General features: G+C 45.1%; 1 protein-coding gene across 1 annotated transcript; it reads left to right on the top strand.

The window, feature by feature from the left end:
• The first annotated feature begins 27,607 nt into the window (after positions 1-27,607).
• On the top strand, positions 27,608-55,441 carry LOC141088067 (activin receptor type-2B). Its single transcript, XM_073573944.1, has 6 exons — positions 27,608-27,743; positions 28,899-29,047; positions 50,192-50,306; positions 52,639-52,777; positions 54,062-54,192; positions 55,005-55,441. The coding sequence occupies exons 1-6, from the start codon at positions 27,648-27,650 to the stop codon at positions 55,197-55,199; spliced, it is 825 nt and encodes a 274-aa protein (XP_073430045.1). The 5' UTR covers positions 27,608-27,647; the 3' UTR covers positions 55,200-55,441.
• The last annotated feature ends 16,648 nt before the right edge of the window (positions 55,442-72,089 follow it).

Raw genomic sequence — 72,089 nt, 5'->3', positions numbered from 1 at the left:
GTTCATGGCGTACCAACCTCTTAAGCCTTCATGTCGGGTGAAGGTCACATACTCCCCCGGTTGCAGATCTCTAGCAGGGTGTCCCTTCCTCAGGTGTGACTCGACATCCCTCCTTCTGAAGAGCAATTCACTAATCCTCTTGGGGTCTGCAATGACCCCGAATCCTCTCTCATGATTTACATTGAGGACTTGTCCCCATCCAGCTGAGTCCCAGGGACCGTAGTGACCATCGCGGACCTTCTCCTTCCGGTCCAGATCAGGGCCTAGCACCGCCAGTCTCCGCTGCTCCCTCTCCCTCTGTTCTGCTGCCAGCTTGCGGAGGGTCTGTTGGTAGTAAGGTTCTTCCTCCTCCCGGGACCTGCTTTTACCCACTATCGACAAGGGTACCACCACTAGGGGTTCAGGCGTCCCCCCCAGGGATCAGAGTCCCGGTCCCATATAAGGTCCAGCATGACCTGTCCTGATGCTGCCACGGGCGTACACCCCAGGGCCTTCCCAGGGGCAGGGACAGCAGACATACCTGGTGCCCCCTGGCGGTGTTCCGGCTCCGGTGCAGGCTTGAGACAGTGGGCAGCTGCAGGGGTATCCGCAGGGGCAGTCCATCCGGATGTCGGCGGCGGTGGAGCAGATGGCGGCTCCTGGTCAGCAGGAGTCTTCGGTGGGACCTGCGCGGCCGCGTCAGGTCCAGGCGGGAGCACTACCTCAGCTCCCGGGCCCTCCGGTGGCTCTTCCAGACAGGCCGCGACAAACCGTACCGACAGCGTAAGAGATGTAAACTGGCGCTGCCCGAGAAAAGTCCGGTGCAGCGGTGGTGGGTACCGCCGGTGAAGATGCCAGTATGGCAGCAGCGACAGCGGGTACCAAGGGGGAAGGAACCGGGACTATAGGTGCCGATGGCGTAGGCCCCTCCGGGGGCGTGCTGCCAGTTTAACTTCCATAACGCCTCCTGCCTCAATTGTAGACAGGTAGTCAGCTGGGCTATTTCTTCCTCCAGCTGCTGACAGTTCATGCCGGAAGCCAGATCGGATCCTTCAGCCATTTCGCCGTGTAGATTCAGCTCAACCTCCCCTCGCTCTTCAGGCCTCCTCTCCTTCTATCATGGCGTTCTCTCCTTCTTCTTCCTGTCTGACCTCTTTTCCAGCCACCGGCTCCCGCTCCTCCTTCTAGGGGCAGCGTCTTCTTCCTACTGTCATGATCTCAGTGCGGGTTTGACTCGCACACGTGGGGTTAATGTTTGGAACCAGTGCTGATGACTGGCATTTCTGGGGTTAAAGGTTGTGATCCCGGTGCAGGCTTACCTGCACACCTGGGGCTATGATTGTGGCCTCTACCTGGTTCTGGGGGAGGCTTCTTATAGCCTCAGGACGCTCCCATCCCTGTCAGTTATACTTTCGCCCTTGGCATTGTGTTGTGACCCCTGAGTGTGTTTGTGCTGTGTTCTGGTTACTTGATTCTCTGTGTATGACTCGGTCTGTTCCCTGGATATCGCTTTGGATACTGCCTGGTACCTTATATGTCATTTTGGTGAGTTTTCTCGTCTGGATTCGGGGTGTCCCGGGGCTGAGGATTCTGTTCAGCGGTTAAAAGATACATGGGCAGAAGTCCAGCGGCGTATATCTAGGTCTCAAGGCAGGTATAAGTTTTTCGCGGACAGGAAACGAACACCTGGTCCCATGTTTTGGGTGGGAGAGAAAGTTTGGCTCTCCACGCGAAACATTAAGTTAAAGATTCCGTCAGCCAAGTTGGGACCCAAATTCATTGGCCCGTACAAGATTGTGGAAAAAATCAATCCAGTGGCGTATAGGCTGTGCCTTCCACCCTCTTTTAAGATCCCTAACGTCTTCCACAAATCTCTACTGAAACCTTTTGAAGCAGTACAGGGAGACTCCGAGTCTGCTGCTCCTCCGGTTTTGGTCGAGGGGCAGGTGGAGTACGAGGTTGGTCATATCGTAGATTCCAGGTTGGTACGGCGGTCGGTACAGTACCTGGTTCATTGGAAGGGGTATGGACCGGAGGACAGGTCCTGGGTACCAGCCTGGTTGATGCATGCTGATCGCCTGGTGCGGGCTTTCCATGCTAAGTACCCGGGCAAGCCTGGGGGTCCAGAGGCCCCCCGTTGAGAGGGGGGTACTGTCATGATCTCAGTGCGGGTTTGACTCGCACACGTGGGGTTAATGTTTGGAACCAGTGCTGATGACTGGCATTTCTGGGGTTAAAGGTTGTGATCCCGGTGCAGGCTTACCTGCACACCTGGGGCTATGATTGTGGCCTCTCCCTGGTTCTGGGGGAGGCTTCTTATAGCCTCAGGACGCTCCCATCCCTGTCAGTTATACTTTCGCCCTTGGCATTGTGTGGTGACCCCTGAGTGTGTTTGTGCTGTGTTCTGGTTACTTGATTCTCTGTGTATGACTCGGTCTGTTCTCTGGATATCGCTTTGGATTCTGCCTGGTACCTCCTATGTCTGTTTGGTTTTGATCTCTGCTTGGCCCTGATTATCCGCTCTGTCTCATCCCTGGTACTGTACTTTGATCCTGTGTATGACCTTTGGCTTTGTCTGACCTCCCATCTGTTTATCTCTCCTGTACCTCGCTGGTCTGTACTGTGCATAACCTCTGCTTTGCTTGGACTCTGAGTTCTCTTCCTTCTCTGTGTGCAGGACGCTAAGCCCCGCCCCCTTGCAGTCACATGACCATTCACATGACCATAGGTCCTATGCTGGCTTCCTAAACTTCAGCATCCACAGGTCCTGTGCATCGGTCCTTTCTGGCTGTACCTGACCCCGGTACCCCTACATTGCGGGTGAGTCACTGCTCAGCGGAGGCTGCACGCCGGCGCTGACACTCAGGACACGTGCACTGGCTCAGTGAGCAAGTACAGTGCGGTGTTCCTGACACCTACTACTCCATACTAGGCCAGTATACAAACCCCTCGGGGGGTGGGCCATGCTGCTGTCACATAGAAGTTCAGACAGGGGAGGCCCAGGACAGTTCGCGCTCTTTTTTTTAGGACCACCCATATTATCACGCCCTTCTTCACAGCGCTGGCGGCCATTTTTAGCATTCACTTTACAGTCTATCAAATTGAGTCTTCTGCACATTTCCACAAACTTTTAAGCCCAATAAATCGTAGGCACACAGAACCCGGTGGCACCGGGTCTAGTCATCCTGTTCGTGACTCCAAGTTGGAGCGCCCTCACTCGCCAGGGCCGTGGGGTACTCGGTACCGGGCCGGTTGATCTTTTCAACGGGGGTTGTAACGGCAGCAGTGGCCCGATCCGTGGCCCTGGGGCTCCATTGCAAAAGGGGTGGTTTCAGTGTGCTTGTGGTGGTGAAAGTTTATAAGTGATTCGTGACGCCGCCTGTGGTGTTCGGCAATGAAGATGTAAGCCGACGCTGCAGACAGATCCTCTGGGACAGATGGTATGGTGCATCAATGATGTTATAGCCCTCCACAGGCAGGGCTGTAGTTCAAGGCAGAGTAGGTGAAGTGACACTTAGATGGTGTAGTCTCGGGCGCAAGGGATGTAGCAGTGCTGGACGGGTTGGCGCAGGAATAAGTGGAGGACACCAGGGCATGTAGTTCCAAAGCTTTACTCACAGTCTGTTGTGCATACAGGTGCCCGCATCAGTGCCGTGTCCTCCGCGTCAGGAGCTCAGCCAACCTCCAGGCAAGAAGAAGTACTCCTTTCCAACACTCCGCCAACATATGTGCCTTTTCTGAACGTCTCCTCTTATAGCGCCTTTGAATGAAGTACTCCTAGTAGTTGTAAGAGAATGGACAGCCATAATATACTGAGCGGCCATGTTGTCTCTAGCAGCCATCTTGTCGAAAGTTAGAGAAGATTCAACTTTTACAAAAGAGCTAATAAAATGTACTAAATGGAGGATGGAAAATGAGATCATGTCTCTTACCAACTTCAGTAGATGTGCATAGAGGAAGATTGGATCAATAGGGGAATAGGTCACCAAATATATGGTCAATATGCTTATACGTGATAGTGTGGTAGCGAAAAGTAAAGTCATTAAAATGTCAGGATGTAAGAATTTATGGACATAGATTGGAGACAATGATGAGATTTTAGGACAGTAGCCATAGATACCAATGACTTATGGGTTTTAGTGTTGCTTGGAGAAATGTTAATTAATATCTTCGTATTATGTCATGATATTCTCTGTTCTAAACCACGTTTCTGTAGATTACCATGAAAACGCCTTAGAATTATAATGTTAACGCCCTCTGCGGCAAAATGCAGCTTTCTTTGTTCTGATAATGTATAAGAAGCTCCTGTTACTGTTGCTTGTTGCCATTCCACCGCCATCATGCCGTCGTGCCACACCATGATCTAGCACGAGGCCTTATCATCGCCAGACTTCCTAGCGAATCTTTGCCTGTCTGCATTCCTGTTTTTGCCCGCATATTCCAACTCCTCTGTTATTCTGTATCTGTTTTGCCGTGTATCTCCGAATAAACTTCAACCTCAGCTTCGAGAAGAATTGTCTGCAATTTTGTCCGGCTCTTCCAACTCTCCCGATAAGAACATTTTCTTACAGTAGTGAATTACACAGGAGTTCCTCCTGTTAGATGTTCCTATGAACTCTACTTGTACGGCAGACAGCTGCAGCCTGCTTCGGGGACTCCTTGCTACTAAGTCCCAGCTCACTAATATATTGCTGTTGTGCCCCCATGTCTTGAGTGGGAATAAAGTGGTCACTACTTCTATTCCTCCAGTGTCTGCTGCAGGACCAATAGTATCCGTACAACCTCGGGGACCAGACGCCGGCCTTGCGCTTAGAACTTGAAAAGGGTTCTCCTCTAATCCTGGTCCTTGTTCTCTTATTCTCCTCACGTTCCGTGCTAATCCTTCTTCCCAATGGAGAATCAAGCTTCCTTTCTCTGTCTCTTTCCTGTGCCAGCAGACCCAGATCACTGTGGCCTGCTGCAGCACTTCCTTCTTCCATCCCGCTCCCAGGGATCTTCTCTTTCTCACTCTCTGTCCTTCTACATCCTCACTCACTGACTGACTGAAAGACTGACTGACTCAACTCTTCCCGCTCTTTTATGTGAACTAAACTCCGCCCACCTCCCAGTACGTTTCGTGTTCCAAGCAGGGAGCCACCAAGGGGTGCTTTGCTATACTCCAAGCAGGGAGCCGCCAAAGGTGCTTTGCTACACTACTTTGTGGTGTGGGGTGCAGGTGTTGGAGTGTGGTCAGGTGTCTCTACCTTACCTGAATAGTGGGGCACCACACCTCAGGAGGAGGTGCAGTACCTCTGTGGCGACTGAACCCTCAGGGGCTCCACACTTATCCCTCAACGGAATAGTGTGCTGTTTATTGGTAGTTACTGCAGGTGGTGGCAAGTTAGTCCTTCTGACGTTTACACTATTTCTCAAGTCCTTGCGTCTGTGTGTGACGCTTTCATACCCTGATGACGGTGTTGCTGGAGCTGTAGTGTTAGACTCCAGGAAGTCTAGGCTAGGGTCGTTCCTCATTTGGGCCTGTTCGTCGACAAACTTGCAGAACTGATTGAACGGAGGAAAGGTGACGTCATGTGACCTTTTGTACCTGGAAACGCATACTGCCCACTTCTCTTGCAGACTATGCGGCAGCTTGGAGATGATTGGGTTTACCCCATGGGCAGTGTCCAGGTAGCATAATCCAGACAGACAAGGGTCTCTTTTTGCAAGTTCCAGCTCCATAAGCAGATCACTTAAGTCAAGAAGCTTGTGGGCTTCCTTAAGGTTGATCCTTGAAACGTTCTGCAGTCTCTTGAATAGGGACTTTTCTATGGCTTCAGCGCTGCCATAGGTTCTTTCGCGTCTCAGCCAGGCAGCAGCGAGACCTGCTTCAGCTTGCCTCACGTAGACGGTCCAAACACTCTTGATACGACTTGTGGAGTCAGGACCCAACCATTTAACTATGGGGTCGAGCTCCTGTTCCACGGATAGGTTGAGGTCAGCAATGGCGGCCTTGAAGGTTGCTTTCCAGGCTCTGTAGTTCTCTGCACAGTCGTCAAACTTTGAGAGGCTGGTGCTGATTAGCTCTTTGCTCACCATAAACCTGGAAAACTCGGACATGTCTGATCCTTCACTCCTTGTTACCGTGTTAGATTGTGGTGCCCTTCGGGCGTATAAGCTGTGTGGCATGGAAGGGTGAATTGTTCCCGGGTAGAATGATGTTGCTGCAGGGTTGAGCTATGGTTTAACCTCTTGAGATTTCAATGACTGCGGCTTGAACTGTGGAGATGGACTGGAATGCGTCTTGTGGCCATCTTGTGATGATTGCTGCTCCTGAGGGGACACATTATGGCGCTAGTCTTGGGTTTCTGCAGATGCTGTGGGTAACACTGGCACCGTAAGCTGGGCTGACTTGGACGTTTACAGAACATTGGGTTGATCGTCGCTGGAGAAGGTGTGTGCTGCAGATATCTGTTTCTGCATGTAGTCACTGGTACGAACAGCTGGGTCTTCTTCTTCCAGTGGTGGTAGGCAAATAGAGTCGAGGTTTTGCTTCAATGCTATCTCGAGTATTTTTACTTCAGCTAGTGCGATTTTTCTTCCTCCATTTCTGTTTGAAGAATCTTTGCCCTAGCCTTCTTCTGTTTGAAGGATCTTTTTTTGGGCCTCTGCTTCTGCTTTCTTGGCTTCTGCCTCTGCCTTCTTGGCTTCTGCCTCTGCTTCTGCTTTCTTGGCTTCTGCCTCAGCTTCTGCTTTCTTTTCTGTGTAGGAGCATCTTAGTTTGGATCGCTCTGCATTTAAACAGACCTCTAGGGTTCTGTCGCTGAGGGTTGAAGTTGTTGAGCAGGATGATTTGTATGACTGAGAAGAGTGCTTGGATGAACCTGACCTGTGAGATCTAGCTTCTTGCAGATAAGTGATATGGAGCCACGCTTTATCTTTGGCGTCTTGCACAGCAGCGTCCCTTTCTCTGTTTGTGGCATCTGCTTTGCTTAACTATGATGAGTTTTCGGCAATATTAGTCTTTTAGGAAGGCAATGTACCTTGCGGACAGTCTCTTGTATCTTCTGTGGGCTGTGTCTAGCCATTTTATAGTGTCCTGTAGACTCGCTGCATCATTTTTGTGGCGTTGGATGCTTGACATGAGGGAGGTGACTCATTCCCATAGGTCATCCAGGTTGTCATTGAACTCATCCTTCGTATTGTGATAGTTTTCAAAAGCCTTTACGGTTGGTTTGACAGAACATTTTTGTCGAACGACTTGGTCTTCTGGATGCGTGGGTTCTGCTCCCTGGTCTACATAATGGACAGTATCGGGTTGTATTTGCTCTGTTTCAGCAGTGGGTCTTTCTCGGCCATTTTAATTTAAGATGCACTGTCTCTTTAAGAAGCTGAACATTTGAATTGGAGGCTGGAAATCACAGTGCAGCTTACTTAAGACATCCTGACAAGATTCCCAAAGTGTTTTTGGAGAATTGTGGGGTTTTGCAGTCCGACAATCTGCAGCGATGTTGTATAATATACAGAGAGTCTTTATACACAATGCGGTCTGGGGTGATGCTGCAAAAAATTTCTTAGCATAGCAGGGCTGCAGTATGTGAGCAGGCAGAGCACAGCCATGTGGATAGGGAAATAAGGGTAATTCTGGCCGGGCTTCAAGGCAGTTTTTCGACTGTTCTGTCCCAACATGAGGTGAATGAAGATGTGGCTGGTGAATAGGGGATGGGAGCGGTCCTACCTTCATTTCCTTAATGCAGGGCAGACAGGACCATGTTGCTTAGCATCCGGAGAGATGATGCACACCAGGAATTGTACAGTCCAGGCTTGTTTAATTGGAATTCTGGACATACAGCGTATGATTGGTAATACAATAAGTTCTCCAGAAATGCAGAGTGTTAACAGAGTAGTCGAAAAACTGATGCCTTTCACAGCTCGGTACAAGCATGTCTCTCCCAGAGAAAGTGAAAATAACGATGGATGGAAGGAGGAAGAGGAGAGCCGAACTTTGAACCGGACATGGAAGTCATGCATGAGGATTAATTAGCTGCACGCTGCCATACAGAAAAAAAGACCAGCAGATGGCAGCAGAGCAAATGCAAGACAATTTGCACAGAATGGAAATAATAATCTATAGAAACCATAGAAGCTTAACTTAGACGGAACAGCACACATCTGGCAAAGCCTAGAGGAGAACTGAACACAACCCCGGCCATAGGAATGTAATAAAACATTTTATCACATATGAACATATCAAACTTCATATAGCATCAAGTCAACCCTGCTGTTGCCATGACATCTTCATCGACAATTCAACCCTCCTACAATAGATCAAGGAGTTTATACGAGAACTCTCTGGTGTAAAACATCTCAAAATGTTGCAAAAAATGGACACAATTCCAAGGTGTGCAAAAATTTAGTGACTTTTCATGTTTTTTATGCCAGTCCCAGCAATGCTCCTCCAAAGAGGAAGGAGCTGGAGTGGGACTGAGTGTGGCGGAACCCACTTGGCAAATTCATCAAATTTTATGCCACTTTAGTGGTACAAAGTATTCCAGAAATGTACACTAGTCCCTCACTACGGTAACATTTCTGTCAGAGGCGCACGGCACTTGAAAGATGCGCCTAATTCGATAACTAGAATGTTATTGAATTAGGCTCATCTTATGAATCTGGCACTTAGGCTATGGAGGAAATCATAACGGCTAGTGTTTTGTATGTTAGTCTTGATCTAGGGTGTCCTGGAGTACGATATGCCAAATTCACTAAGAGGAGCACACATTCGAATGAATTTGGGGCATCAAACATAAGTAGGGTGTAAAAGGCAACTGTTGTGAGTTCATTTTCCCCTTCACCATTGAGGTCTGATGAAGTCCCTCTTCTGGTGAAGGAAGGTAGTGAGGCTGATTACCAAGCACCTGAGCAGAATGATGATGACTGGGTGACTGGAATTGCTGACTGGATATAAGGCAGCCGTCGCCCTTCTGCCTTGCGGGTGATTTCTCTGAGGGATTCTAGGAGACCAGTCTGATTCCTGCTCCTCAAAAGCTAAGTTTTCTGCTCTGCTTTTTGCATTTGTGTTTTGGTTTTGTTTTGCCTTGTTTTTCTGGATTTCTGCCATTCCCTGCTGGGGTGAGCTGAATTCCTTTTTGCTCTGTCTTCAGAAAATATCTGAGTACTGATATAGTCTTTTTGAAGCCTAGCGTCTTCAGGGCCTTTTTCCTTATCAGTCTGTTGGCTCTTGTTTTGATAGGGTTTTTGGCGGATTGCAGACAGCAGCTTTTCTATCCTGTCCTATCTAGTTAGCTTGGGCCCCATCATTTGCTCAGCCTATCTTTCTATCTGTGTGAGTGTTTTTTCATCTTGCTTCACCGTCATTATATGTTGGGGGCTGCCTATTGCTTTGGGGTCTGCTCTGGGGCAGTTTAAATTTCCCTTTCTGTCTTTAGGCTGTTTAGTTCTCCGGCTGTGATCGAGAGGTCTAGGGCACCGTAGGAACCCCCCACGGCTACTGCTAGTTGTTGTTGATAGGTTCAGGGGTCTGCAATCTGATAGCTGCCAACTTCTCTGGTTTTCTGGACTTAGCTAGTATTTTTGTTTTTGCCTCCTACGGTGACTCATTCATAACAGAATCACCCGCCATACCGCAGATCCTAGGGTACTCAATAGCAGGAAAGAATTGTAAAAAAAAAAAAAAAAGTGATGATCCTATTCTGACTAATGTGAATGCATTTTTTCAAGCCTTGGGGTTGTTGTATGACGAACCTAATTCAGCCTGATCAATAGATCAGGCTGAAAAGACCCTGTTGGCATTGAGCCAGGAATGATAATGCCTTGGCAGCTCTCTTTCGGAAGGGTTTGTCAGAAGCCGTAAAAGGGACTATGGTGGGATTTCCTGTTCCCTCTGGTCTTGACGATTCAGGTTGATCGGCCTTTATGTGAACGCAGGACTGCACGAGAGGTGTTGCCACCTGTTGAACAAGTGTCTGAACCTATGCAATGTGATAGAGTTTTGTCCAGGGAGCAACGTCAGGAGTTCAGAAGGCGTAATAAGCTGTGTTTTTTTTGTGGAGATGCCTCGCATATTATTTCTGTCTGTCCTAAACGAGAGAAACGCTTTGCACACACGTTTTCTGTGGGTGGTGTTCAACCTAAGTTTCTTCTGGCAATTACTCTGATCTGCTCCCTGTCCACATTTTCCGCCAAGGCTTTTGTGGATTCGGGAGCAGCCCTGAACCTAATGGACTTGGGTTTTGCTAAACGTTGTGGATTTCCTATGACACCTCTGCGGACGCCTATCCCTTTGAGGGGGATTGATGCTACTCCTTTGGTGAAAAATAAACCTCAGTTTTGGACCCAGGTGGTAATGCGGGTCGCCCCAGACCATCAAGAAAATTGTAGATTTTTGGTGTTGCATAATTTGCATGATACCATTGTTCTGGGGTTTCCCTGGCTGCAAATTCATAATCCAGTTTTGGATTGGAAATCTGTGTCTGTGGTGAGTTGGGGTTGTCGGTGTGCCCTTAGTGAGGCTCTGGTTTTTTCCACCTCTCCTCAGTCGCATGATGTTCCTGAATATTTGGCGGATTTTTATGATGTGTGTTTAGTGAGAATGAGTCTGCATCTTTGCCTCCTCATAGGAGTTATGACTGTGCAATTGAACTGAGCCCGGGGTGTAAATTTCCCAAGGGTCGGATCTTCAATTTATCTGTACCCGAGCACGAGGCTATGCGATCCTATATTAAGGAGGCGTTGGAGAAGGGTCATATTAGACCATCCTCTTCACCCTTAGGTGCCGGGTTTTTTTTCGTGGCCAAAAAGGATGGTTCATTAAGGCCTTGTATTGATTATCGTGCCCTCAACAAAATTACTATTAAATATCAGTATCCGTTACCCCTGATTTCGGATCTATTCTCCAGAGTTAAAGGTGCTTGATGGTTTAGCAAGCTTGACCTCAGGGGGGCGTATAATCTTATCCGCATTAAGCATGGGGATGAATGGAAGACGGCGTTTAATACTCCGGAGGGACATTTTGAGTACCTGGTGATGCCTTTTGGGCTCACTAATGCCCCTTCTGTCTTCCAGTGCTTCATGAGCGACAATTTCCAAGACTTTGTGGATAAATTTTTGATTATCTATCTGGATGATATTTTGATCTTCTCCAAGGATTGGGATTCTCATGTGGAACATGTTCGGACTGTGTTCCGAATCTTGAGGGAGAATTCCCTGTATGTCAAAGAATCGAAATGCCTTTTTGGGGTACAGAGGATTTCTTTTTTGGGATTTATTTTGTCTCCGTCAACTATTGAAATGGACCCAGCCAAGGTACAGGCCATTTATGATTGGGTTCAGCCCACTTCTTTGAAGGCCCTCCAGAAGTTTTTGGGTTTTGCTAATTTTTATCGGAAATTTATAGCAAAATGTTCTAGTATTGCCAAGCCATTGACTGATCTGAATAAGAAGGGTGCTGATGTGTTGAATTGGTCTCCGGAGGCTGTTTCTTCCTTTCAGGAGCTGAAGCGAAGATTCACTTCTGCCCCGGTTTTGCGGCAACCTGATGTCTCACTCCCGTTCCAGGTAGAGGTGGACGCTTCTGAGACTGGTGCAGGAGCTGTTTTGTCCCAAAAGGATCCTGTAACATCTAAAATGAATCCCTGTGCTTTCTTTTCCCGAATGTTCTCTCCATCTGAACGTAACTATGATGTGGGGAATTGGGAACTGTTAGCCATGAAATGGGCATTTGAGGAGTGGAGACATTGGTTGGAGGGAGCTAAACATCAAGTCGTGGTCCTCACTGACCACAAGAATTTGATTTACCTGGAGTCGGCCAAACGCTTGAACCCTAGACAGGCTAGGTGGGCCTTGTTTTTTACACGTTTTGATTTTGTGGTCTCTTTTCTTCCTGGCACTAAGAATGTCAAGGCTGACGCTCTCTGTAGGAGCTTCTTTGCTGATTCTCCTGTGGTGACCAAGCCTGCTACCATCTTAGGCGAAGGGGTAGTTCTTTCTGCCATCTCGCCCGATTTGAGACTTGCTCTGGAAGAGTTCCAGGAGGACAAACCTGAGCGTTGTCCCGGTGGAAAGTTGTATGTTCCTGACCAGTGGAAGAAGAGGGTGATGTCTGAAGTTCATTGCTCTGCATTGGCTGGTCATCCAAGTATTTTTGGCACTAGAGATCTGGTGAGTCGGTCTTTTTGGTGGCCCGCCTTGTCTCGTGATGTCAGGAATTTTGTGCAGTCCTGTGGGACTTGCTCCCGGTCTAAACCTTGTTCTCACTCTAGTGGGTTGTTGATGCCTTTGCCGGTCCCCAGGAGGCCATGGACCCATATTTCAATGGATTTCATCTCTGATATGCTTGTCTCTCAGAGAATGACTGTTATTTGGGTGATTTGTGATAGGTTCTCTAAGATGGTTCATCTTGTACCACTCCCTAAGTTGCCATCTTCCTCTGAGTTGGTGCCCCTGTTTTTGCAACAGGTGGTTCGCTTGCACAGGATTCCTGAGAACATTGTATCTGACAGAGGAGTTCAGTTTGTGTCTAGATTTCGGAGGACTTTCTGTTCCAAGCTGGGAATTCAGTTGTCCTTCTCCTCTGTTTTTCACCCTCAGACCAATGGGCAGACGGAGAGAACAAACCAGACCTTGGAGTCGTATTTGAGATGTTTTATTTCCACTGATCAGGATGATTGAGTTTCATTTTTGCCGTTGGCCGAATTTGCTTTAAATAATAGAGCTAGTTCTGCTACTTTGATGTCACCTTTTTTTTGTAACTTTGGGTTTCATCCTCGATTTTCTTCAGGGCAGGTGGAGCCTTCTGCCTGCCCAGGTGTTGACACTGTGGTGGAGAGAATGCACCAGATCTGGGACCATGTGGTGGATAAGTTATCTCTCTCCCAGGAAAAGGCCCAGCGGTTTTCCAACTGACATAGGACCATTGGTCCCCAGTTTAAGGTTGGTGATATGGTTTGGTTATCATCAAAAAATATCACTATGAAAGTGGCTTCTCCTAAGTTTAAGCCTAGATTTATTGGACCTTACAAGATTTTGGAGATTATTAATCCGGTCTCTTTTCGTTTGGCTCTTCCTGTCACATATAAAATCCATAATGTGTTTCATAAGTCCTTGTTGAAGAGGTTTGTTGAACCAGTAGTTCCTGGGGTGGCACCTCCGGACCCTGTATTGGTTGAAGGTAACATGGAATATGAGGTAGAGAAGATACTGGATTCCCGTCTGGCTAGACGGAGACTCCAGTATTTGGTTAAGTGGAAGGGTTATGGTCAGGAGGATAATTCCTGGGTCTCTGCCTCTGATATTCATGCCAAAAGATTGGTGCGTGCCTTTTATCGGGCTCACCCTGATCGTCCTGGTGGCGTGGATGAGGGTTCGGTGACCCCTCCTCAAGGGGGAGGTACTGTTGTGAGTTCATTGTCCCCTTCACCATTGAGGTCTGATGAACTCCCTCTTCTGGTGAAGGAAGGTAGTGAGGCTGATTACCAAGAACCTGGGTATGATGATGATGACTGGGTGACGGGAATTGCTGACTGGATATAAGGCAGCCGATGCTCTTCTGCCTTGCTGGTGATCTCTCTGAGGGATTCTAGGAGACCAGTCTGATTCCTGCTCCTCAAAAGCTAAGTTTTCTGCACTGCTTTTTGCATTTGTGTTTTGTTTTGTTTTGTTTTGCCTTGTTTTTCTGAATTTCTGCCATTCCCTTCTGGGGTGAGTTGAATTCCTTTTTGCTCTGTCTTCAGAAAATACCAGAGTGCTGATATAGTCTTTTTGAAGCCTAGCATCTTCAGGGCCTTTTTCCTTATCAGCCTGTTGGCCCTTGTTTTGATAGGGTTTTTGGCGGATTGCAGACAGCAGCTTTCCTATCCTGTCCTATTTAGTTAGCTTGGGCCCCATCATTTGCTCAGCCTATCTTTCTATCTGTGTGAGTGTTTTTTCATCTTGCTTCACCGTCATTATATGTTGGGGGCTGCCTATTGCTTTGGGGTCTGCTCTGGGGCAGTTTAGATTTCACTTTCTGTCTTTAGGCTATGTAGTTCTCCGGCTATGTTCGAGGGGTCAAGGGCACCGTAGGAACCCCCCACGGCTACTGCTAGTTGTTGATAGGTTCAGGGGTCTGCAATCCGATAGCTGCCAACTTCTCTGGTTTTCTGGACTTAGCTAGTATTTCTGTTTTGCCTCCTACGGTGACTCATTCATAACAGCCTTGTATTGATTATCGTGCCCTCAACAAAATTACTATTAAATATCAGTATCCGTTACCCCTGATTTCGGATCTATTCTCCAGAGTTAAAGGTGCTTGATGGTTTAGCAAGCTTGACCTCAGGGGGGCGTATAATCTTATCCGCATTAAGCATGGGGATGAATGGAAGATGGCGTTTAATACTCCGGAGGGACATTTTGAGTACCTGGTGATGCCTTTTGGGCTCACTAATGCCCCTTCTGTCTTCCAGTGCTTCATGAACGACATTTTCCGAGACTTTGTGGATAAATTTTTATTATCTATCTGGATGATATTTTGATCTTCTCCAAGGATTGAGATTCTCATGTGGAACATGTTCGGACTGTGTTCCGGATCTTGAGGGAGAATTCCCTGTATGTCAAAGGATCAAAATGCCTTTTTGGGGTACAGAAGATTTCATTTTTGGGATTTATTTTGTCTCCATCAACTATTGAAATGGACCCAGCCAAGGTACAGGCCATTTATGATTGGGTTCAGCCCACTTCTTTGAAGGCCCTCCAGAAGTTTTTGGGTTTTGCTAATTTTTATCGGAAATTTATAGCAAAATTTTCTAGTATTGCCAAGCCATTGACTGATCTGACTAAGAAGGGTGCTGATGTGTTGAATTAGTCTCCGGAGGCTGTTTCTTCCTTTCAGGAGCTGAAGCGAAGATTCACTTCTGCCCCGGTTTTGCGGCAACCTGATGTCTCACTCCCGTTCCAGGTAGAGGTGGACGCTTCTGAGATTGGTGCAGGAGCTGTTTTGTCCCAAAAGGATCCTGTAACATCTAAAATGAATCCCTGTGCTTTCTTTTCCCGAAAGTTCTCTCCATCTGAACGTAACTATGATGTGGGGAATCGGGAACTGTTAGCCATGAAATGGGCATTTGAGGAGTGGAGACATTGGTTGGAGGGAGCTAAACATCAAGTCGTGGTCCTCACTGACCACAAGAATTTGATTTACCTGGAGTCGGCCAAACGCTTGAACCCTAGACAGGCTAGTGGGCCTTGTTTTTTACACTTTTTGATTTTGTGGTCTCTTTTCTTCCTGGCACTAAGAATGTCAAGGCAGACGCCCTCTCTAAGAGCCTCTTTGCTGATTCTCCTGTGGTGACCAAGCCTGCTACCATCTTAGGCGAAGGGGTAGTTCTTTCTGCCATCTCGCCCGATTTGAGACGTGCTCTGGGAGAGTTCCAGGAGGACAAACCTGAGCGTTGTCCCGGTGGAAAGTTGTATGTTCCTGACCAGTGGAAGAAGAGAGTGATGTCTGAAGTTCATTGATCTGCATTGGCTGGTCATCCAGGTATTTTTGGCACTAGAGATCTGGTGAGTCGGTCTTTTTGGTGGCCCGCCTTGTCTCGTGATGTCAGGAATTTTTTGCAGTCCCGTGGGACTTGCTCCTGGTCTAAACCTTGTTCTCGCTCTAGTGAGTTGTTGATGCCTTTGCCGGTCCCCAGGAGGCCATGGACCCATATTTCAATGGATTTCATCTCTGATATGCCTGTCTCTCAGAGAATGACTGTTATTTGGGTGATTTGTGATAGGTTCTCTAAGATGGTTCATCTTGTACCACTCCCTAAGTTGCCATCTTCCTCTGAGTTGGTGCCCCTGTTTTTCCAACAGGTGGTTCGCTTGCACGGGTTCCTGGGAACATTGTATCTGACAGAGGAGTTCAGTTTGTGTCTAGATTTTGGAGGACTTTCTGTTCCAAGCTGGGAATTCAGTTGTCCTTCTCCTCTGCTTTTCACCCTCAGACCAATGGGCAGACGGAGAGAACAAACCAGACCTTGGAGTCGTATTTGAGATGTTTTATTTCCGTTGATCAGGATGATTGGGTTTCATTTTTGCCCTTGGCCGAATTTGCTTTAAATAATAGAGCTAGTTCTGCCACTTTGATGTCACTTTTTTTTTGTAACTTTGGGTTTCATCCTCGATTTTCTTCAGGGCAGGTGGAGCCTTCTCCCTGCCCAGTTGTTGACACTGTAGTGGAGAGAATGCACCAGATCTGGGACCAAGTGGCGGATAAGTTATCTCTCTCCCAGGAAAAGGCCCAGCGGTTTTCCAACTGACATAGGACCATTGGTCCCCAGTTTAAGGTTGGTGATATGGTTTGGTTATCATCAAAAAATATCGCTATGAAGGTGGCTTCTCCTAAGTTTAAGCCTAGATTTATTGGACTATAACAAAAACAAAGAAAAAGATAGGCCATAAAAGGGGGATCACCACAAACCAGGAGATAGCGTTTAGAAGCAAATTTTATTGGACATGAATGCACCAACACACACATTTAAAAACATTTAAAAGTCATCCATTTGACATAGCTGTAACAACCCTAGGCTCATAATACAGCCTGCAACCTATAGCAATACTCCAAAAAAGATTGTGCAAGTGTCAGCCAAATGATCATAAAAACAGCATACCAAATAGTGGTTAACAGTATAAAATGCCCTACCAAGGATACAAAAAACCATATATTATATCTGATCTGAACCTCTGAACCCTGCAAGGCAAAAGTCAGCAAGATGACAAATAATCACAAGAGCCATACACACTAGAAAAATATATGAACAGTGACAAAATGGAACAATGAGTCACTGAGATCACAAAGATACATGCAGATGGAGTGCATATGGGTTCAGGAATGAGGTCATGATAGTTAATTACCACTAGGATAGCTGTTCAGATATACAGGTGTTAGAACCACAGGCTAGAAAAAACACTCATGTTAGATTCCATGAGGGAAATAGTACTACATATAAAGACCCATATGGAGTAGAGACAAGTGCAATGTATGCCCGACGCGTGTCGCCACCCGCAGTGGCTTCGTCAGGGGTAGTAATCATTTTAGATTTATTGGACCTTACAAGATTTTGGAGATTATTAATCCGGTCTCTTTTCGTTTGGCTCTTCCTGTCACATTTAAAATCCATAATGTGTTTCATAAGTCCTTGTTGAAGAGGTTTGTTGAACCAGTTGTTCCTGGGGTGGCACCTCTGGACCCTGTATTGGTTGAAGGTAACATGGAATATGAGGTAGAGAAGATACTGGATTCCCGTCTGGCTAGACGGAGACTCCAGTATTTGGTTAAGTGGAAGGGTTATGGTCAGGAGGATAATTCCTGGGTCTCTGCCTCTGATATTCATGCCAAAAGATTGGTGCGTGCCTTTCATCGGGCTCACCCTGATCGCCCTGGTGGCGTGGATGAGGGTTCGGTGACCCCTCCTCAAGGGGGAGGTACTGTTGTGAGTTCATTTTCCCCTTCACCATTGAGGTCTGATGAACTCTCTCTTCTGGTGAAGGAAGGTAGTGAGGCTGATTACCAAGAACCTGAGCAGAATGATGATGACTGGGTGATTGGAATTGCTGACTGGATATAAGGCAGCCGACGCCCTTCTGCCTTGCTGGTGATTTCTCTGAGGGATTCTAGGAGACCAGTCTGATTCCTGCTCCTCAAAAGCTTAGTTTTCTGCACTGCTTTTTGCATTTGTGTTTTGGTTTTGTTTTGCCTTGTTTTTCTGGATTTCTGCCATTCCCTGCTGGGGTGAGCTGAATTCCTTTTTGCTCTGTCTTCAGAAAATACCTGAGTACTGATATAGTCTTTTTGAAGCCTAGCGTCTTCAGGGCCTTTTTCCCTATCAGTCTGTTGGCTCTTGTTTTGATAGGGTTTTTGGCGGATTGCAGACAGCAGCTTTTCTATCCTGTCCTATTTAGTTAGCTTGGGCCCCATCATTTGCTCAGCCTATCTTTCTATCTGTGTGAGTGTTTTTTCATCTTGCTTCACCGTCATTATATGTTGGGGCTGCCTATTGCTTTGGGGTCTGCTCTGGGGCAGTTTAGATTTCCCTTTCTGTCTTTAGGCTATTTAGTCCTCCGACTGTGATCGAGGGGTCTAGGGCACCATAGGAACCCCCCCAAGGCTACTGCTAGTTGTTGTTGATAGGTCAGGGGTCTGCAATCCGATAGCTGCCAACTTCTTTGGTTTTCTGGACTTAGCTAGTATTTCTGTTTTTGCCTCCTACGGTGACTCATTCATAACAGGCAACTTCCTGCCGGCATCATGAATGAGCTACTCACATTCCGTGTTCTTCACTGGACATAGTCCTGACGCTTATAAGGAAAGAGCCATTAAGTAATAACGTAAATCAACAGCTGTTATGCCAAGTCTACTTGATATTCACAGGAGATGACTTTTTGGGAGAAGATGCCCCCTTAATCAAGCGTTAAACCCATGAATCAGCTGGACAGCTTTATAGGCATCCATAACCAGAAATATATCTTAATCATAAATCATTATCAAATACTTTACATAAGATATTTTAATAAACGCACAAGGCTGCGCTCTCTTCTGACAAACTCCACACAATTTTCTAAATTTTTGCGCAACTATGTATTTTCTGCACCAGTTTGTTGAGTTGGTTCTGTGATTATTCCAGTTAGCCAATATACATTTGTGTAGTTTTGGCTAATAGGAGGGTGGACTTGTCCCTATATATTAGTATTACTTATCATAAATGTATTTTTGTTGTGTTTGTACTATAATATCATTATCACTACATTTACATGGCATTTTATTGTGTTTATAACTGACATATTTGTTGATCTTTCCTCTTTGCGGTAAATTCATTTTTATTGTTTTTTTTCTGCGTTTTACAAATCACAAATATTATATTGAATATAACAAATATCTATTCTCTAAGGAAAACTTTCCTCTTAAATGGGTGCTTATGATAAAAATACCATAATGTGTGTCAGTTGTCCTGTATATTGGCCAGTATATTAAAACCTTAATACAAGGAAAAAAGTAAAATAGCAATAGTGCATTATAATAAGAAAAATAAAGAAAATCTCAAAACAAAGTCCAACTGGAAACCAACTACCGAATTAAAAATTAGCACTTCCATTCAGTGTTCAACATGAACAAATGGGGCAAATAACTAGTAAACATTGGCATTGTGTAAGTGACCATAAAAAAACTAATCCAACATTACTCAGTAGACTTTCCAATCTTCTGCACAAAAGTCCCAAATTTAGAATTCACGGTAGGCCCTAAAATTACTCAATGATTGAGATTGACAATTATATTAAGATCGATAACTTGTGAAGGATTCCATTGGCGCTCATTTTCTTAGGAGAACTGTTAGTAGTAAATCAGTATGTGTAGAAGATCAATGTTCTCCCAAATGGCTAGGCCTGAATCTTGCAAGATTAATTATTATGAATCATTAGTGTTAAAGGGAAGGTGCCGTGTTTTTTCATAATTTAATGTAAAAAAGAAAATAGTATAAAAAGATATTGTCCCCTAAGCTTGACTCAGTGGTGAGTATGGTTTGTTTTTTTACTGTATTAATGCAGCCACTGGGGGCTGCCATCTTACCTTTCTGGCTGCTGAACGACACTTTCCATGCTCATTTACAGCAGTCCCTGGGCATAAGACATAACAGTCGGCTCCCGACCCCTATCTGTATATTTGCAGCAGCATCAGCTGTGAACTGGGCACGCCTCTGTGGGCAGCTCAATTCACAGCTGTAGATGTGGCCAGGCGCCATCTTATTAGAGCCCAGTGCTTTCCTTTTAGCTCCATTTACACTCTATTGAAAGCCCTGGATGCTATACTTATTCTGACTCATGGATATGTAGAACGTATGGTGCCTGGATAGACCTCTCTTTCTGGGCCCCTTCCGTATTGACCTGTACTCACGTTCATACCGATTAATCAGACAGCTTAACTCAACCACGATCTCATGTAAGAAGACTCCAGGAAAAGAGGGATGCTTTAACTGAAATTCTTGTATTATGATGAAAGCAGCAGGTAAAAAGGAATATTCTTCAGAGGACATGTAAGAAGATGCATACAGATGGAGGGACGATCACAAAATGGAGAATAAGGGAGGGAACAAACATACATCACAGGACTACAGGGAGAGAGTTGGGACAAAATACAGGGAAAGGCAAACTTCTGCCTAGCAACAGATGATGCAACACAAACAATGCAAATATTAAATGATTTCCCAAGTCGTGGGACATGACACTCCCCGTCTGAAATCCTTGGATTTCACGATGTCCTTAATTCTTCGAAGTCGTTCGAACCTGAAAAACAAGAGAAAAGAAAAACATGCATGCAATAATAAACATTTTTAAAGTCCAACTCGCTGTTGTTGACCCGTAGATCACACCGGAAGATAAGTCCAAGTCTATTAAACCCATCTTCGGATTGGGGAAGCCGCAAACATGCCAACTCTTCCACCAACCCAGCAATCCAATGGCAATGTTCAAAGTTCAATCCAATGGAAAATGTCAATGTTCAATAAAACTGGGGAATGAGTAGGTATGCTCCCCGCCGTGAGCAACGTCCAGGAGCAATGTTCAGTTCATGTGACGTCCTCCTTTGGCAGTAGCAGCACGAGATCGGTGACCACACGGAGGAAGGTTCGGGTAGAGCCCCCTTTTGTCACCTTAACTTCTGTCTTACGAGTCTTTCCGTCCTCGCTGGGCATGACCTTGGTGATAAGACCCATTGGCCAGTCGTTACGATGTGCCTCTTTGTCTTTTAAGAGGACAAGGTCTCCTTCTTGGAGATTGGGACTGGGTGTCTGCCATTTGTGACGGTTTTGAAGCAGGTGCAAGTATTCGGTCTTCCAACGGTGCCAAAACACGTTGGCTATGTGTTGTACTTGCTTCCACTAACGTTTGTAAATGTCCTTGTTATCGAAATTCCCGGAAGGAACTGTAGCAGCTCCAATCTTCTGTGTAAGAAGTGTAGCTGGGGTAAGAATCATTGGAGAATAACAACGTGGGACTTGGAGTTGCTCTAAGAACTTCAAGGACTTCTTCCATGTCTCCCACCTTTGCTGTTTCTGAGTCGGAAGCGGGGTGTCCCAATCAGTGTTCTCGGCAGTGAGCTGTCTTAACAGTATCTTGCCTTGAATAGTGATGGATGCTACAAACCCGAGAGGATCGTAGATGCTGTTTATGACAGATAGGACTCCTCGTTTGGTAAAGGGTTTGTCACAGGGCGACACTTGGAAGGTGAAGGTGTCCTGTTTGATATCCCACAGTAGACCAAGGCTGCGCTGTGTGGGAGGAACATCAGAACCTAGGTTGAGGTCCTTTAGGTTCGTGGCATGGTCCTCAGATGGAAACGCGCTCATTACTTCTTGACTGTTAGAGATGATCTTGTGGAGTCTGAGGTTTGATGTGGATAGCATTTCCTGTGTCCTGGAGAGTAGGTCAATTGCCTCTTCACTTATGGGCAAGGACTTGAGCCTGTCGTCTACATAGAAGTTCTCTACGAATTGACGAGCATCAGATCCGTACTCTCTCTCACCTTCCTGGGCTGTCCGTCTCAGTCCGTAGATCGCCACAGCAGGTGAAGGACTGTTGCCGAAGACATGGACCTTCATCCGGTAGTCTATGACTTGATTGTTGACATTGTTGTCTTTGTGCCATAGGAACCTAAGATAGTTTCTGCTGTCTTCCTTCATGATGAAGCAATGAAACATCTGCTGGATGTCGGCCATTATAGCAACAGGTTCTTGTCTGAAGCGGATCAATACTCCAAGGAGGCTGTTGTTCAGGTTGGGTCCAGTTAGTAGCAGGTTGTTGAGAGAGAGGCCTTCATACTGAGCACTGGAGTCAAACACCACTCTGATCTGGTTAGGCTTGCGAGGGTGATAGACGCCAAAGGATGGAAGGTACCAACATTCTTCTCCTTCCTTCAGTGGTGGCGCAGGTTCAGCATGATCTCTGTCAAAGATGTTCTGCATAAAGTCAATGAAATACTTCTCCATCTCTGGTTTCCTCTTTAGGGTACGCTTTAAGGATGAGAACCTTGCAGTTGCTTGCTGCAGGTTGTTCGGCAACCTCGCTCTTGGGAAACGAAAGGGTAAAGGAGCTAACCAACTGTTGGAGTCATCTTGAACAAATTCTTTGTCCATAACCTTTATGAATTCTTTATCTTCCCTTGTGGGTGCTAACTTGTTGTCTTCACTTGTGGAATCGAACACTGTTGACCCGAGGTTTTCGTCCCAGGGCTGGAGCATGTTCATGTTGTTGAAGGATTCCTGTTGCCTCTTGGTGTTGCTCATTTTCTCTTTCACCCAGTAATGATGTGGGCATGGCTGAAAATGAGTGCTGCGACCATTTGGCAAGATGTGTGTTTTGTAAGAGGAGATGTTATTAGGTCTCTTCATCTTGTGTATGCAAACATCGCCTATAATTACCCAGCCTAGATCAAAGCGTTGGGCAAATGGTGCGTCGTGTGGTCCGTTAATTTGCTGACGTACCTTGTGCAGCCGGAGAATGTCTCTGCCAAGCAGAATCAGGATATCTGCGCTGTTGTTGAGGGCTGGTATCTTGTTTGCTATCCCCTTGAGATGTGGGTGATGAAGAGCAGCCTCTGGCATTGGGATCTCTTCTCGATTGGATGGAATCTGGTTGCACTCGACAAGTGTGGGTAAGGGTATCTCCACGGTGTTGTCGAGGGATGTCGCTATAAGACCACTGGCCCTTCTCCCAGAGACCTCTGTAACACCGCTGCAGGTACTTAAGGTGTAAGGGTAAGCATTTCCCTTTAAGTTAAACATATCAAAGAGTTCTGACCTTGCAAGTGATCGGTTGCTCTGATCATCCAAGAGGACGTACACCTTCGCGGCTTTCTCTGGGTGACCGTTGGGATATACGTTCACCAGGCAAATCTTCGCACAGGACTTGTCCCAGAGACCTTCTCCGCAGACTTCTGTGCATGAAGAAGATATTGTGGTATGACTTGCAGTTTGAGCTGCGTCCTCCCCGCCATGGCTCGTGGTGGGGGAAGGAGTACGTGTAGAGTCAGGACGGTATGGGTGGAGTGCTTGTACGTGATCCTCACTGTCACACTCCATACACTTAATTGTAGTTTTACAGTCTTTAGCAAGGTGTTCAGTAGAAGCACAACATCTGTAGCATACCCCGAACTTCTTTAGAAGTTCCTTGCGTTCTTGGAGCGGTTTCTTCCTGAAGCCGATGCACTTTTTTAAGGGATGTGGCTTCTTGTGGATGGGACACTCACGATTTGGGTTCTCTATCTTTTCACCCTTGTTGCTCTTGCCTGGGGCTGATGTTGGTAAGGGAAGAATATCCGTCTTCTTCACTGAAACTGGACTCCTGCGGTTTCTGTCATTCGAGCGTGTGCTCACGTATTTAGAGGGAGGTGAAGCTGGGCCACAGGATTCTCCGTAGGAAAAGCTTGGGTCGTTCTTACGCTCTGCAATGTCTTTTATAAACTCACAGAAGTAGGAGAACGGAGGAAATGACACTTGATGGTCTTTCTTGTATTTTGACCCTATTGTAGTCCACTTCTCTTGTACATTGTATGGTAGCTTGGAGATAATGGGGTTTACTCCACGAGCAGTGTCCAGGTAGCTAAGGCCAGGTAGGTGGGTGTCTGCCTTGGCCAGCTGGAGCTCTAACAGCAGGTCACTGCGCTCTAGGAACTTTGAACTGTCCTTGCTGGATATCTTTGGAAAACTCTGTAGTCGCTTGAACAGTGCATCCTCTATGGCTTCTGGACAGCCAAAGTTTCTCTCTAGCCTTTCCCATGCAGCCATGAGACCAGCCGTTGGATTACTGATATGTACAGACCTGAGTCTCTTGACACGCTCTGTGGATTGTGGTCCTAACCATCTGATCAGCAGGTCCAGCTCTTCCGCAGCAGTGATGCCGAGGTCACCAGTTACGGTTCTAAAGGCACTTTTCCAACCTCTGTAATTTTCAGGTTGGTCGTCGAACCTTGTGAGACCGGTTTTAGTAAGTTCACGGCGAATCATGTACCTTGCGAAGTCGGACATGTCTGTTCTTTCTGACTTAGGATGCACAATTGTAGGCTGAGCGGTGTTGTACATAGAGGTGGAGACGTCTTGGCCTTGAAACATGGGGAAGTATGGAGAGGCATATGCATTTAGTCCAGCAACTGGTTTGGTGGGTATAGTTTCTGCTACATGTGGAGGTGGCACTGTGTGGTTGTCGAGGGTATAATGACCTTGAATGCAGGATTCTGTAAGTTCCCTTTAAGTGGGGAAATTAAGATATTTTGTTTCAATTGTTTTTTCATTAGATATTATGTAACCTAGATATAATAATGTTTTAGCAATCTAGTTCATCCAAATATATTCATATATAGGTAATGGGTAGGAGAAACTTTGCACTACCATCAGGAAGGCATCTGATTGGATCCAGGCTTATTCTTCAGTAATACCATGACCCCCAAACATACGGCCAGTGCCATAAATGAGTTCTGGAAGTGATATTATGGTCCCATGGAGCCCTGATCTCAACATCATTGAGTCTGTTTGGAACTGCTGTCTATGAAAAGACAGATGGTTTTGTACAAGCAACATCTACAGTAGTTCTGTGGTTAGTTCTTCAAGATGTTTGGAGTAATCTCCCTGCTGAGTTCCTTCAACACTTGTGTGCAAGTGACAAGTGTACATAGAAAAACAGTTACTTTGATGCTGTTTTGAAGAAAAAGGGTAGTCACACCAATTATTGAATTGATTTAGGCTAGGTCCACAAGAACGTATTTTCTCTCTTCCGAGAAAATTGGTCAGGTTATGCTAATCACATTTTTATCACAATCTGATCAGATTGTGAGTTATAGTGTCATCCGATATTTTCAGATGTGGAGAAGATGGCAAAAAAAGTCTCCATCTTCTCCATTCTGTCAGTTTGTGAAAATAGGATCGCACTTGGATGACATCCGGGTGTGGTCCGACTTTTTCCATGTACACATTGACTTGCATGACCAATCTGAATATCGGATGTAATTTGGCCATGCTGCCATTTTTTTTTTCCTCAGACAGACCCTGTCCGAGGAGAAAATTGAACATGTGCATGGCCCCATGCAATAACATTGGTCCAAGTGAAATGTTTTGCCGGCTCACACTCAGCCCAAAAATACAGCCATCTGCATGCGACTGTACACTTTTATTCATTCACATTGCATCTTGTCAATTGATAAAAAATAAAATATTAACACTTCTATTTTTATGGCCTTTTGACTTGCAGGAAAATCTTTTTCACAATACCAAACATAAAATTAGTAATGTATGATTTTCCACCCAAGAGTTTCAAGTTTATTTTCTTCAGAGCCGTTTTGTATAAATGACATTATTACCCAAGAATTTGAAAGGCATTCGGGATACGCTAATTTGAAGAAAATCATTTGCTTTTCCACGTTCATTCCCATTAGAATCTCAGCTGAGCGTCTCCTGTTCATGGCATTGTGTGCGCTAAAGACTGTACAGACTAAGCCCTGGCCCGCTCTTGGCTTCTCACCAGAAGAAACACAGGAGGTGAAAGCTGGCAGTGTCCCGTATATCGGGGAGCGGAGCTTTCTCTGTACACCGCTCTGTGCCGAGGGCTCATTCACATTCCAAACATGGCAGTTCACTGTTGATTCCCTTTTGTAAAGTTCTCCAGTTCGGAGCTAAATAAAATAACCGCAATGGAAATTTTGGTAGGAATCTAATTTTCTTCAGTCACTTAAAGGCTCTTCTCAGTTTCCAAAAAGAAAAAAAAAAAGAGGAGACACAAGAACAATTATGGAAAAGTGTACAAACCCTATTTTTGTAGCCGGTAAAGGCTTGATTGGGTTTGTGCTCATTAAGTCAAGATTGTGTTCTATTGCTGAAAATATTTTGAAAGGTCGGCATGTAGGGAGTTGTGTGTGAAACGCGCGCTGTTTGGAGAGAAAGCGGGTATTTTTTTGCTGTCTTTTAGTGACTTTTTCTTTGCCTTTAAAATATTTTTGGACTATAAATGATGACGATTGGGCTCTGATTTACAAAACCTTTCGAAATATACTATTTTTTTGTACTTAAATGCATGTAAATGGGGCTGAAAATAATTTTTGCAATTGGATTTCATTAAAATATTTGCTGGCTGCAGAATGCGTTAACGGAGGATCCTCAAATAAGCTTGTTCTTGTGGTCTGACGGCAGAATTTGTGACTTATCAGTCTTTTTTTGAGCTCCTCTCAGCGGATTTCTGACTACATCAAAGCTGACTGTGCAAGGAGACAAAGAGCTACAAAATAGTGCAAAACACAGTGCACAAAGTATAGTTTTAGCACTAAATGCTTGTAATCTGGTAAAAATAAATGTTCCCAAATGTGCAATATCTGCAATCTGATGTCTTATTCCATAAAAATCTAAATTTATTTTACATCTAAATGAGTTAAGATCTATGTGCCGGACATAGATCATAATATTCATGAGAATCTGCCACCAGAGCTTATTTCAAATGAAAAGGGGCGTTACGAGTGTGAGACATGTAATGATTGAGAGTCTGTTCTCCTAATCACACACAGCTCTACAGTGAGCTCAGAGCTAACACAGGACAGCAGAAGTGAACTTTGTCTCATTACAAACATTTGCAGCAGCACTTGTCCTCTTACTGTCATTGCTGCTGCAGAGCTGTGCCAGATTATAAATAACACAGGACAGCAGAAGTGAACTTTGTCTCATTACAAACATTTGCAGCAGCACTTGTCCTCTTACTGTCATTGCTGCTGCAGAGCTGTGCCAGATTATAACTAACACAGGACAGCAGAAGTGAACTTTGTCTCATTACAAACATTTGCAGCAGCACTTGTCCTCTTACTGTCATTGCTGCTGCAGAGCTGTGCCAGATTATAACTAACACAGGACAGCAGAGTTGAATCTTGTCTTATTACAAACACATCAAGCACATTTGCAGCTGTACATCATTATTGGTAGACTTTAGCCTAATGTGTATTTGGGCTAGTGATAAACCAACGTGCTCGGATAAGTTGTTATAAGAGCACACTTGGGTGCTAAACAGAGTGATTTCAGCGGGCTCGAAAAATAAGTTTGAGTCCATCGCACCTGCATGTCTCTCAGCTGTTTGACAGTCACAACATATGTAGGGATTGCTTGTTTGTTAGGCAATCCCTGCATTTGTTACGGCTGGCAAACAGCGTCGAGACGTGCAGCCACGGGGACTTCAACATATTTTTCGAGCACGCCAAAGATACTCTATTAACACCCGGGCATCCTCAGGTAACACCTTATCCGAGCACGTTCATTCATCACTAATGAGGACCCATGTTAGGAGTAGGCCAGAAGACTCGTGTGAGATGTGCGAATGGTGGGAGCAGGAAAAGCACCCATTTCTTTGGCCATTTAGATTCATAACTATGACTCAGAAACGTACCGTATTTATCACCTTCTTTATCTTACAAAGAATATTTTACTAAAATGAAGAAAAAAACAACTCCAAAATGTTCTGAGTGCTCCATTCTGCAGTATTGTAATATTACATAAAACATTTGATTGTTTTAAGGACGTAGGTAAGCCGGAGCTGTGCAAATGTTTAATGTCTTTGACGTCATTGACTAAATTGTGATTCTCATGTGTACTTAGTACAAGCAGTCTTGGCAGAGCGAGAGAGAGATTTTCAACACCCCTGGAATGAAACATGAAAACCTCTTGCACTTCATTGCGGCTGAGAAGAGAGGAACAAACCTGGAGATGGAGCTGTGGCTGATCACGGCCTTCCACGAGAAGGTGGGCTCAACTTCTAGAATCCTTAGTCCTCCATGACAGTTCTGTCAAGTGGTAGTACTTATTTGGTGGCTCTCCTGTCTTTGATTACTAACGGGTCCTCTTTGACTTCCTCCACTGTGTTGGATTAGGGGATGTTCACACTCTTGCGTTTTGTTTTTTGTTTTTTAAACCTTCCTTTTTTTGTGTGCATAAAAATAAATTGCAGTACTGAGATTTTTGAAATCTAATTCACGTTTTTCTTGCTTGCTTTAATCATCAATACCTTTTTTTGGTTTGTTTTTTTTAATCCAGAGCATGTCAATTTTTTCAGCATTTTTGTAACTTTTCTCACCCTTTCAAATGAATACATAAAAAGTCAATTAAAAAATGCGCGTAATGTCGGCTTTGGTCTTCTGCATTGCTGGTGTGGTTTCTGTCACCGCTCAGTATATAGAGAGCGGTGGCTGTAACTGCGCCCCCGACGCTGACTGACAGCAGCTCTGCATCGGGATCGGTGGTCAGTCAGTGCTGGAGGTGCTGCTACAGCCGCCGCTCTCCATACACTGAACAGTGACTGAAGCTGTGTCGGCGCTGCCCCTATAACTGAAAGCTGGACGGTGCCCGGGGGAATACAGTTCATTTCCTCCTGGCAGCGGGGCTCTATATCCCCGTGTTTGCGTAGGTTTCCTCCCACATTCCAAAGACATACTGATAGGGAATGTACATTGTGAGCCCCATTGGGGACAGCAAAGCTAATATGTGCAAACTGTAAACCGCTGCGGAATATGTTAGTGCGATATAAAAATAAAGATCAAAGATCATCTATATGCGCTATTAACCTGCAGATTAACCCCACATTTGCAGGTTAATAGCGTTATTTTACCTGGCAATTCCCTTTTAATAAAGAAAAAAAAAAAAAAGGGGCGATGGAAAGACAAAAACACTGGTCTGCCAATCTGTTCAATGTGGCCTTTTGGCTGTGGGCAATGTGGCGTTTTCTTTGTTATGGATTCATGCTTATCTTTTGTTTTTGGTTTTTTTTTGGGGTAGGGGGGAGACATTCATGTCATGGATTGTTGATCTGTTGATCAAAGACAGTTCTGTACAAAGGTGTACGCCTCCGGAATACTGTGCGTTAGCGGCACCAAAATCACATGCCGTTTGTTCGTTTTGCAGGGTTCCCTGACGGACTATCTAAAAGGAAACGTCCTGAGTTGGAATGAATTGTGCCACATAGCGGAGACTATGTCTCGAGGGTTGGCGTATTTACATGAAGATATCCCGCGATGTAAAGGGGAAGGCCACAAGCCTGCCATCGCCCACAGGTACTGACCTCACCCGAACCCCTTGTGCACGAACCACACAATCAGCAGTGATCGGGAAGGCAATACAGGACACCGACTCTTCCACCGCACAAACCTTTCTACTCACTTCATAGCTCATAAAATGAAATTATAACGTTACTTATTCGCATGCGCTTTAGGTTCAATTTACAGTCAACACTGCTGATTACTGTTGGATTTGCCAGCTGCTCTAATGGCCCACATGGGCAGTGCCTATGGCACGGTCTCATTTAGGAACGAGCACACCGACAATACCCCCTACTGATTGCACAGGTGTTTGCAATCAGCTCGGGACCAGAGCCAAAAACCTGCTCTGAATGGCCGTGCCTGGCGGCTGCCACTGCTCTCGTTCTGCTCCTGAATGTCTAGTGTTATACCAATGAAAAAGTGTTTTCCCACAAAAAGCCAGAAGAGTTTGGATTTTGCAGAGGGTAGGACCCTACTGAGGAATATTGCTTATCTCATAAATTTCAAGCATTTCATGTTTATTATCTAAAACTGCGATCATAATCTCTTAATTACAACTTTTCGAGCAAACGGCGGTTACATAACCGTGTGTTTCACGTCAGTGTTTGGGCGATTTTCCCTCTTTGGTTGCATTAATGCTCTCAAAGTGAGTTTTTGGGAATAACTTGTGTTTTTATATAAAAAAGGTCTAAATTTTCACTTTCTTTAAAACCTTAAGGCCTCATTCAGACGTCCATGTTGCATGTAGGTGTTGCAGCTGGTGTTTTTTTTTTTTCCCCGTGTAGAACACATACCCATTATAATTTAAGGTGCCATTCACATGTGGTGTTGTTTGTGGAACGTGTGCACATGCACACCTTACAAGACATGTCCATTTTTCTCCAGTATTAAGGATGAAAAGTGCCAATACAAGTTTATGATTGTAGGGAGCTTCAAAGGGAGCGCGAGGCTGGCGGTGGGAGTAGATACAATGAGGATGGTCCGCTGCAGCTCCGGCCGGGTAACTCAAGAGAGGATCAGACTGGATAAAAGTAATATAGACCGGTCATAAGTAGCGCAAGTGAAGCAATTCAGCTGGTATTAAAAGTCTTCATTTATTACTTTAGTGGAAACTAATAAATGAAGACTTTTAATACCAGCTGAACTGCGTCACTTGCGCTCCTTATGACCGGTCTGTTTTACTTTTTAATACAAGTCTATGGGCGTACAGCAAGCGGATGGCATCCATGTGCCATTCATGGTTAACATTGCAAAGTATAGGTAAAGCCTTGGAATTTACTCATCCATGAAGAACACTCGTGGATGTGTGAATCAGACTTCGTAAAAAAGATATTGAGTAGAGCTGAGCTGAAAGATTTGCTGGATCCTGGTCTAGGGCCGCTTCACTGATCCGTGCCTGCTGTAGAAGAGCATATTCTACCTACCGTCTACTAGGTCGTCATCGTTGCGGCACAACACCCACATGACTTAGTGGTGGGCCTACTAAAATGAAGTGGTGTGAGTAATGGATGGACTGTTGGAAGTGGCTCACAGGGCTCATGTTCAGGGGCCACAGGCTACCGATGTGGCCTCTGGACCAGGGTCCTGCAAGTTGTTTTGCTCCCCTATATTGCTGATCCTACACTTGCTGTGATGGCAGATGGTGGGTGGGGAGGAGGGCTTCTGTGTGATGTAAACTCTACGAAGGGCACCGTCTCTCAACAAGTAGGGCAATCAATGGTGGGGAGGCAATGGCAAAAGTGGAGAGTTGAGCACCTGACCCTACTAGTTTAGGAGGGATATTTGGTGGTCTGGACCAGCATCATCAGGTGGGTGTCATATATTTTTGGTTGCCCTCTCTTGCTGTAGAGGATTTTTTTTTACTGTAATGCTTATTACCCCAAGATTTGAAATTCCAGCAATGAACACAAATCTTGAAGGGGTCGGTCCAAACTTTGCAATCCGTGGAGAGGTAATAACTTGCGAAGTTCAGCTTTCTCCATCAGTCCCATAGACCCATAAATGTTTAGCAAAAACACGAAGGGGCGGACATTGCTCCATTTTAAAGGGACTCTTCCTGGGATCGATGATCTTGCAAAGTTAGAACAACACCTTAGTTTTTTTTTTTTTTTACAATGTACTTAAGGTACAAAACGTGGAAGTAAGCTTCACTTTATTTGGGGACCAAAAGTTATAAAGCGCTATGTGTAGGCCATAATAAATACCATATAATATAGAGTAGAAGTAACTTTCTGTGAATAGCTAACCTTTGTATGATTTATTGGTAAAATGCTGGTGGTGGGGGAGGGTTGTGAGGTTTTTCACTCTAGAAGCCTAATATTTGTTCTAGTTTCTTTTCTTGGGGAATGTTGATGGTAGAACATACCCGTGTATAAGGCTTATTAGACTCCATAAATTGTACATTCTTCCAGCAGTCTCCCAGTTACCAGCCTGAATTTAAATGTTGCTTTTTCTTTTATTTCGGACCCCTAACATTAATTTCCTGGGGTTTATGTTGTCCCCTGCTAATGACCAAATACTCCAAACTATTAGCCTGTTATTCATTACCACAGACCTGAGACGTTAATCATTTTAATTTTTTTTTTTTTCTTGCCTTCAAAATACGTTCTTCCATCATGTTGAAAAAAATAAATAAAAAGAAAATGTGTTTCTCATTTACACATGCCATCTGTCAGGAGTTCTTTAAAGAGACAGCTTGGACAACTCGCAGCAGGGAGAGTTGCTGGTTCACACCGCTGCCTACCGATTATCCAAAATATAAATGTCCGGACGGCTCCTCTGTAATGGCTTTTCCAGTGCAGATGGAGTCAGTCTCAAGCTGGGGAAATGGATTTGCTCTGACTATTGTGTTCCCTGCCAAATAGTTATGTGACGAATGAGGCGCTGCATCCATTCCAAGACTTTCTATGGGATCATTAGGATGACCGGAGATGCCCACTTAGATGGACCTCCAAAGTGTAGCTTTATCTTTGTGTCTGGCGGTTTGTCTCGGCATCGTCTCTCGATGTGGCATCTAATATTCGGATAGTAGTGAGAAACAAGGGGAAAAAATAGAACCAAACCTGATTTTTCTTTTTTTTTGGGGGGGGAGTATATATTATTGACAGGCTGCATATAATCCTTCCAAATTGCTACAAGCCAGGGTTTTGGTAAACTAAAAGTGATGCTCCTGACCATCAACCGCGTCGGGAAATGCAACAGGGCCCCATTCATTATTGTGTATGTTTATGGACCAGCCGAGATCTGGAGTTTGTGCACCCGATGTACGGGTTTCCCAGAGGTTGGATATTTCCCCCCACTCGCATAGCAATATAAGTTATCCTGGAAGCTACCAATTTAAGAAGAATGCTGGCCCCCAAACTATTACCCCGGGAGAATGGGTTTATCTAATATTTTTGCAAGAGATGCTACTTTTTATGTTTACACCCCCCCCTCCCCAAATCTATGGCAAGGCTATTTCATAAGGGTGTTTGGATTTGGTCCCTGTTGTGAGTTCATTTTCCCCTCCGTCACTGAGGCCTGGTGAACTCCCTATTCTAGTGAAGGAAGGTAGTGAGCCTGATTATCAGACACCTGGGACTAATGAAGACGATTGGCTGAGTGGAGTCACTGACTGGATTTAAGGCAGCCTACGCCCTTTCTGCCCTGCGGGTGATTTCTCTGTGGACTCTTGGACACCAGTCTGATTCCTGCTCTCCTAAAGCTAAGTTTTCTGTTTTGCCTTTTTGCATCTAAGATTTGTTTTTGTTTTTCTTGCTTTTTGGATTCTGCCACTCCCTGCTGGAGTGTGCAGTGTTCCATTAGCTCTGTCTTCTGAAAGTACCTGAGTGCTGATTTAGTTTTTGAAGCTTAGTTGCTTCAGGGCCATTTTTATATCAGCTTGTTGGCTTTTGTCTCTGATAGGGTTTTGGCAGATTGCAGACAGCAGCCTTCCTATCCGTTCCTATCTAGGTAGTTTTTGGGCCCCGTCTTTGCTCAGCCTGTCTTTCTGTCTGTGTAAGTGTTTTCATCTTGCTTCACCGTCATTATATGTGGGGGGCTGCCTATTGCTTTGGGGTCTGCTCTGGGGCAGTTAGATTTCCCCTTTCCTTCTTTAGGCCTATGTATCTCTCCGGCTGTGATCGAGGGGTCTAGGTCATCGTAGGAACCCCCCACGGCTACTGCTAGTTGTGTTGATAGGTTCAGGGGTCTGCAATCTGATAGTTGCCAACTTCTCTGGTTTTCAGGACTTAGCTAGCATTTCTGTTTTTGCCTCCTACGGTGACTCAATCATAACAGGTCCCGTTTTGGATATCTTGCATTAGGCCTACATTTCGCTCTTTCTCAAAGCATAAATGGGCCATTCTGAAAGGAAAGCTTCACCTTACAGCCTTTTTTATGGACAATATATAAATGGTCAATGTGGTATAATGTGAGATTTTGGGTCATTCTGATATTGCTTTTGCTCTTTTCTACGAGAGCTTCAGTACCATCTGACTGCCTCCAGATGGTTTTGTGGCTGACCACCACTGTAGCCGTGCGCGCTGGGTCATGTACGCCATTCTTTCTGTTTTCTCAGTGATTGATCTAGGCTGCTGTTCACATTAAACGGCAGCCCTGCCCTGCCCTAGGCTTTATTTGATTACGCACCTGTATCTGGGCCTGGATCGTCCTTTATCATGTGGTGCTGGACAGGCAGTGTGGAGGTTGGACCTGAAATGTCTGCATGGACCTGGCTAATCTTTATCTGCGCTTGTCCTCTCTGGTGCCATAGGAGCGATTCTGAAATGCTTGAGGTACAGTGTGCATGTAATGAGGTCTTGCTTTTATACATTTAGGAGGCCGTAATGGCACAGCGAATATAAAAAACGTAGAGTAGGACTCCCCATACGAGACTGCCTTGACGTGGCGGGGTAGCTCAAACAATTGATCAATTTTTTGCTAAATGTCTCATTTTTGAATACAGATTGAAACCTATGTGTGTTTTCACACTTCTTGTATTACGTTCTGACCACAAGCAGCGCTGGCTTCTCCCCCTCTTTTTTCTTGATATTGGTTTTGTGGCTGACCACCACTGTAGCCGTGCGCGCTGGGTCATGTACGCCATTCTTTCTGTTTTCTCAGTGATTGATCTAGGCTGCTGTTCACATTAAACGGCAGCCCTGCCCTGCCCTAGGCTTTATTTGATTACGCACCTGTATCTGGGCCTGGATCGTCCTTTATCATGTGGTGCTGGACAGGCAGTGTGGAGGTTGGACCTGAAATGTCTGCATGGACCTGGCTAATCTTTATCTGCGCTTGTCCTCTCTGGTGCCATAGGAGCGATTCTGAAATGCTTGAGGTACAGTGTGCATGTAATGAGGTCTTGCTTTTATACATTTAGGAGGCCGTAATGGCACAGCGAATATAAAAAACGTAGAGTAGGACTCCCCATACGAGACTGCCTTGACGTGGCGGGGTAGCTCAAACAATTGATCAATTTTTTGCTAAATGTCTCATTTTTGAATACAGATTGAAACCTATGTGTGTTTTCACACTTCTTGTATTACGTTCTGACCACAAGCAGCGCTGGCTTCTCCCCCTCTTTTTTCTTGCCTCCAGATCCTTGTATGCTCTGACATAATCTTTCAGAGGACTGTCAGGAGTCCCCCGTAGACATGATATGGTTCACCTATCCCATCAGTATCTCATGTGTATGATGGCCTTCAATGAATAATCTTTATTTGGTGTTACCAAATAAAATGCAGCAATTGTGACAATATTAGGACCAACCAAGAGAGATGCCCCTAAGTATCGCGAGATAAACCAAAAGAAAGATGACGCTACAAAATATCTCCCAGGTATATCAGCTTTATTAAATATAAAATGTAACAGATTTTGTTAAAAAAAAAAAAAAGTAGCTGAATGGAGGGCTAGCAACAAACCTCCAAATACGATAATTAGTATGGCCACATTTCTATTGCATTACATTGGCTAGTGGGTAATATATATACCAAATAGAGTATAAAATGCAGACTTGCCCAGTACTGATGTGTAGCACTGGGCCCCAACACGCGTTTCGCACCGCTTCCTTGCGCGCTCTGACGAAGCTGGGTGAAACACGCATTGTGGGGCAGGGCTACACACTAGGGAATATATTGCAATTCATATGTGGCCATACCAATTATATACCTTGGGAGATTAGTTGGCACTCCATTGAGATATTTTTTTTATATATATATACATATACTTCATAAAGTTGATATATTTGTGAGATTTTGTAGCACCATCTTTCTGTTGGTTTAACTATTGTGACAGACATGAACTGCAACAGGGAATAGGCAGCTACAGCCACTGATTACATGTCTGGCTATAACGCCCTCAGACTTACGGTAATCTATGGACAATGCTCGTGTTACCTCTTAGTTCGTTTTTTTTTTTTGTTTTTTTTGTTTTGTTTTTTTACAATAACTTGGCTATTGCTGACTCTGAAACAGGTCCACTAAAGAGGGAAAAAAAAATTCACTTTAATACAACCTGAGGTTATGCTCTGTCATGTGTCTTACCCGGCTGTGATAATTTATGAGTCCAGATGCTCCCGCTTGGAGTTTTGCTGCTTTAGCTTTTTACGGACTGTATTTCTCCATGTATCATGACAGGAGTGACTCCTAAAGGTCAGACGGGGGATAGCCCAAATACAGGAGGCTATAGCAATGAAATACTGTCTGCGCACAGAGGACTTCACTGCACATTTTACGTTTACCATGCGAGGCCTCATCTGGTGCCATTGAAGATATTGGTACCCATTAAAGATGTTGCATATCGATTTGCAATACCTGGTCCAGCGGCCTAGTCAGTATTCTGTGGCTGCCAGACATCAGCCCTGTAAACCAAGACTTGCCTGACTGCATCCACGGGTTCTCTTGTAATTAGTCGATATGGCATGATGTCACACGTGCATTACACCGCAACGATGACGTCACATGAGGTCGGCTAATGATAAGAGGAGCTAAGGATGCCGTAAGACAAGTGGTGGATCTCAGGGCTCCCTTCCAGCGACCACGGACTACTATTGTGACTACTGGATCGTGTCTTGTGAACTGGTTTGCACCAACTCTAGTACCTGTAGCTGGTCCCAGGAGACGGCAGAAGCGCTGTGGGGATATTCTGTTGAGAACCTCCTCGACAGCCCCACTGCTACCTGCATTGACCCATAGGTTGCTAGTTTCTTGCTGATAATCTTCCCAATTACCTGAAATTCTTTGGCTTGTTGGCGCCTTAACACGGTACTCTTCTGTAGTAATTAAAGGGGTTATCCTGCATTCTGGGGTGGCTCAGTGGTTAGCATTGCAGCGCTGAGTTCCTGGGTTCAAATCCCACCAAGGACAACATCTGCTAGGAGTTTATATGTTCTCCCCGTGTTTGCGTGGGTTTCCTCCGGGTTCTCCGGTTTCCTCCCACATTCCAAAGACTAGAGTTGAGCGAAACGGGTCGAAAAATTTCAAAAGTCGCCGACTTTTATCAAAGTCGGGTTTCATGAAACGAAACCCGACCCTAGGATGAGGTCGGCCACAAGGTCGGCGACTTACGCGCCAAAGTCGCGTTTCAAAAGTTTGTTTTGCGCTCTTTTTCAGCCAATCAGGATCCACGGACACTGTGGGCAACGTGATGACATAGGCAGGGGTCACCACCATCTTTCAGAAGGGCATGCAAGTGATTGGCTTGCTTTGGTGGGCGTCACAGGGGGTGTAAAAGGGCGTGCACGCCGACCGCCATCTTACTTCTGCCGATCTCAGTATAGGGAGAGGTTGCTGCTGATTCTGTAGGGAGAGCGTTAGGCAGGGAAGAAGACAAAAAAACTGCTTCTGCTGCTAGCGATTTGGCCTGCACAACACACCAGTCACTGTGTGTGCAGTGCAAGGGGAGGCTATATAGTGGTGTATCAGTGGTGTTGGTTGTTGGGCTGCCTTCTAAGGCTTCCTGACATTCCTGCATTGCTGTTTACCCACTGCTCCGCAAACTGCTTTTTCAAAAGCAATCCCAATTTTTTTTTTTTGTCCTGCTGAGAAGAAAAAAAAACTGCTTCTGCTGCTAGCAATTTGGCCTGCACAACACACCAGTCACTGTGTGTGCAGTGCAAGGGTAGGCTATATTGTGGTGTATCAGTGGTGTTGGTTGTTGGGCTGCCTTTTAAGGCTTCCTGAGAGGCTGGCATTGCTGTTTACCCACTGCTCCGCAAACTGCTTTTTTAAAAGCAATCCAATCTCCCTTATCCTCTAGTCACTTTTGTCACAGCTGTGCCATCGAGCCTGTCACATAGCGCTCAGATATTCATTGGGCCTCACACAATCCAAAAGTGTCCAGTGTCCAAAAGTGTGTGCAGAGATTCAAAATCTCCCTTATCCTCTAGTCACTTTGGTCACAGCAGCTGTGCCATCGAGCCTGTCACATAGCGCTCACATATTCATTGGGCCTCACACAATCCAAAAGTGTCCAGTGTCCAAAAGTGTGTGCAGAGATTCAAAATCTCCCTTATCCTCTAGTCACTTTGGTCACAGCTGTGCCATCGAGCCTGTGACATAGCACTCAGATATCAGTGGGCCTCACACAATCCAAAAGTGTCCAGTGTCCAAAAGTGTGTGCAGAGATTCAAAATCTCCCTTATCCTCTAGTCACTTTGGTCACAGCTGTGCCATCGAGCCTGTCACATAGCGCTCAGATATCAGTGGGCCTCACACAATCCAAAAGTGTCCAGTGTCCAAAAGTGTGTGCAGAGATTCAAAATCTCCCTTATCCTCTAGTCACTTTGGTCACAGCAGCTGTGCCATCGAGCCTGTCACATAGCGCTCAGATATTCATTGGGCCTCACACAATCCAAAAGTGTCCAGTGTCCAAAAGTGTGTGCAGAGATTCAAAATCTCCCTTATCCTCTAGTCACTTTGGTCACAGCTGTGCCATCGAGCCTGTCACATAGCGCACAGATATTCATTGGGCCTCACACAATCCAAAAGTGTCCAGTGTCCAAAAGTGTGTGCAGAGATTCAAAATCTCCCTTATCCTCTAGTCACTTTGGTCACAGCTGTGCCATCGAGCCTGTCACATAGCGCTCAGATATCAGTGGGCCTCACACAATCCAAAAGTGTCCAGTGTCCAAAAGTGTGTGCAGAGATTCAAAATCTCCCTTATCCTCTAGTCACTTTGGTCACAGCTGTGCCATCGAGCCTGTCACATAGCGCTCAGATATTCATTGGGCCTCACACAATCCAAAAGTGTCCAGTGTCCAAAAGTGTGTGCAGAGATTCAAAATCTCCCTTATCCTCTAGTCACTTTGGTCACAGCTGTGCCATCGAGCCTGTCACATAGCGCTCAGATATCAGTGGGCCTCACACAATCCAAAAGTGTCCAGTGTCCAAAAGTGTGTGCAGAGATTCAAAATCTCCCTTATCCTCTAGTCACTTTGGTCACAGCAGCTGTGCCATCGAGCCTGTCACATAGCGCTCAGATATTCATTGGGCCTCACACAATCCAAAAGTGTCCAGAGTCCAAAAGTGTGTGCAGAGATTCAAAATCTCCCTTATCCTCTAGTCACTTTGGTCACAGCAGCTGTGCCATCGAGCCTGTCACATAGCGCTCAGATATTCATTGGGCCTCACACAATCCAAAAGTGTCCAGTGTCCAAAAGTGTGTGCAGAGATTCAAAATCTCCCTTATCCTCTAGTCACTTTGGTCACAGCTGTGCCATCGAGCCTGTGACATAGCGCTCAGATATCAGTGGGCCTCACACAATCCAAAAGTGTCCAGTGTCCAAAAGTGTGTGCAGAGATTCAAAACCTCCCTTATCCTCTAGTCACATTGGTCACAGCTGTGCCATCGAGCCTGTCACATAGCACTCAGATATTCATTGGGCCTCACACAATCCAAAAGTGTCCAGTGTCCAAAAGTGTGTGCAGAGATTCAAAATCTCCCTTATCCTCTAGTCACTTTGGTCACAGCTGTGCCATCGAGCCTGTCACATAGCACTCAGATATTCATTGGGCCTCACACAATCCAAAAGTGTCCAGTGTCCAAAAGTGTGTGCAGAGATTCAAAATCTCCCTTATCCTCTAGTCACTTTGGTCACAGCTGTGCCATCGAGCCTGTCACATAGCGCTCAGATATCAGTGGGCCTCACACAATCCAAAAGTGTCCAGTGTCCAAAAGTGTGTGCAGAGATTCAAAATCTCCCTTATCCTCTAGTCACTTTGGTCACAGCTGTGCCATCGAGCCTGTCACATAGCGCTCAGATATTCATTGGGCCTCACACAATCCAAAAGTGTCCAGTGTCCAAAAGTGTGTGCAGAGATTCAAAATCTCCCTTATCCTCTAGTCACTTTGGTCACAGCTGTGCCATCGAGCCTGTGACATAGCGCTCAGATATCAGTGGGCCTCACACAATCCAAAAGTGTCCAGTGTCCAAAAGTGTATGCAGAGATTCAAAATCTCCCTTATCCTCTAGTCACTTTGGTCACAGCTGTGCCATCGAGCCTGTCACATAGCACTCAGATATCAGTGGGCCTCACACAATCCAAAAGTGTCCAGTGTCCACAAGTGTCTGCAGAAATTCTAAATCTCCCCTGTCCTATAGACACCTTGTACCTTGTTTTACATTACTATATAGTTTGTTGGATTTTGTCTACATTTCTACCAAAAATGAGGAAGGCTGGTGGAAGAGGCCGTGGAATTGGGCGGGGGTTGGCAGCTGGTAATGATGGTGTTGGTGGTGGATCTGATGGTAGTGGCAAGAGCAAAATAGGACCGAATGCAGGAGGTGTTGAGCCTGCATCATCGTCTGGCTACATAAGGCCTCGAACGCTTAGTTTTCTAGGAGTTGGCAAACCGCTTTTAAAGCCAGAGCATCAGGAAAAAGTTTTGTCTTACATTGCTGACTCAGCCTCCAGCTCTATCGCCTCCTCTTCTTCAGTTGTAAAAAGTAAAAGCACTGAGTCGTCATTGGAGGCTCATGTTCATGAACCACACCTTTCCTTGTGTCCTTCACCCCAACCAAGATTGAAGGATGACGCAGGCCATACTACTGATTACTCCATGGAGCTGTTTTCACATACCATGCCTGGATTATCAAGTGAAATGGTGAATTACCCAGGCCAAGATGAATCTGACATGGAGTGCACTGATGCACAGCCGCTGATGGATGATTCTGCTGGTACATTCACTCAGAGCACTACATTGTCCTTGCAGTGTACAGAGCCAGATTCTGACCCTGATGAGACTCAGATACCCCTTCCCGCACACTATACCACCATACACGGTGACACAGAGGAAGGTGCACATGACATAGAAGAGGAGGTGATGGATGACCCAGTTGTTGACCCAGATTGGCATCCATTGGGGGAAGAGGGTGCTGCTTCCAATAGCTCATATGAGGAGCATCCACAGCAGACATCGACATCGCAACAGCTGTTATCTGGCAGGCCCGGAGCACTCCAAAGACAGGTTCCAAACATCAAAAGAGTTGCTGGACAGCTTGTCCAGAGGGTCAAAAGATCACAGCGTGCTAGGCCGCAAAATGTCTGCCAAAGTAGGAAGAGTGCAGTGTGGCACTTTTTTGAACAAAATCCTCATGATCAGGCCAAGGTTATCTGTAAGAAGTGTGCAAAGACCTTTAGCCGAGGGAAAAATCTGAAAAATTTGAATACCAGTTGCATGCTTAGACATTTAACCAGCATGCACTTGCAAGCGTGGACACAACACCAAACCTCAAGTGCCACATGTGCAACTGATCACAACGAAGGTAGTCAGGAACGCTACATTGTTTCCCCCACTGTAAGCCCACCGGTTAGCACAGCAGCAAATGTTGAGGTGTCGTTGCAAGGCCACAGCAGTCAGGGAATCCCACTGTTATATCAACGAAAGACTGATTCTAGGCCATCAGAAAGAACACCAGCTCCATCACCATCATCAACCCTCTCTCAGTCCGCCCTGTCCACCGCTACTTCCACCATATGCAGCTCTCAAGTCCAGCTCACCCTCCCAGACACTATGAGTAGGTCAAGAAAGTACTCAGTCTCTCATCCGCGTACACTGGGTTTGAACGCCCACATTGCCAAACTAATCTCGTTTGAGATGATGCCCTTTCGGTTGGTGGAAAGCACAGCTTTCCGCGAACTCATGGCCTATGCAGTACCACGCTATGACCTACCCAGTCGCCACTTCTTCTCTCGCAAAGCCATCCCAGCCCTCCACCATCATGTGAAAGACCGCATTGTCCATGCACTCAAGCAGTCAGTGAGCGGAAAGGTGCACCTCACAACTGATGCATGGTCCAGTCGGCATGGCCAGGGCCGTTACGTGTCCATCACTGCGCACTGGGTTAATGTGGTGGATGCAGGGTCCACAGGGGACAGCGGTGGTGGGACAGTGCTGCCTAGCCCACGGTATAGGAAACAGTTGGCTGTAGGCGTTCGACCCTCCTCCTCCTCCTCCTCCAGAAGCGAAAGCTCGTCCACAGAGCGCAGTCGTACGAGCACTCCATCTGCAGCTGCCACTGTTGCACACGATGTGTCCCCCTATCGAGCAGCTAGTGGAAAGCGTCAGCAGGCTGTGTTGCAGATGATGTGTTTGGGCAACAGACACACCGCCGAGGTGCTGGCCGAGTACTTGAAGCGACAAACTGAGTCATGGCTGGGCAGTGTACATCTTGAGGCAGGCAAGGTAGTTAGTGATAACAGCCGTAATTTTGTGGCAGCCATAGCCCTTTCAAAACTCAGCCACATACCTTGCTTGGCTCACACCTTGAACCTGGTGGTGCAGTGCTTCCTCAAAAATTATCCGGAGTTAACAGCCCTGCTCCAGAAGGTGCGAAGACTGTGCGCGCACATCCGCCGGTCGCCTGTACACTCCGTTCGTATGCAGAAGCTGCAGCGATTGCTCCACCTTCCCAACCACCGCCTCATTATCGACATTGCAACAAGGTGGAACTCCACCCTGCACATGGTGGAGAGGCTGTGCGAGCAGAGGCAGGCCATAATGCATTTGTGGGAGGATACACGGCCAGGCACTTTGAGAGCAGACATGGAGTTGACAGGTGTGCAGTGGTCGAAGCTGAAAGACCTCTGTAAAGTCCTTCAGTGTTTTGAGGAATGCACACGGCTGGTAAGCGCAGACGACGCCATCCTAAGCATGAGCATCCCACTTATGCGTCTGCTCATGCAAACTTTGACGCACCTTAAGGAGCAGGCGTCTGCAGCCAATGTTGATGAGGAGGAAGAGGAGGAGGGAATCCTTGATGACATTCAGCCATTGTCTGCTCAGGGACCTCTCCTGGACAAGGTGGAGGAAGAAGAGGAGGAGGAGGATGATGATGGGGATGATTACTTAGGGGAGGAGGATGCATCTCGTGGGGCAAGTGAAAATGTTGGTGTGGCAAGGTCTGGTACAGGGTTTGTGCGTGACTGGAGGGATGTGGATTTGCCAGAAAGTGCTCCTCCACCCAGCACTCGCAGTGCATCATTGACACCGGGAACATTGTCCCACATGTCAGATTATGCCTTGCAGATCCTAAAAAGGGACCCCCGCATTGCCAAAATGATGAACGATGATGACTACTGGTTGGCCAGCATCCTGGATCCACGCTATAAAGGCAAATTACAAAACATCATGCCACAGGAGAACCTTGACCTAATATTGGCTAATAAACAAGCAACTCTGGTAAATCGGTTGCTTGAGGCATTCCCAGCACACAGCACCGGTGATGGTTCTCACACGAGCCGTACGGGCCGGGGGCAGCTTGGCAGAGGTGTTCGTGGTGCACACAGCAGAAGTGGCGTTGGAGACAGGGGTTTCATGACAATGTTGTGGACTGATTTTTCAAATACCGCTCACACAACTGGTAATACTGCATCGATGGAAAGTGACAGGAGACAGCAGTTGTCAACTATGGTTACAAACTACTTTTCCTCCCATATCGATGTTCTCCCACACAGGTCATTCCCCTTTGACTATTGGGCCGCTAAACTGGACACCTGGCCTGAATTGGCCCAATATGCCTTACAGGAGCTCGCTTGCCCAGCTGCAAGTGTGCTATCGGAAAGAGTCTTCAGTGCAGCTGGATCAATCCTGACAGAAAAAAGGACCCGTCTGTCAACCCAAAATGTGGATGATCTAACCTTCATTAAAATGAACCACGCATGGGTTTCCAAGGATTTTGTCCCACCTTCCCCTGATGACACATAGGGTGACAGAAAAATGGCTTGCTTTGGTCCACCTCTTCCTGGGACTTCACCTATTTCGCCTTTTGCATCAGCTGAATGTCCAACATCGACATATGCCACTTTCTAAAACTCCCTAACTGTGCTGCCTCCCCCCCCATGGCCGGGGTCACCACCTAGCGCACGACACCGTGCGAGTGCCGTTGCCCTGGACAGGTGGGTAGGCCGACTCTTGGGCGCGGGCACTGGCACAGGGTCCCTCATAGTGCAATCAAGTGTCTCTGACGGTGGTGGTGCACACCCGCCGTCAGACACACCGCTGTACTATGAGGGGCCCAGTGCCAGTACCGACGCCCACGAGTGGGCCCCCCTTGCTTGGGCAGGGCCCCAGCATTTGCAATCTTTACCTCTCCCTGCTCCTCCGCTGTGAAATCTGGGCCGTCAAATCCATACTGTGCCTGACACCGTCTGAGCCTGCCTCCTGATGTATAGATATATATTTTGAATGTGTACGCTATCCATACATGTTATCCGGGGAAACGGTACCCTTTCTAACCTTTGTGCAATCACGTGCAATCCATACTGGGCCTAACACCGTCTGAGCCTGCCTCCTGAGACATATATTTTGAATGTGTACGCTATCCATACATGTTATCCGGGGAAACGGTACCCTTTCTAACCTTTGTGCAATCACGTGCAATCCATACTGGGCCTAACACCGTCTGAGCCTGCCTCCTGAGACATATATTTTGAATGTGTACGCTATCCATACATGTTATCCGGGAAAACGGTACCCTTTCTAACCTTTGTGCAATCACGTGCAATCCATACTGGGCCTAACACCGTCTGAGCCTGCCTCCTGAGACATATATTTTGAATGTGTACGCTATCCATACATGTTATCCGGGGAAACGGTACCCTTTCTAACCTTTGTGCAATCACGTGCAATCCATACTGGGCCTAACACCGTCTGAGCCTGCCTCCTGAGACATATATTTTGAATGTGTACGCTATCCATACATGTTATCTGGGGATACGGTACCCTTTCTAACCTTTGTGCAATCACGTGCAATCCATACTGGGCCTAACACCGTCTGAGCCTGCCTCCTGAGACATATATTTTGAATGTGTACGCTATCCATACATGTTATCTGGGGATACGGTACCCTTTCTAACCTTTGTGCAATCACGTGCAATCCATACTGGGCCTAACACCGTCTGAGCCTGCCTCCTGAGACATATATTTTGAATGTGTACGCTATCCATACATGTTATCTGGGGATACGGTACCCTTTCTAACCTTTGTGCAATCACGTGCAATCCATACTGGGCCTAACACCGTCTGAGCCTGCCTCCTGATGTATAGACATATATTTTGAATGTGTACGCTATCCATACATGTTATCCGGGGAAACGGTACCCTTTCTAACCTTTGTGCAATCACGTGCAATCCATACTGGGCCTAACACCGTCTGAGCCTGCCTCCTGAGACATATATTTTGAATGTGTACGCTATCCATACATGTTATCTGGGGATACGGTACCCTTTCTAACCTTTGTGCAATCACGTGCAATCCATACTGGGCCTAACACCGTCTGAGCCTGCCTCCTGAGACATATATTTTGAATGTGTACGCTATCCATACATGTTATCCGGGGAAACGGTACCCTTTCTAACCTTTGTGCAATCACGTGCAATCCATACTGGGCCTAACACCGTTTGAGCCTGCCTCCTGAGACATATATTTTGAATGTGTACGCTATCCATACATGTTATCTGGGGATACGGTACCCTTTCTCACCTTTGTGCAATCACGTGTAATCCATACTGGGCGTGAGAATGGCTGGCGAGCTGTTAAGCAAGCTACAGCACCTGTGGTTTGCACACGTAAGTTTTTCATTTTTTCAGGAATGACGGTTAGGCCTAATTCCGGAACTGCGGTTGACCTGCACTTACTGGGAAATCATTGTTCGCGGGTAATAATTGTAATCAGTGATCCCCATCACTAACGTTGTTCAGCGGGTTATCTGCACCTGTAAGCGACAAACGCTGGCCCTTTCAGTGTAGCGCACATGCAGCCACGGACATGTAAGGGCATGACACACCAGTTATTGGCCAATCTCATGTGCCAGAGCCTCACGTGTCCCTCTAGTAAGCCGGACTCGGACCACGGGGCATGACGGAGTCTCGTTCGTTAACGGAATTAAGCTTGCAATGTGTGCATCTGTTCTGTAGCTGGCATGGTTGAGGTTTCCCAGGTGGAGTCGAATTTAACCGTAGGCTCCACTCCTGGTGGTGCCCTTCTGGACATTCCTTTAAGGTTCAGCTTTGCAACCATACTGCCCACGTAAAACAAACACTTTGCCTTCATGAACGCTGTTTGGAGGGTCATGACTCGTGGGAATAACGCCGCCCAATTAGTTAACCTGCTAGAGAGATCCTTCGTTGCTCCCAAGCATGACATCACACTCCCTAGGAAGAAGGTAATGCCACTGTGGCGACCGTACTCCTGGGGGCGACACAAGTGCACTGATGCCCAGCCACTGCTCGATGAATCTGCTGGTACATTGACCCAGACCACTACATTCCCCTCGCACGCTACACGACCTGAATCTGACCCTGATGAAACTCAGGTTACCCTTCCCATATACAGTTCCATCTTACACGGTGACAAAGAGGAAGCTGCAGATGAAAGTGCAGGTTCGGCCCACCCGCCATCAGACACACCACCGTACTATCAGGGGCCCTGTGCCAGTGCCGTCGCCAACGAGTGGGCCCCCCCTGCTTGCCCAGGATCACAGCACTTGCAAAGTTGAAATACTGTGCAGTGAGATGGAAGATGGGGACGACGAGGAGTCCAGACAAGTACAGGGATTCCCTAGCGAGGAGACTTATTTGATTGTTTTCAATGTTGGGACAGCAATTTTTGGGGAGCACTATACTCTGGAGAATGATAGATGGGGCCCACCATACACTGGAACATTCCAAAGGTGGACATCAGACACTGGAGCAGCATTTACAGGGCCCATTATACACTAGAGCATTAGAAATGGGGCCCATTATGTTTGGAGCATTATTTGGGCCCATAAGACAGTGGAGCTTCATCCATGGGGACCAACATATACTGTAGCATTATGTGGAGCTCATCATATACTGTTTCAAACATTATATGGGACCAATGATTCTGTATGGAGAAATAGATGGGCCTCGTCATGAGATGTAAAAAGTGAGGTATTTTTCATTGTACTATACCGCTATTTCTCTGCCGTATCGAAGCATGATGAGTTGTGGTATGTGTTAAAGGGGCGCTCTTTCGCCCAGGGCACATGAAAACCTGCAGCCAGCCCTACCCCCCCACAACTTTTTAGCCAAATAACCCCCATTTTTCAGTGCGTAACTTGTATTATGAAGTTAATTAAGGTTGACAAGCTTAAGTAAGAAGAATTGATGCTTTTGGCATTCAAATGGGCACTGTAGGTGTGTTTCCTGTCCTCCTCTCACTGCCGACTTTTATTCCCCATTGACTTACATTGGGTTTCGTGTTTCGGGACGACCCCGACTTTTCCCTATAATCGGACGATCTTGCTCGACCCGACTTTTGGAAAAGTCGGGTTTCACGAAACGAAACGCGACCCTAAAAAACCAAAAGTCGCTCAACTCTACCAAAGACATAGGCAATTTTTACAATGTGCGCTAGGAGTAGATTTATATTGGCCACTAAATGGCTACCAGTTGGCTATAAACAAGCCAAATGGCGGTTTAATAGCCTGATTAGGCAGGCTATGCACAAGCTTAAAAATCATTTCAACCAGTGAACGAGCATTGTGCTCCTTCCCAAACATTGTCTGTTCCCAAATATTAGGCCAGAATATCCTGCACTGTAGAGAGCACTCTCCCGCAGTCATCTCACTATTATCAGGCAGGATTACAATGAAAGGTAACACCTAAATGTATAGATAAGATAGGTTCTATCATTCTTAATAAGTTATGGTCACAGCTCACCTCCTCCCCCTCTCTGTACAATGATCTCTGCACAGGTCACAGAGCAATGGCTACGGACATATTCCATAGAAGGCAGTAAACCTCTCCAGGCTACAGGTTCCCATTGTCCATGTGGCTCCTCTAAAGCTTAAACATATCTAAATCCAGTTCACATCTTGGGCAAGATGGCTGCTGCCAAAAGCATGGCCAAAAAAAAGCAGATTATATAGATTTTTTAGCTATAAATAATACAGCTGATACTTAGGGTACCGTTACACTTAGCGATGCACCAGCGATCCCGACAACGATATGAATCGCTGGTGCATCGTTAAGTGGTCGCTAGTGAGCTGCCACACAGGCAGTGCTCACCAGCGACATCGCAGGGGTCGGCGGTCGCTACTTACCTGTCAGACGCGGCGATCCTGACATCCTCCCGCTCGCGTCCGCTCGCCGGCGCCACAGGAAGCCCAGCAGGAAGCTGACGACGAGAAATGGTCCAGGACGTTCTCGCGCGATCAGCGATAACCAGCGGGGGAGCCGGTCGGAGGTAAGTATCAGACACAGCGATATCACTAGCAATATCGCTATAACGTCACAAAATCGATAACGTTACAGCGATATTGCTAGCGATATCGCAGTGTGTAACGGGGGCTTTATTCTGATCTGACCGATGTACCTAAATGCGTTTGAGGCAGGTTTCAGTCTCGCGCGGTGACATTCCTACAAACTGTATTTGCTTGTTTAATTATCACATTTAGCCCTATCTTGCTCTTATCAGATCTGTCACTACAGGGACTTGCTGTCAGAATTAAATGCGAAGCATCGAAGTCACCGCCATCTGCTCATCCAGTAATTAAATTAAAGCCATATGTACCATAGATATCTTTAAACAACGCATGACTGGTATTTTCTAAGCAAATCACAAGTCTAATGCCGGGCTTACATGTCGCAATTGTGTTTGTTAAATGACCCCCAATCTGCTACATACAGGAATAAAGGGGGTTTTACACTAAGCGATATCGCTAACAATATCGCTAAAACGTCACTGGTTTTGTGACGTTATAGCGATATTGCTAGCGATATCGCTATGTGTGATACTTACCAGCGACCGGCTCCCCCGCTGTCCATCGCTGATCGCGCGAGAACGTCCTGCTCCATTTCTCGTCGGGCGCTTCCTGCTGAGACTTCCTGCTGTGATGACGAGCGACGCGTGGAGGGGGGCGGGAGGACGTCTGGATCGCTGTGTGTGAATGGTGAGTATCGTGCGCTGCGTCGCTGCTGCATCGCTGTGAGATCTTTCTGTATGAAAGCTCACTAGCGATCATTTAGCGATGCACCAGCGATCCTGACCGGGTCGGATCGCTGGTCGGATCGCTGGTGCATCGCTAAATGTAAAAGGGCCTTAAGAAAAGAAATGGATAAACACATGAAATGTCTTTAACTAGTTAATCACTATAGCACATACAATGTGTTATACTGATAAAACCCTGATAAAAACCTATCCTAAAATATTTATAGAACCAGTGTCTGTGAGAATGTGCAATAGAAAGCTCCGTCACCCCCTTAATGTGGAGGTAGATGTGCTCCCAGTGCATATTCTCATCTAATGTTGGAGATACCAGGGTACTGAGGGTAATAAGACTCTGCTCACACTGCTGTCCACCCTGTGTATATGATTTAATACTGGAGATACCAGAATGCTGAGATAAGAGGCTGCTCACACTGCTGTCCACCCTGTGTATATAAATTTCAAAAACTGACCGTCATCCAAACATAGACTAGGTGTGAACAGGTGCTTACCTAGAGTCACCAACTCATATATAATCAAAGAAAGAAGGCAGCACTCTGTAGCGCCATAGCTTGCAAACATGAAAGTTGAACTGCATAACTGCATTAGAAATATGAAAAATTGAGAATGCTTAGCGCATCAATTGGCCAATTCATGTGTATCTAGAAGCCACGTTAAGGTGATTCTTGATTTCCAGGACCTAACACTGCCAAACCTCTGTTAGACTAAAGTCTTTATGTGTATGGGAGCCTGTGAATCCTCTCTTGGACTGAAATCTCTATCTTTGTGGAGGGGTAGGGTCCTGCTGTGATTAAAAACGCCTGAGGCTAAAAGACTGAGTGCTCAGAAGGCTAATGAATACAAATTTTAAAAAACTGACCGTTCACCCTGTGTATATGACCTAATACTGGAGATACCAGGGTGCTGAGGGTAAGAAGAGGCTGCCCACACTGCTGTCCACCCTGTGTATATGACCTAATACTGGAGATACCAGGGTGCTGACGGTAAGAAGAGGATGCTCACACTGCTGTCCACCCTGTGTATATGACCTAATACTGGAGATACCAGGGTGCTGACGGTAAGAAGAGACTGCTCACACTGCTGTCCACTTTGTCTATCTGATCTATTACTGGACATAGCCGGAGTGCTGAGGTAAGAAGAGGCTGCTCACACTGTTGTCCACCCTGTGTATATGATCTAATACTGGCATTACTAGGAGTGCTGAGGTATGAGGCTGTTCACACTGCTGTCCACAATGTCTGTCACCATGCTGAGCTGCTGCTGTGACCTGGAGACAGCTTGACAGTTCGTGGTTTAGATTTAATTCCAGATAACACAAGGGAGCTTCGTATTGCACATGCTTACAGGCGATGGTCCTATGGATGTTCTGGGACAGGTTTGTGTCGGTGTAACAAGTTAGCGGCTGTTTTAATTTTTTTTTAGTAATTACCTATTACAAAAAAGCTTAATTTGCTATTTAAAGGTATTCGGGAATTAAAGCTCGTTCCTACCTCTTGTGCAGTCCTCTATTGCAGACGGACTTCATCTCTGTGGCCGGCATCCTCAGGCCGGTGCCTCTACCGCTACCTGGGCCTTTTGATGTTGCATCGCATTCCACCCTGGTGATTGCACTTCAGAATACCAATATATGATGCTTTCATTACTTCTGTTGAGTAGGATAAATCTTTTTCTGTATGTTTTATTTTATTTTTTTTTTCTTTATATAGGGATTTTAAAAGTAAAAACGTTTTGGTGAAAAACGACTTGACAGCAGTTTTGGCAGATTTTGGATTAGCTGTGCGGTTTGAACCCGGAAAACCTCCTGGAGATACTCACGGACAGGTAATGCTATTTTTTTTTCTTTTAGGTCTATACATTAGGAATAGCTTTTTCTGTCAACCATTAGTAGATTTCCATATTCAAAATAAATCACTCCATTTAGATTGTTTGCTCAGCTGACGTCTATCCCTCTCCACCCCCCGATAGACATTTGGTCACTTGGCTTTGCTGAGGAATGCCTGTGTTCTTAGTGAGGGAAAGGAACAGCATCCCATCCTAAAATGTTATGGGACCGTTATGATTATTCAAATGCATTTCCTGGGCTGGGTAAGTTCTGGAGCAGCGTTGGGCAGTGCTGTGGATATGGAGCTGAGCAGATAAGATATAGTTTTGTGGGAAAAGGTTTGGTATCACCTCAGTTTTCATCCTTTAAACCTTTTCTCTTTCTTGGATTTTGGGTCCAGTGGGCGGTCCTATTAGTGACTGACAGCTATCTCTGTATGTGCTCTTATAGAAAAGAAGCTGTCAGTCACTGATAGGAAAGCCCACTGGACCCAGAATCCAAGAAAGCAAAGGTTTAAATGATGAAAACACAGGTTATACTGAATCTTTTCCAACAAAGCCATATATTAATCTTCTCTGCTGCCCTTGCTCTATACCAGGGGTGGGGAACATTATCATTTGGTGCGGCCCGCAGCCGCTTACCCCGTTTTTGGTCGCAGGATTTTTAATTCTTCAGAGGTGCCCGTGGAGGGCCGCTATGTGGCCCGGCGCCGCCCCCATTGCTCATTCAACTTATCGGCATCATAGACGTCGATACAGTTGAAAGCAGTGATGGAGGATAGAGCGTCAGACGCTCCCTCTCCCATCACTCCCCCTTCTCTTGTGACTCAGTGGGCAGTGGAGCCGATAAGACCGGAGCAGAGCCTGGAGCAGTGCGGGGAACAAGGAGATGGGGTGAGTATTGTGTGAGTGTTTGTATGCATTATTGTGTATGTGGTTGCAGGGACTGCAGTATACTGTGTGTGTGTGTGTCTGCATTATACTGTGTGTTGGGGGAGCTGCGCTGTATTGTGTGTTGAGGGGAGCTGCGCTATATTGTGTGTTGGGGGAGCTGCGCTATATTGTTTGTTGGGGGAGCTGCGCTATATTGTGTGTTGGGGGAGCTGCGCTATATTGTGTGTTGGGGGAGCTGCGCTATATTGTGTGTTGGGGGAGCTGCGCTATACTGTGTGTTGGGGGGAGCTGCGCTATACTGTGTGTTGGGGGGAGCTGCGCTATACTGTGTGTTGGGGGGAACTGCGCTGTACTGTGTGTTGGGGGGAGCTGCGCTATGCTGTGTGTTGGGGGGAGCTGCGCTATACTGTGTGTTGGGGGGAGCTGCCCTACACTGCATGTTGGGGGGAGCTGCGCTATACTGTGTGTTGGGGGGAGCTGCGCTATACTGTGTGTTGGGGGGAGCTGCGCTATACTGTGTGTTGGGGGGAGCTGCGCTATACTGTGTGTTGGGGGGAGCTGCCCTACACTGCGTGTTGGGGGGAGCTGCGCTATACTGTGTGTTGGGGGGAGCTGCGCTATACTGTGTGTTGGGGGAAGCTGCGCTATACTGTGTGTTGGGGGGGAGCTGCGCTATACTGTGTGTTGGGGGAGCTGCGCTATACTGTGTGTTGGGGGGAGCTGCGCTATACTGTGTGTTGGGGGAGCTGCAAGTTATTTAAATGTTTGAATAAATATAGTTGGCTAATGTTTAAGTTCAAATTTTATACTGCCCCCGAACACTATTATAAAATTCCAAATGACCCTTGGCAGAATAAAAGCTTCCCCACCCCTGCTCTAGATACCTTGCTACCTGCAGATTGGGCTGCATTTTCATGGTGACAGGTTCCTTTTAACTAAAAGCTGAGACCCTTAGATCAGGAACAGAGCAGACATTAATGGGACATTTCATAACTTTCTCAAATACTTATGAAAACATTTTACAGCACATCCTGCATGAAATTACTGAACCCAATTTATTATATATTTTCGGAGTTGGTCCATTTTTTATAGACTCCGACGCCACCAAAATGGACACCCAGCTCCACAGCTTTGGGGTTGGAGCATTCCCGGGTTGCACTGGGCGTGACTTACTACTTTATTTTTTATACGGACACCAAGGTCGGTAAGCACGAGACACCCGTATTTCCATTAGATGGTTGACAGGTTCGGATGAAATTCGTGGATTCGACTAATGATTTTGATGACAAATGTTTATTTAGGATTTCCGGCTTATGGAATTGATTAGCAAAAGAGTAGGTTTTCGTGTTCTCTACACTATATAGATATTATGGTATATACCGTAAATCTGAAAGAATATTCTGTGATCTAATGCTGCGCATGCTGTTTATACATCTAGGTTGGCACCAGGCGGTACATGGCTCCGGAGGTGCTGGAGGGAGCAATTAACTTCCAACGAGATTCTTTCCTCAGAATAGACATGTATGCTATGGGACTGGTGCTCTGGGAAACTGTAGCCAGGTGTACCGCTGCTGACGGTGAGTGTTTGGGACCCTGTAGGGACAATGTGACCAGCGCAGCTTTCTAGTAATTTTACATTGCAATCCTATCAGTGTAATTTATCTTTACGATGGTTATGTCCACAAACACCAACGTGGAAAAATGTTCTTTTTAGTTTTTGGAAATACGGGGGGGGGGGGGTATTTAGTCCGCCACCAATTGTGCACGTTCTCCCACTTAAAAAGATGAGAGAGGCCTGTAATTGACATCATAGGTAGACCACAACTATGAGAGTCAAAATGAGAAAACAAATCCAGAAAAATCACCTTGTCTGATTTGGTTAAGATTTATTTTGCAAATTTTGGTGGAAAATAAGTATTTGGTTACCTAAAAACATGCAAGATTTCTATATTGAACCAGTTCTGTGTACTGGATTCTAAGGCACATTATCTGCAAAGGAAAGGTGAACATTGTGCAAACCTAGTGAGGAAGCTGCTATCTCTGTTACATCTTAAAGGTACATACATAACAACTTTGGGGCATTACACTTAGTTTGACTTGTCATTCTGAGCTGACAGACCCTTTAAGAACGGCCGGTGCAAACAGGCTGTTACACGTTCTCTGATTTTAGCTTGATGATTGCCAATTGGCAGCCATTTTAACAGTTTAATTTTTTCTTTTAAGTACACAAGAAGATAGGAAACTTTGTAGCATTTATTAGGAGAGAACTCCGCTTTTTTTCTCCCCTCGAACTGATCTTTCATTCTCTAAGTTCTCAATTCACGAGTAAACTGTCTTTAGTGAATACAGGATTTCCCATTACGGAGATGGCAGTTGGTGCCCATAGAGTTCTGTGGAGTGCTGAAACTCTCATTTTAGAAGAACACACAGCAGAATGTCGCTTCGCCTCTAGCTCCTCCTCCTCCATAGAATTTTGAACACCCCCAACTGTCATCTCCGTAATGTGAGCATCTCTGATCATCGGACACAGATGTTACCACAGAATTAAGAGTGAATGATCAATCCAGGAGGAGAAGCAGATTTCTCCGATAGGCAGCTTTGTAATATAGTTTTATTTTCATGTATTGAGTAGTAAAATCAAATCCAAACGACGCTTACAATTTGACAGCCGCGGTTGACGCCTAATATTGGGCTGATTCTTCTTGTTCTGCAGAGATCACTCTTGAGTAGAGATCTTATTGTGAATACAGACAGAATTACAGTGAAAGGTCACCTCTATATGAGAATTATACCATAGACCGTAGGTGACCTACAACTTGCAGCCGATTTAGCTAATGGTTTATGTACTTCGATGCCTCCAGGGCCTGTCGATGAGTACATGTTGCCATTCGAAGAGGAGATTGGTCAGCATCCATCCTTAGAAGATCTGCAGGAAGTAGTCGTTCACAAAAAGTTGCGACCGGCATTCAAAGAACACTGGCTGAAACACCCAGTAAGTGTTTATTTACTGTTCTTAGAAAATTAATGTTCCAATTTCAGAGTTTTGGGGCTTTTTTCAGACAAGGAAAAAATGCCTATTGCTTGAGATTGACTAAGGCCGACCATACACATTAGATGTCTGTCGGCCGAACAATGACTCGGCCAACAGACACCTTGACCGACTCTCTCATACACAGAGGTGCTCATTTGGCCAAGCGATCCTTTGATTTCTAAGAGAAAGCTGCCAACTGACATGTCAGCCGGTGGCTCATCTCTGGCAGAACAATGTGTTTGGCATTTCAAAGTCGGATGTGTGCGATCAACATCTCTCCCAATCATCATTTGGCTGGTGCCTCCATACTCTTTAGACCATGGGTGGGCCGATTCATTGGGAACACCGTGCTTGGGCCGGCAGCTGTGTTTTGATGGCCACCGGCTTTTTTTAATGTATTCTTGCTCTGTAAGCACGCTCATGCATCATTCACCGCTGAACGATGAGCTGCGTGCAATGATGTCCTGACACCGGTGCCAGCGTCAAGATTGCTTAGTGGGCGGAGATGGCGCACAACTTGTACAGCCCCCGAAGGATGATTTAAATTGCCAAATGGCCCTTGGCAGAAAAAAAGCCGGGGTTCCCCACCTCTGCTTTACACAGTAATATTTTTAGAAAATCTTTTTAAAACCGAGATGTTGTATATCTGTATGTTCTATTCTGTGGCTAAATATACAGCACTTACTGAAGTTTGCATGTCTGATGTGACAGAATTTGGAAATTTGTAATAACCACAAGTTTCTTACTCATTTAATCTTCTTTATCCTCATCAGGGTTTGGCACAGTTATGTGTCACCATTGAAGAGTGCTGGGACCACGATGCGGAAGCTCGGCTCTCCGCTGGATGTGTTGAGGAACGTATTTCTCAGATCCGCAAATTGGTGAACGGCACTACCTCGGACTACCTGGTTTCCATTGTTACATCTGTCACCAACGTGGACTTGCCGCCCAAAGAGTCCAGTATCTGAGTCATTTGTTACATTTGTCTTTCCAGACTCGTTTTAAAACACTGAAGAAAAAAATAACACAAAAAAATAATTTGTATATAAACTAAAAAAAAAGGAAAAAAAAAACAAACATACGCATCCACAGACCCATGAATGCAGCTGCTATTTTACCTTGACTTTTTATTATCCTCTTTTTATTTTTAATATTTGGTTTCTTGTGGGGGAAGGAGTGGGTAGTTTGGATCAATTTTACCAGCACGTTGTTTTGTTGTATATTAAAAAAAAAAAAAAAACACAGGAAAAAAAACGAACATCTCAGCAAGCATTCAGGTGCCGACTTTTGAATGCAGAAAGGTGAAGGTACTTCAGAACCTCAACAAACTCCTTTTTAGAAACACTGTTGGTTTCTCCTAATGTGCGACCTTAGGTGGGGACCCACAGGAGATCCACCTAAAAAAAAGAAGAAAAAAAAATGCTGCAAACTTTGTAGTAAGCTGAAGACTGTTACATAAGATACACCTTCCACCAACAGGAATCCTTTTCAATAACCGTAATTACTTCTGGATATCTTGCTCCAAAAAACAAAAAAGTCTTTTGTGTCTTTTGCGGATCTTAACGGGTGTCTTTGTAACATGTAGAGAAACTAGAATCCGAATGTTCCCTCTCGTCGGAGAGCTGAGTATTGAGGAGGTAGGATGCGTGGGCTGGGCAGACTGTGGTGGCACTTTGCATCAATCGGCAAATGATTTAACGCTACAAAGCTACTTCTCAGGTAACTGTTTATTAAATGGGGAAGGATGCTGGTCAAGTGCAAAGCTTTGCTGTAGGAAATCCGTACCGAGAAAGGAAGGTCCTGCTCTTCACACAGTATAATAAGGTGTGATGGCGCCCTAGGTTACTTACGTTGGACAGTTGGAGATAGAGAAGTCAACCGTCTCTGTAGGTAACCAGATTATTTCATCTTCGCCAACAGGTCGTGGGACTAGTGGCCAACAAAAGCTTTAACAACATTCAGTCAACATGAGCTAAAATCCTTTTGGCCGACATCTCCGATCCACCATGTTACTGATGCCTCATTCAGTTGCTCGTTTTTCTTTTCTGTTTCTCAAAAATAGACCGATTTTCATCAATATCCTGGATCAAATTGTCATCATCCATATTTGATCAGTGTATCTGGGTTTTTTTTTCCATCAGTGAATTTTCTCAAATGCCCAAAAAATTGCAAAGCTTCTCCTCGTACGGGTGATTTTGTCCCATGAGTAGGATCAAAAATAAACACTTCTACCTGATTTTTTTATTTTTTTCGGTTGACCCACTGTCCACAAAAAATCACGGATAGAACACGTGCAAGAAAAACGGACGTCTGAATGAGGACTGAAAGGCTGCCTTTCTCTGTATCTCAAAGTGGAAAAAATAAACCTAGCTTGGTGCATATTCAGATCCCACTCGATTCGCCAGAAGTTTTGCCCAAATCAGAGAAGGTTTCTGATGCTGCTGATTCAAAACTTGGACACATTTCTTTTTGTCATCTGACAAGCAAGCAATGTTTTATTTTTAAGGAAAAAAAAAAAAATTTTTTTGTGGCTTCCAAGGTCAACCTTCTCGCGTGCTGGATGACACTGACCACTTTGCAGTGTGTTGATCCAACGCGTTCACTTACAATACAAGAAATAAAAATAAAATACAGTTAAAAAAAAAAAAATGTCATGACCATAAACCACCTCAAACCGGAATTACCTCAGAATTTTCTACTTGTATAAGTTTATTATATATTTTTTAGTTGTGTTGTCTTGTAGTAAGTATATTTTAATGTAAAGTTGGCTTTTTTGACAAGGGAGTTTAAAAACAAACAAGGAAAACGAAAAAAAAAATCAAATTTTTTAGGAAGTGCTACCTTTTTTTTGAGTTTTCGTGGGGATTCATTTTTTTTCTTTGTCTTTTTTTTTTTTATACGAGCACTACTGTAAATAATTGTACACATTTGTAGAATATCGGTCTACGTTAGATAACTGGGTATGAATCACACGTTTGCTATGGCTGTCTCACACTTCTCTTTTCTAATAGAAAATATGCCTTTTCTGCATTTAACAAAAATGTCCTAGTCTGCTTCCTAACGGCATGGTGTTTAGTAAGCCGAGTTCTAACCTCTTTGTAGATTTGGTTTTCCTGTATTTTTTTTTCCAGTGTATGTGTGACCAGATCAGGCCAAATTGATTCCAACCTACTGAATCCTTACAGTGTGCGCACCACACACTGCCGTCAGGATTCTCCGGAGTCGCTGCCTTCCAGCCACATTCCAACTAGATGTGCTCGGCCTTGTTCAATTCGCTTATTTAAAACAAGACTAGTCGGCACTTGACCACAAGTATGCAACCCGTTAACATGTCTGCCCACTCTCTGCAGCGACACTGGAGAATCCTGACCGTTTGTGGTGCAGTCCAATTTCCGAAGCCTGACAGAATGGAGAAGTTGAAGGATTTTTTTTTTTTTCCTTCATCTTCTCCACATCCGAGAGAGTCGGATCACACACTTTGAGTCATTTGCATAACCGATCGGATGAGAGAATCTGCATTGGCCCATAAAAGTATTTTTTTTTTTTTTCAATTTGTAAATTCCTACTGATTTTTTCAAAAAGTAAAGTTGATTACTAGTGATGAGCGAGTATGCTCGTTTTCCCGAGCATGCTCGGGTGAACTCCGAGTATTTTGGCGTGCTCTGAGATTTAGTTTTCGTTGTCTCATCTGCATGATTTGCGACTGCTAGACAGCCTGAATACATGTGTGGAATGCCTGCTTGTTAGGGAATCTCCACATGTATTCAGGCTGTCTAGCAGCCGCAAATCATGCAGATGAGACGAGAAAACTAAACCTCCGAGCACGCCAAAAGAGTCGGAGGACACCCGAGCATGCTCGGGAAAACAAGCAACGAGTATACTGGTTCATCACTATCGATTACCCCTTTATGCTGATAAAGGGTTAGTTGACTATATAACTTAACTCCCCACTAAGATTACATTTAATGAAAAAAGCAAACTAATACACCTTTTAAAAATACAGGAAAACATTAAGCCAATTATTATTGTTTATGTGCCTTTTGCTTTATAGTCACAAAACTTTTTTTTACTAAATGCCTATCTTTAATTGGTCTCTTCCTTTGAATACTCGTTGAAATATGTATATTGTATATATTTTTTTTTGGTTGACGCGAGAGGCTTACTATCAGTTTCACAGAACTTTGCAACAGCCATTTTTCTTTTCCTCCCGACATTTAAGAACGAAGAAAATCTCCGAAGCTTTAATGTATTTAGTCTAAAGGGCATGTCACACTAAGAGATATCGCTAGCAATATCGCTATAACTAGTGACGTTACAGCGATATTACTAGCGATATCTCTGTGTGTGATACTTACCAGCGACCGGCTCCCCCGCTGCTTATCGCTGATCGCGCGAGAACGTTCAGGACCGTTTCTCGTTGTCAGCTTCCTGTGGCGCTTCCTGCTGTGAGGACGAGCGACGCGTGGAGCCGGGCGGGAGGACGCAGGATCGCCTGGTGTGACAGGTAAGTAGCGATCCCCGTCCCCAGCGATGTCGCTAGTGAGATCTGCCTGTGTGGCAGCTCACTAGCGACCACTTAGCGATGTACCAGCGATCCTGACCGCGTCATATCGCTGGTCGGGATCGCTGGTACATCGCTAAGTGTGACAGTACCATCGGTGCCATATTTGATTTGATCGTCTTCAATAACTGTGGACGTCTCCTTAAGACCTTCTGATCCGCATAGAAGAATGTTGCTATAAAAAAGAAAAATTAAGCATTTTGGGGTTTTATAATATTCCAGATTGTTACTTTATAATTTTATTATGAACCGTGGTTGAAAGTAAATGTAAACAGAAAAAGAAAATATTCTATTTTGGGGCAGATCAGTAAATTCTGGTCCATTGAGAATAACTTGGATGATGTAGCTGCTCGTTTTAAACTTTAAAGTGTAAATTCGCTATAATTTTACCGACATGAAATCTGCAGCGACTATTCATAACGAGAGTTCCTCGTTTAGAGCTGTTGGTGATATTTACAAATATCGATTTTTTTTTTTTTATTTATTTTTTTTTTTTTAAATGAATTTTGGTAGAGCCAAACTTTTGGAAACGTTAAAATTTTTTTGAAGGATGCAATATAAAAACCTACTAAAATGAAAACCAAATTGCCAGCTCTATATGATGCATCACCAACATATCTCGGTTAAAATGTGAAGAAAATAACACGTGAAAAATATTTGTTTTTTTTTATCATTATTTATGTAGCCAGCATCGTAAACTCTACTAATTTACGTGTTACAAAATTGACATTGTTTTACATTTTATATAGGTTTTTCTAGAATTTAAGTAATGCATTGTCGCTTCTGTCATCCATTGTAACACCGTAAAATGTGGCATGCGTGTACATTTCATCCTCTTTATTCCTCTCTTTGGAAAAATTTTGCTACATTCTTGTTTCAAAGTGTTACAGAAGAAAATTATTCTGAAACCAAAGGCCGGCAAAACTACTTAGAATTAAAAAAAAAAAAAAAAACAATTTCCATTACAGGAAATTAAGGGAGATGTACACTAAGTATTAGTGTGTATAATAATAATAATGTGTATAAATATAGACACAAACTAAGAATTTTCATAATGTATTTTTATATTGTTATACAGAGCTATTAAAAAAAAAAAAAAAAAGACCCATGCATTTGGATTTCAATTCCGGTAGTCACCACTAGAGGGAGCCAAGGAGATTATGGCAAACTGTTTTATTATTGAGTTCAATGTATGCATAGTTTGCATTCAGCTCCTATGCGCCCTCTAGTGGTGCCTTTAGGCAGCCAAAATGTAATTTATTTTTAAATCCGATATGAGTTTTTGTAGTACATTTTTACTAATGTGTTTTTCTCTCTCTCTCAAGCACAGAATTGCATTTCCATTTTAACTGCTTAGATCAAGCTACTTAAGTCCCTGCTTTGATCTGCATCTCCAAGAATCCATCTATAACCAGAGTAAGGAACTTTCCCTGGCTGAACCACCATGCTCCCCTCTCCTATACTCGGACAGAGCAAGTTTCTTACCCAAAATCTAAATAAGGTCCAGATTGTTGCTGAGCAGCAGTTGAAAGCAGGTTCTTAAAGAGCCTGTACTAGGCAGCTAAGCCAACACTGAGCAGCATGGTGTTTGACGGGAGGCAAAAGAAAATGACATTTAAAAACACTTTTAAAAATGTCAGAACTTTTCAGAAGCTAATAAATAATCAAATTAAAAGGTACTTTTTTTAATTATGCACGGGATTCAAAGCTCTGTATCCAAAACTTGGCTTTCCAGCTGAAGCCAATGCATAACCTTAAATGAATTCGCACACAACTCTGTACCTAGTTCAGTTTGAACTTTCCATGTACAAGTAACCATAGGGTAGCGCCATTTTTTTTTTTGGGGACAGATTTTTACCAGTCAATGGCTGTCATTTCAGCTTGGTAATGATGAGCCCTATATAAAGTAATCTACACTGGTGATGAGCTGATGGCCACTGGTCAGTCTTCTTGTAGCCTGTGGTAATCTTTTCTCTTCAGGGCAAGTATCATGCAGGCGGGCAGGTACAATGTAGCTTGTGCTGGCTCTTGAAATGAAAGGACTAATTTAAAGGGAATCTGTCAGCCGGTTTGTGCTGTGTAATCTAGCAGCAGTATTTGGTAGGTACAGAGACCCTGACTCCAGTAATGTATCGCTAAGGCTACTTTCAGACTTGCGTTAGGAGGCGCAGGGCCGCCGCTGAGCTTCGCCCCCTGCTGCGCCTCCTCTGGTCAGCTCCTCCTCTGGGCGCATGACGCTGCATGCGACCAGCGTACCCTATATGTAGTGTTGGGTACGCTGGCCGTGCGCTGGCATGGTTTTGCCGGTGCATGCGCCCGTTTTTCGCTGCAACGACGTGCGCCAAGCGCACCATGTTGCATTTTTGTGCGTTTTGGCACAGCGCAAAAAGGGCGCATGCGCCGGCAAAACCATGCCAGCTCACAGTCAGCGTACCCAACGCTAAATATAGGGTACGCTGGTCGCATGCAGCGTCACGCGCCCAGAGGAGGAGCTGACCAGAGGAGGCGAGGCCAGGGGCAGAGTTTAGTGGCGGCGCTGCGCCTCCTAATGCAAGTGTGAAAGTAGCCTAAGTTTACTAAGTGCAGCAGTTCTGGTGGTCAGTTTTGTCTGCAGATCTAGCAGACCATGTATAACCTGTCAACACCACAGCTCTGAGTATAATGTATAGTGACAGCTGAGCTGATAGGCGGTGGGGGCATGACTGGCCTAGATGGCATGAGGCCAGTTGTCCTCTAGTCATAAGTCTGCTGATAAAACACTGCATTGAAATGGCAAAACACAATCCAGTAAGTGACACATTCCTGGAATCAGGTTCTCTGCTTCTACATAATGGTGTCTCGTTGCAAAAACTTGGTGACAGGTTCCCTTTAAAGGGAATCTGTCACCCCATTTTTCAAGTACCAGCTGCCGGCACCGCTATCAGGGGCTTATCTACAGCATTCTGTAATGCTGTAGATAAGCCCCCGATGTAACCTGAAAGAGAAGAAAAATGAGTTATATTATACTCGCCCAGGGGCGGTCCGATTTTGGTCCGATGGGTGTCACGGTTCGGTCCGGCACAAGTGACGTCCTCTTCTTTGCTGCCTGTTGTGGCTCCTGCGCAGGCACACTGCTCTACCCTGTTGAGGGCACAGCAGAGTCCTGCAGTGCGCAGGCGTCGGACCTCTCCCAGGAGGAGCAGGAGCCACGACAGGCAGCAAAGAAGGACGTCACCATTAGATGAAGGGAGGCGCCGGACCGCAACACCCATTGGACCAGGACCGCCCCCCGGTGAGTATAATATAACTCATTTTTCTTATCTTTCAGGTTACGTCAGGGGCTTATCTACAGCATTACAGAATTCTGTAGATAAGCCCCTGATGGTGGTGCCGGCAGCTGATAGGCGAAAAATGAGGTGACAGATTCCCTTTAAAGCAAGCCCGGGCTGGCCCACAAGAGAAGGCAATGGAGAACGTGGGCTAGAGTAAGGAATGAGTTACTTAAATTGAAAAAAAAGAAAAAAACCTATAGACCTTTTGTCTGTCAACCTGTCTCTTATCAGGATCTCCTTGCTGTAGTGTAGATGTAAAGGTCTCTGCCCAACACTTATAGTACTTGGTGTACACTCAGATTCTCAGTATTTTTTGTCTGGAATATCAAAAATTAGGTAATTGAAAAATTAATTCAATATTTATGTTTCCATAAAATCTGTTTGTTTTTTTTTGTGCATTTTTTTTTTTTTTAAATCTGGCAGATTAGCAATAATTTAACCATACCAGTAATTTATTGTACGATTCGGATGCAATACGACTCTAGCTTTCTGTATGCGCCTTTGAAATTAGTCTTGTAGCAATCACCCAGCGATAGCGCTTTACTGTGACGATGTTTCTACTTTCACACATCAGGTTTTCGGCGTCAGGCGCGATCCGGCGTCGTGCCGGAACGCCGCATCCGGCAAATGTTTAGTAAAACCTGATGTGACGGATCCGGTTTTCTGCCGGATCCGTCTTTTTCTTGACAGACAAAACCGGATCCGTCTCATCCGGTTCATCCGTTTTTCTATCCGTTTTTCGACGGATTACGCCGGATCCGGTTTTTAAAATTGACCCTTGTGGCCTTCCGAACGGGATTGGCTACTGGAAAACTATATATAGCATGTTCCTACAGCCCTTCTTTGACAGGTTGTAGAGGAGAAAGTGCAGGTTGGAGAGAAGAGCAAGTTACTGGCGAAGATGGATGTTGTCATTTGAAATATTTTGAAGAATTTGGCGGATTTTACAGCGGAGGCGAATCGTTTGAGGGTGATTGTTCTGGAGAAGGAGAGAGCGAGACAGCAGCGCATCAGGCATCGTAGATGACGTTTGTGGATCCACCCCATCACAGCCAAGAGAATGACGCGTGGGGTCTATTCTACACTCTGCATGGACCTTAGACGAAACCCGGATAAATTTTTTGGATATGTTCGGATGAAAATGGAGAATTTTGATTACTTGGTGGAGCGCATTGCACACCTCATAAGAAAAGTGGACACCTATTGCCGCTTCTCTGTTTCACCCACAGAGCGTCTGATGGTGACTTTAAGGTAAGCCACATTTATTGGATATGATCGCATCAGAGCACACTTTCACTGCAATCTTGTTGGTGGTAGTTTGTATCTCCAAGTGTTATAGGTCAGTTTTGGTATGTAATGCTGTGATTTAAAACTAATTTATTGTTTTTTAATTCCCCACAGATTTCTTGCAACTGGAGAATCCCTTTTGTCACTGCATTTCCAGTACAGACTCGGGATTTCCACCATATCTGGAATTGTGAAGTACACATGCCGTGCACTGTGGGACTCCTTAGCTGAAGAGTTTTTACCAGAGCCCACAACAGAGAGGTGGATTGAAATTGCTGACAAGTTTCAACAGATATGTCAGTTTCCAAACTGCTTGGGCGCTGTGGACGGGAAACATATCCGCATTGTAAAGCCAGCTGGATCGGGATCGGAATATTTCAATTACAAGAAATATTTTTCAATTGTCCTCATGGCCATCGCTGACGCGGAATACAAATTTATTGCGGTTGATATTGGGGCCTATGGCCGCTCCAATGACTCTCAAGTTTTCAAACTGTCTGCCATGGGGCGTAAACTGTATGGAAACACCTTCCAGTTCCCACCACCTAGACCGCTGCCGCAAACATCTGGTCCACCTATGCCATTTGTCTGTGTAGGGGATGAAGCCTTCCAGCTGTCAGAACACCTTTTGAAACCGTACTCTAGCAGAGGATTGACAAGACCAAAACGCATTTTTAATTACCGCCTCACAAGAGCAAGAAGAATGGTTGAATGTACCTTTGGTATTCTGACAGCCAAATGGCGGGTCCTATTGACTGCGATCAACCTCAAGACAGAAACTGTGGACGAGGTGATCAAAGCGTGCGTGGTACTCCACAATTTTGTTATCTGCAAGGAACCCATTTCCATTGAGGACACCTCTGAAGAAACCACCTTGCAAGATTACCATGACATTACCACTAGAAGTTCTGTGACGGTTTCAGTAATGAGGGACAATTTTGCACTATACTTTATGTCACCTCAAGGCAGAGTACACTGGCAGGATGACAGAGTGTGAAAGATTTGTGCCCAACCAAACTTGTGTACCTTCTGTACCAACAGTATATACCTTTGCCAACCAAAGTTGGCTATCTTGTCATGGTCTCTATTTTTAGCTTTAGGCCACAGGTGTGTACCTGGTTGTGTTTTATGCAAAGTATTTCACCTTTTAACAAAAGTTGTGTACATTGTTAGGAAATCACCAACAATAAACACAACTTTTTAGGTGAAATACTTTGCTTCAAACACAACCAGGAACACAACTGTGGCAAAAAGCTAAAATTTACCCACAGTTATATACCTAGTTTTGAATACCATTTCACCTTTTAAATACCCTGTATTTAACCTTTTTCGCCGCTGAAAGAAATGACAGACAACCAGTGTAAAATAATTTAACTTTTATTGAAAAATGTTTTTTTTAGTAAACTTTTTTAAAATTTTAATAAACTTGTTTAATAAAACTTTGAAACTATAAAACTGAAACCATAAAACTGGTCATTTTTATTTAAATACACACATTATAATTCTGTGTAGTGTGTGGTGGAAATACTGCTGTAGGGGCTGCGGGACACTTCGACACTGGGAGTGTGGAGAGAGGACTGGGATCGTGGTGGGGAAGGAACAGTTAGAGGTGAAGGTGTGGAAAAAACTACAGAATGGGTGGACATGTGGGAAGCAGAAGAGGTGGTGGGTGGTGGAGTGGAGGGTTGGGCAGGGACTGTAGGAGCAGATGATGTTGATGGCAAGTTGTATGGGGAAGGAGTTTGGTACGGGGCAGGTTGCTGGAAGTGGGGAGATGTCTGGTACGGGGCAAGTTGCTGGAAGTGGGGAGATGTCTGGTACGGGGCAGGTTGCTGGAAGTGGGGAGATGTCTGGTACGGGGCAGGTTGCTGGAAGTGGGGAGATGTCTGGTACTGGGGAGGTTGCTGGTACTGGGGAGTTTGCAGGTACTGTGGAGGTTGCTGGTACTGGTGAGGTTGCTGGTGCTGGGGAGGTTGCTGGTGCTGGGGAGGTTGCTGGTGCTGGGGAGGTTGCTGGTGCTGGGGAGGTGGCTGGTGCTGGGGAGGTGGATGGTGCTGGGGAGGTGGATGGTGCTGGGAAGGTGGATGGTGCTGGGGAGGTGGATGGTGCTGGGGAGGTGGATGGTATGTAATAGGAGGGGGAGGATGGAAAGTGGCTGGTATGTAATAGGAGGGGGAGGATGGAAAGTGGCTGGAGGGGGTGTAGATTTAATAGGAGGGGGAGGATGGAAAGTGGCTGGAGGGGGTGTAGATGTAATAGGAGGGGGAGGATGGAAAGTGGCTGGAGGGGGTGCAGGTGGAGGAACTACTGTGGTGGGAGGAGGAGGAGGTTGGGAGGTAACTTGCTGGAGAGCAGCGTGGCATGAATGCATTACATGCATCTGCTGGGCAGGAGAGAGCGTTTCCATGCGCTCCACAACAGACCTGAAAAAGGTGTGGTTTGGCGAAGATCTTGCTTCTGAATGCATGGTTTGCAGAAGTGTCTTCACCTCCAGAATGCTGGAGTTGATCTGCTGATAGCCTGCGGAGATTTGCTCTGACAAGACTTTTAGACAGTTCTGGAAAGATGCATTCAGATGCAAGAACTCTGGCGCATAAGTCTTTTCCTGACCCCTCTGCCGCTGCCGCCCAGTACCCGCAGGTGTACTAGAGGTGGCAGGGGCAGAAGGGTGGGGTAAAGGGAAAGCGATCTCCTCACCAGCAGCTTCATGTAATGTAGGCGGCCACGATGCTCCTGTGCTGGTGGATGGGACAGATGGGTCGAATGTGTGGGAAGGCTGGGAAGGTGCAGATGTACCGGGGCGGTCGAAGTGTCCCTCGGTGCCGGTCTCCTCAGGGATCGCCTCAGAAGGGTCCAATCGTGCCGGCTCCCGAGTGCTGCTCACCGTGCTGTGGAATAAAGAGAAAAAAAAACAATTAAAATACTGACATGGTATGGCCCTGGCTGGAAAAAAAAATTTACATCTAACATTTTTTTTCACATGTGGTGTGTAATATTTACCTTCTGGTGACCATTGTTTCCCGGAGGAACGACAGGGCTTCTGCGTACTTGTACTTGCTCCTGCGTCCTCCAGATCCACTCGGGGCCCGCATCTCTTTATTGAACTCCTTCTTGAAACGATCTCTCACAGACCGCCACCGATTCACAATTCTGTTCCCTGAAACGAGAAAGGAGTGGTTAGTATACAACATCAGTGTTTCCCAAACTCCAGTCCTCATGGTCCCCAGGGGTCATGTTTTCAGGATTTCCTTAGTAAATAGAAATCCTGAACACATGATCCGTGGGGACCACGAGGACTGGAGTTCGGGAAACACTGGTTTACATCAAGCAACCGGTACTGTATATACTTACGCTCTTTAATCTGGGCCCGAGCTTCGAGGTCCTCCCAGCGGCCCACAAGGAGCGAACAGATTTCCTCCCAGAGTCGTCGGGTAACGATCAGGTTAGCGTGGCGGCGGTCAGCCATATTCCAGAGCGGCTCCCTTTCTCTGACGAGATCGATGAGGCGGTCCACATCAATCCCTCCATCCTCACCGTCAGAGTCGGGAGCACGCTGTGAAGGCTGTTAAAGAAAAAGACAAAAATAACATAATTAGCCTCCACAAAAGAAATGAAATAAAAAGTGCAAAAAAACAAAGCAAAAATATTTATACTTACACGCTGGTGACCGCCGCGTTGCTGTCGCCGACGACCCTGGGAGGCACTGCGAGGACCTCTTGGCCAAGCACCAGATTGGGAAGACTAGAGAAGAAAACAAAAAATGTTATGTCTTTGGATGTAGGCATTTGTTTGCTGTGTGTGGTCTGCAGAACATTGTTTTCTATGTGTTGTGTGTAGTGTGATGTTGTGTTTCTGCGTTTGATGCAAAAAACTTACCAATTGTGAGCCCACTCCAGGTGTCTGTCCACCCCTTCCTTCTTCTTCTGGGAGCTTCTCTTCATCTTGTGATTCCTGTTTTGAAATAAAAGGCCATGAATAGACATATATTACAGAGAAGATGGATTTTGGAAATAAAAACTTACCGTCAAACGCTGACGATGCGAGGGAGGGCTCCCAGAAGATGATGTGCTGTCTTCCTGGTGGCCACACTCCATGCCTGTGGGTGGTGTTCCAGCTGCTGCCATTGCTGCTGCTGCTGCATCTATTGGGCGGCTGTTGAATAAAGAGAAACAAAGGGCCAATGAATATCTTGATATTCAATAGCCCTAGTTTGGAGGAATGGGTGATTTGATAATTACCGTCTCTCATCTGCTGCTGGACTCCCCTCCCGTTGTTCAGCATGCTGCTCCAATTGGGGTGGTGCTGATGGTGCTGCTGCAGATGTCTCCTGCCTTCTCCTGCGCCTGGTTGCTGTCTTGGGTGGCATGTTGGGTGTGGCTGTGGGTCCCACTGTCTTGCTTTTATATATGTCTTGTGGGCAGAGCTACTGAGCATGCTCAGACCAAAAAACCGGATCCGGCTTTCGCCGGATCCGGCGCATTGCGGCGCTCATAGGCTTTCATTGTGTGAAAAAGCCGGACGCGCCGGATCCGGCGTGTCCGGCTTTTTCGCTGGAGACAAAAAACGTTACAGTAGACGTTTTTTCCAGACGCCGGATCGCGACACATTGCGACACATTGCCGGATCCGGCGAAAACCGGATGAAACGCATGGCCATCCGGCGCGATCCGGCGCAAATGCAAGTCAATGGGGGGGAAACCGGATCCGGCATTGCATTTCGCCGGATCCGGTTTCTGTCAAAAGCGCCGGATCGCGCCTGACGGCGAAAACCTGATGTGTGAAAGAGGCCTAAGGTTATTTTTTAACCTTTTTTTTCTTTCTCCAGCTATTTTTTTTTTTTTTGTATCATTTTTCAAAGTTGATTGCGCATTCTGTACAACTCATGGATTAAGACAAGACCTCAAATCTTTTTATCATTTCCTCTGTGACGGAACACTTTTTACATGTTTTAAAAAGTTAAAAATATGTTTGTGCCTTTGTTTCACGAGGGAGGGAACAAAAAGCGTGTGTGCAAAGCTTCTGGATGGGTTTAATTTCCCTGCAGGATATTTCATTTTTTCTTCTTGATCTGACTCGCTTACAATCCAGTGACCGATGTAAAACCAATTACCTCAACGCTCATGTGTAACCGTGTCGCTATTTCGGGGTTCTGCCATATGACGCCCAGAACCCTTTTTTATCTTTGTGTGGAATTCTCAAATTCTGTATTAAAAATATATTGCAAAATAGGGAAATTTATATATTTTTTCTCTTCCCGGCATAGGCTTAAGCCGCCAGCTGGTATTGTGTTGGAAGCATTAACTGAAAGTTCCCTGTCGCCATAAATGCATAAATATATGCCGATTTTAATATTTCAATAGTTTCATTGATAGTAATGGTGTATTTATATTTATTATTGGCAGGGCCCTAAAACTTAAAATTAATGTTACCTACACGGGGGCGTAAAGTCATTTTTTTTTCATTTGTTAATCTATGCAACAAATTTCAAACCGATTTTGTTAAAGTCCCGCGAAAGTTTACCGCCATGTTCACACGCAGCGTTTTTGATGCATCAAATGAACTTTATTAAACATGTACTGTAGACAGATCACACAGGTAATCCGCAGACCAAAAAACACTGCGGAATCCGCATTCTGAAAGCAGGTTTTGGCTGCAGACAAAAAATGCTGCATGTGAACATGGCCGAATAGCGGCGCACAGGACTAGATTCAGCATTTCAAGTCACATTTAAAAAATTTTGAAGCCTTTGTTTTTATAAAAAGAAACTGGATATAGAGAAATTACTGTAATGCTTTAAAATGTGCCAATAATTCAGGGATAAGAAGATTGTGCTTTGGACTTTTTTTTTTTAAATCATTTAAAAAAATAGTGCATCGATCTTTGCATTATTTTGTTAATTCCTTCTGGAAATGTATGACTACATTGACAACTGGGTGTTGTTATTCCACTTGTGAAAGGGGGTGTGTCTAATACTTTGGTGCTGTCCAATCTGTGCTGGTCACACCCCAGAGGATTGGTAACATTCAGAGATTAATATATTTATCCCTTTCTAGGTGAAATAGTGTGTGTGTGTGTATATATAATGAAGCCCACATGTCATGTACGCTGATGGGTCCTCATTTAAAGGGAATCTGGCACCGGATGTTGGAGGCCTATGTAAATGGCCTGGGTCCGGTCCGATGGGCGGCGTTTGTTCTTCTTTTCTCCATCCCATCCGTGGCCAACGTCCATGCGCCGGTGCACTATGTCCCGGAACACAGCGAAATAGGGACATAGTGCACCAGCGCATGCGCAGAAATGATTTTCGGCTTTGCCCACAGTTGGGCAAAGCACACTGCGAGTGCGCGAGGCAAGATTGCTTTGCGCATGCACAAAATATGGAGAACTACTCTAATTCCGGAAAATATGGACGGCGGCCACGGATGGGGTGGAGAAAAGAAGAAGAAACACCGCCCATCGGACCGGAGACAGGGCATTTACATAGCCCACAAATTTCCGGTGACAGATTCCCTTTAAGGAACCCGCTGTCTAGTGCCTGGAGGGCTGTGCTTGACTAGGATTTTCTCTGCGGTGCTCCTTAAGGGTGTGTGCACACGCTGCGGATTCTGCTGCGGTTTGCCATCTCCTCCATTGAGGAGATGAAAAACCGCAGGGCAAAACCGCAGAGCAATCCGCAGGTAAAACCGCAGGTATTTTGACCTGCAGATTTTACAAAATCCGCGCAGATGAATCCGCACCTAATCCGCAGCGTGTGCACACAGCCTTAATCTCAGGTTCTTGCCACCTTTCCAGGCCCTACAATGGACTTAGCACATTATTTCCTTGAGGATTACTCCAGTTTGATTAGCTTTATTTTATATTTGCTGAAGATATTTGCAAGAAAACCTTGTGAGGCATTTGAGAGAGGTTTTGCGATTTCATACTTTTTTGCAAAGGCTTTATTATGTAGCCAGTAATCCAAGTACAATACTTTGGATTATTTATGAAAATGCTGAATATTGTCCTGTGCAGAATGCATTAATTCTAAAAAAAAAAACAAAAAAAAAACAATCTAGTCTTTTCAAGTGCAGTAATTTATCAGGTTATTTCCACACAGGTCCTCGATTCTTTTGTCATTTCATGCCGGTATGTAAGGTGCCAGGATACGCTGTCAGGAGTCAGAGCCCTTCACTCACTCAGTTTTTCTTTTTTTTTCTTTTACGTGGGGGAATAGCTGAGAGGACTGAAAGGTGCATTTTATTTTTCAGTGAAAATGAACTTTTTATTAAATATTTCTGTAAATCTGATTTTTAAAGAAGAGTTGGATTTGTCAGTGTTTGAGTACGTGTCAAACGTTCGTGTACATAGTGGTCCGAGGATTCTTTTGATGAAGGATCTGGTCCAAGGGTATTGTAAAGTCTCCTGTCCTGGAGAAACATTGTAAGATGCAAGGAATCTCCTTGAAGTATAAACCGACATTAAAAAAGAAAAAAAAAAAAATATTGTTTGTAATCACTAGTGTCTTAATTTTCACTACTGGTTAACCCTCATAAGGCCATTTTCAAAGGCAAATTAAGGCTTCATTACATGTTTGTAAAAGAAAGTCTCATTTCTGTACTTATTTAATAGCCAAAAGGACACCGTCTGGGAGCGCAGTTATGTTTTATATTTGTTTTTTTTTTTTGTTTTTTTTTTAATCCGCAGACTGAAGTGTGAATTTTTATCACACAAATTTCTCAATCAAGACAAAGACCATTGAATCTCCTCCGTCTTCTGTATATGAGATATCCCTCATGTATCTTGTGTATTTGTTCAATTTCATGGACAGCTATTATAAGATAGGAATACTAGTATTTTCATTACTATTTTTTTTTTTTTTTTCTCTTGAATTCTTTCATTTCAGCTGCCTACTTCTCGGCACGTATAACAAATGTATTTTTTTTTTTTCCGTTTTTTTTCAGAAACTTGATTTTCCTAATCTCAAAATTGTAAGACTCTTATTTAATGGGAAAGGGTTTGAGGGCGATATTTGTGAATGTAATATTTAGCATTAATTTAAACATGACTGTCTTACATATATGCTGGCATCTGGAAAATTCTCAGTCCCATCTACCTGTATTCTGTTTTTTTTTTTTTTATATAAATATTGTTTTGGACTTGAGAATTGTACTCTGTTTTTTCAAACAGTTATTTGCAGGAAAAAAAAAAATCTGTTAACCTTTTGCTTTGGTATCTGTACCGGTGGGCTGACTTTTTATGATGATCAGTTAAGAAAAAATGTATTTTTTTTTTTTTTTTCAGCCCTTCGTCCCAAATTGCAAAATCTAATTTGGAAAAAATGAGAGGTGAAATCATGTGTTCTGTTTCACTCTTGTAGCTATGATGATATGTAGCAGTGTTACCTTTTACTACTGATGTTAACAATCGTTACGCTAAAATACTGTATCCTGTGTAAGAATATATATAAATATACACCTATATATATATTCAGTGGAGCCTGTTGCTGTAACCCATTTTGAAGCTGATGGAACCTATCTGGATATGTTTATCTATACCAAGGAAATGCGTATAAATGGATATGTCCATATCTCAAACACATTTCATTGCAGTTCAAGAATTACTCTGTTTTTTTTCGAGAGAACAATGTATCATAGTTAATACATTTGCTGTGAAGCTTTGTCCCTTTTTTTTTTACTGTAGTAAGGTTTAAGAAGGAAAAGT

This window comes from Dendrobates tinctorius, unplaced genomic scaffold, assembly GCF_039654945.1.
Source record: "Dendrobates tinctorius isolate UK_male_01 unplaced genomic scaffold, ASM3965494v1 ptg000037l, whole genome shotgun sequence".
In the NCBI taxonomy this organism is placed as follows: domain Eukaryota; kingdom Metazoa; phylum Chordata; class Amphibia; order Anura; family Dendrobatidae; genus Dendrobates; species Dendrobates tinctorius.
Note: the sequence above shows the minus strand (reverse complement) of the source record. Positions and strands in the feature narration are given on the sequence as shown.

Excerpts from the sequence above, each read along its gene's own strand:
- LOC141088067 (XM_073573944.1), top strand. The coding sequence starts at position 27,648 with ATGAAACATGAAAACCTCTTGCACTTCATTGCGGCTGAGAAGAGAGGA. Across the intron at positions 50,307-52,638 it reads CTGGAGATACTCACGGACAG|GTTGGCACCAGGCGGTACAT; the intron begins GTAATGCTATTT and ends TTATACATCTAG. Across the intron at positions 54,193-55,004 it reads AACACTGGCTGAAACACCCA|GGTTTGGCACAGTTATGTGT; the intron begins GTAAGTGTTTAT and ends TATCCTCATCAG.